General features: G+C 39.4%; 2 protein-coding genes across 4 annotated transcripts in view; both read right to left on the reverse strand.

Annotated features, from left to right (window-relative positions):
- Positions 1–3,378: 3,378 nt before the first annotated feature.
- Positions 3,379–53,391, reverse strand: LOC140235110 (uncharacterized). 3 transcript variants are annotated; one of them, XM_072315147.1, is made up of 26 exons: positions 53,237–53,391; positions 46,752–46,982; positions 44,705–44,730; positions 43,663–43,767; positions 42,180–42,568; positions 40,477–40,596; positions 37,150–37,265; positions 33,079–36,177; positions 31,990–32,163; positions 31,507–31,755; positions 27,144–27,284; positions 26,437–26,614; positions 24,071–24,208; positions 20,782–20,957; positions 19,868–20,107; positions 19,122–19,279; positions 17,233–17,399; positions 15,188–15,356; positions 13,897–14,011; positions 13,083–13,198; positions 12,360–12,537; positions 12,085–12,117; positions 11,425–11,577; positions 10,442–10,645; positions 9,128–9,262; positions 3,379–8,788 (listed from the first exon to the last, which is right to left on the reverse strand). In XM_072315147.1, the coding sequence occupies exons 2-26, from the start codon at positions 46,788–46,790 to the stop codon at positions 8,450–8,452; spliced, it is 6,957 nt and encodes a 2,318-aa protein (XP_072171248.1). In that variant the 5' UTR covers positions 46,791–46,982; positions 53,237–53,391; the 3' UTR covers positions 3,379–8,449. The 3 variants fall into 3 exon arrangements, with proteins under 3 accessions (XP_072171248.1, XP_072171250.1, XP_072171247.1); XM_072315149.1 differs by having other exon boundaries at positions 42,180–42,487; positions 44,705–44,733; XM_072315146.1 differs by having other exon boundaries at positions 44,705–44,733.
- Positions 53,392–70,979: 17,588 nt separating this feature from the next.
- LOC140234945 (UDP-glucuronosyltransferase 2C1-like) overlaps positions 70,980–72,089 on the reverse strand; it is a 14,953-nt gene continuing 13,843 nt past the window's right edge. The window contains exon 4 of the mRNA XM_072314984.1: positions 70,980–71,506. Within this exon, the coding sequence (XP_072171085.1) occupies positions 71,215–71,506 (292 nt within the window). The 3' untranslated portion in view covers positions 70,980–71,214. The remainder of the gene's footprint in view (positions 71,507–72,089) is intronic.

The raw sequence follows: 72,089 nt of genomic DNA on the forward strand, positions 1-72,089 counted from the left end.
TTAAAGTTGTACATGTGTTCTTGAAAAGTACATGGCAGGATCACATTCATGATGCTTATTACGCCTATCTCTTTCTTGTGTATTGCACCTTTCTGGAAGAATGAAATACAATGTATTCCTTTGTGAAATGCAGTGTAAAATGATAATGAACAAAATTAGATCTATTAGAAACTCACGCTATGTGTTCAGCACAGACTCTGCAGAATGGCAAAGAGAATACTTGGATAGCGTGAATTCGATTTTCAATGTTTCATTTGCCGCTTGTTTGAAAGCGGCAGGCCAAGAAATGGAGCCTCGTTGTATCCAATCAGATTGCGTATGTTTTTCTTTATCATGATGCACCAGAATCTCGTTACAACTGGAATCTCGTTATAACTGAGCTTTGTTATAACCGATTCGCTCTGCCATAGGTTGACATACAAAGGAAAATAGGACCGACGCGATTACCTCATTGAAAGTGGTTCCTTGTTATAACTGAACTTGTTATAATGGGGTTTCACTGTACGCTGTACTTCATTTTACCATTCCATTTTCATCCAATCTCATACTTTCAGTAACCACTGGCTATTAACATGTTAAGAGAAATATGTGTACTGATGACTGCTGAGATTTTTGTGAACAGTCCCTGTATTTTGTGATGTCTATGATGGTGCCGTGTATTGCAATGAATTACACCAATTCTGCAGTTTGCAGAAACGTAACACAGTAAGGTTAACCCTAACCAGGCTGGGCTTTTTTGGGTGTTCTGTGGTCGGGGGAGGGTTGATTCAACACCCCCCCCCCCCCCCCCCCCCGAGATCTCGGCCGTCGATTGCGCATTCATTGTGAAAATTGGCACACGCATTACCTGTGGCGTAATCTACCAAACTATACAAAGAGGAATGGAAATTTTCATTATATTGATTAATTATGCTAATATATGCATAAAATCATATATTTTGCTGTAAATATGAAAGTAAAGCTCCTAGAATGCTAATTTTTGGTAATAACATTCTTTGTAGCATCCCTAACAATGTACTCTAAAAAAAAAATCTGGAATCAAAGTTAATTTCTTATGTAGTCTATTGTTTTATGAATTTCTTATGTATTTCCTTGTTTTTCGGCCTGTTTTTTTCTGGGGGGTTTTCACAAAATTTAATACAAAACCTATTTTAAGTATAATTGTGCTAAAATTACTTGATTTTAGCTATTGAAAGTGAAAATAATCATCTTTTTGAATAAGGTGAGAAAACTATTTGCATACAGTTTGTACACAAAATCACGTTCTTGAGCCATTTTTGGTCTGACAGGCACATGTATAAAAGGTCGTGCAGCGTCATAACAGTATGTGCCATTTTTGCGAAAATGGTGTTAAAAGATGTGCGAGACTTGAAAGTAAAAAGTCAGCGAACGGTGCAGTCAAAAAATTTCGCGCTTCGGAATAGTCATGAAAAATGTCGGGGGGTTGATTCAACCCCCCCGGTCTTTTTAGGGCTAATGTAAAGAACAGAATTCTCACTGAACACCAGAATGGAGGAAACATCCCTTTCCCTTGAAGGCACAAGTGATCCTTTGCGGCCATATTACGTGTAGTAAATAAAAGTAAAAGTAACATACATAAGTCTCAAAGACCCCGTTTACAGTGCAGGGCTGGGCCGAGCCGCAGCTGAGCCCGGCCTCAATTGCGGGGCCGAGCCCCGCAATTCTGTCCGTTTACAGTGCCGGGCTCGCTTGGGCTTTTAATTCAAACCTGTCAATATTTTGTCATAGTGGCGCTCTGCTTGTAAACAAATGCAATTTGGTATAGTCTGGTTTCCAGACCCTTTGCCAACTGGACCGTTGCCGTTCGGCAAAGGCCTTTGCTGAAGGAAGAATCCTTTGCAGGACAAAACCACCTTAAACTATACTAGTTTTCGACGTTCAGGGGGTTAATATCCTGAAGAGCGAAATAGTACGGGCAGAGGGTCTGGAAGCCAGACAAAATTTGGTACTGCATTTGCCCCAGTTTGCGTTTACACCGAGAAAAGGCCGTGCTCGGCCATGGCCGAGCCCGGCCTTTTCGCTCACAGTAAGCAGGGTCCAAGTTGGTGTAGCCGAGGAGGTTAAAGAGAGGAGTTCCAACTGTATGCAATTACATGGCTGTATTCAAACAGTTGTCTGTTTTCTATTGATGTACAAACGAATTCCGCAGGTGCATTTGTGTCTCTGATGATAAATGTTAGATCCTGAGCAATCTGGGGATTAATGTCAGATTTTAACTTAATGTTGGCTATATTTTGCTTGTTCATTGATTGAATGAAATCAAATCTCACTTAATGATAAAGCATATAAAACAAAAGTCAATCCCATCCAGAAATGTATGGAAAAATGTAAATCAGAACTGTGTCATGTGTAAATGTTTAAAACTGTACCCTCCCTGAGAGCCAGTTTTATCACTTTTCCACTTAATTCCGACAAATAAAACTGATATGGAGTATTTTTCAAGTATAATTTTTTATTAAAAGATATATCAGATTATTGCCCGGGCATGCCCCGTTGAGTAGTTTTCACTTTTACTTCATCATATTTTTGCCTAATTTCTATTCCCACATCCATGTGTCTTCAACATTTACAATGTATTTAATTCCAAGGGTAGGGGCGGCAACAAGTAATTATCACCACAAAGACATATCTCCCCTAGATAGTGGCTGGTGATTATGCAATGAGACACAAGTTAATTGTCTTCCTATCTGCACGGCAGATCTAGTTTGGCACATTACATGCTTCAAATATCTTTGAGTGGTGGTCAGACTAAAACATATGCCAGACACCAGCCAAAATTATATCATTGTATACAGTATAGCCAAGCAGTGATGCATGTAATTTTGGAATACTGTTGTATACGCCGAATATTTCGCGAGGTTTTTATTTTTTTGCGAATTTCGCGAGTCGGGTGCTATTCGCGAAATTAAAGACACACGAAAATATTGACTCCTATCCCTTACATTTCTCCGTGCAGTACAGGACTCCACGCTCGCGAATTTAACCATTCGCTAAATTGTTGGGAATTCCCGATTCATGAAAATTAGACTCGTGAAATAATATGGTGTATACAGTATACGATGCACACACTGACCCCGTTTACAGTGCAGGGCTGGGCCAAGCCTGAGCTGAGCCAGTCCTTTTCACTCGCTGTAAACGGGGTCATTGAGTGCACTTGATCTCTTTCATCAGTGTAGATTGCATCATTATGTGCAACCATGAACAAACCAACAATTCCTCAGCACAGTCATCTCACTTGTGAAATGTGTGTACTCGTGTTTATACGAATCCACTTGAAAAAGCCAGTCTGAAAATATACAGGGAGGACTTTTTCTAGAGAAATTCAAACAAATTATGCAACAAAATACTGATAGAATGTTCCAGGAAAATGAAAGCAAATTTCATGTTTGGGCACTTAATGACAAGAAAAGCACTGACTTCGATGACAAGTCTTTCATATCACCCACCAAAAGAAGAGTATTTGTTGCACAAGACACTTACACTAAACCTTGTGAATGTTAATTGACACAGAAATCAACAACTTCATTCAAGAAAGAAAAAAAATAGGGACTTTTTTCATTGTGTTGTCTTATACCATTTGTTGACTTGATATTCAATGCCGACTAAAGCAGGGTTTACTGTACATAATGACAGAAATAATAACAAGAGCTCAATTTTAAGTGTTACATCACTTGCTTATTTATTTAATTTTTTTGTTTGTTACTGACATACACAAAACTTACATAAAACTTTTCTTAAAATACTGCATGAGGCCTTGTGGTCCAGAAAAGCAACATAATGGGGAAAAATAAATTAAGATGGATAACGTTAAGAAACCGGTTCACATTCACACAAAGCCAATACAAAGGTGGCCCCTAAACATCAAACCTACACAATCTCTTCCCAAGCTTAAGACACATCTAATTAAAAATAACATTCACTGTCTTGAGTGCAGATAAAATGAAGTGTGTACACACCATTTAACAAGTGTACCAAACAAAGGAGATTTGCTGGTAGTCACTAGCTGCCTTGAGATAATCTGCACACTGCACATTGCTATTCACTGACGCTGCTTTACATGCTTCATGCTCACATGATGCACACAGTATCTACAGTGACATACTCCTCCCAGTCCAGGAGGAATTATAGGACCATCACTCCACACATTAATGGGGAATTCTGAGATGAAATTCAGTGTCTGCTTCAATCTAAACTGACAAAACACATGTAATGACATTTGTAATACATGTACCAAAATCGATGGTTGTCTCTAACTTACAGTATCATATTTTACACATCTTTTGTGTCACTTGCTTTGGCAAAACTACACAAACTAACAAAATTGAAAGCTTACTCAGCAGTTGAATTTTCTACATACAGTATTACTGGCTGGTATGCATTTAATAGGATGAACAAAATAAGATACAGCCTGAAAAATTTTCGTAAGTGATATAATGCAACTATACTGGTAAAATTAAGCAGCATTTTGACCAAACGTGATCATCTGATCAAAACTATACCTGCTGCCATGTTGTCTATACATTTCCTTTCATTGTAGCGGACTGAGAGCAAGAGTATTACAAACATGTTCTGATGAAATTCCAAATGTACACATTCACATTAGCTATATGTATCTTGGCAAGGAATTGGTCTTTTTGCCTACATCCTACATGTAATAATAGCCCAACAATAAATAAACAATTCAAGACCATTCGTCTGGTGAGTTATATTTACGCCCAGTGTTCACCACCCGAGTCTCTGTTGAGTCTCAAATTTTCAAGAGGAATTACTGTAAAACCAGAAACATTTGCAGCATAAAACATGAACAACTTGTCAAACACGATGTATAGTACAGAAGATGTTCATCATCATTTCCCTCATGATGATATACACGTATAGCAATTCAATGCACTGTGTAGTCAAAAACTTTCATGGCCATTCTACTTTGGCAAATCATGGCTCTTCGCAAAGATTAATGCACACAAAAATTTCTGGTTTTACAATACAATAGCAAACCCCTAAACACAGCTTGTAACACAGCTAATTGCACAAGGTTAATGGTGCTAACAATGTTCTGTGTCCAATGGTTGCACCAAGCAATCTTTTCTAGTCTTCCATGTTAGGCATTATGAAGGTGTAACAGATCACTGGAGAATAAGAAGTAGGGGGTTATGAGTGGTAACCCTCACCTGGTAACCATCACCTGGCAACCATCACCTGGTAACCCTCACCTGGCAACCCTCACCTGATAACCTTCACCTTGTAACCATCAACTGGTAACCATCACCTGATAACCATCACCCGATAACCTTCACCTGATAACCCTCACCTTGTAATCTTCACCTGGTAATGTTCACCATCTTGTTTCATTCTCACATTTGCAATTCACTACCGAGGCTGCAATACATTTGTCTGGTGCACACAGCAGAACATGTTGCCATGGAAATTGGAACCATTGCACTTTGCACTTCTCATTACAGTTTGCCAAGACGTGGCAATCTGTGTAGAGCACACACAGTAACAGTGCACAATTTGCTTGGTCATTGTGCTCAATGACATGTGTATCCACAAGAACATGTTACGGGCCTCGGCTCTTCATGTACTGTGTGTATATCACCATGATGGGTAGTGAAGGAGTTTAGTACAAGAGTAGAGAAACAATTTGGCTACATTGCAATGCAGTGATAACCTTATAACCTCCATTCGTTCCATCTACAGGGAACACACTGTGGATTGTAACCTCAATGTAAGTACAATGTGCACTTCTTGGAATAGTTTGTGCTTTACAAAGGAACGATTACTTTCAAGCCTTGTTGGATTGACATCTTGACAGATGGGGTAGGGTTAGGGTCAGAAATTCTACACACTCACATACTGTTCCATAATCAATTACTAGTATACAACTTAGTTCAGGCATGTATCAAATTCATCACCTTGCATATCCTTTCTTGCCATGCATTTCTCTATGCCATGTTTGCCTTACTACGTTTTGCTTACAACATACTTGGTCTAACATCCTACAACCAGCATGCTTACAAATGTACAATGCAGTTCATTTTGGATTCTCTTTAAGTTTTAACTGTGTCATGACACAAGTAGTAACTTAACAACTATAAATGCAAAATGCACCTGTAAACATGTGAGAACAATTTAAGAAACTGCGTACAACACCATCATGATGCAATTAACAAGAAAATCACAATCCTCCCAGTTGGAAATGACAAAAACATAATTTTGTCACACATAATTTGTATATTATGTCTGCAGAAGGCTGGATGTTGACAATGTCTTAAGTAAAACTCTGGTTATGGAAGCTACAACTACAAACACACACCAGTGGATTACAAAGCACTAGACCAGTTTGCAAATTCACCCTTTGTAACAAAATGTGACAGGTGTTACTTGCCAGAAACCATTCATTGTCACCTGGTGACCGTTTCAGGGCAGCAGATGAAACCTGCAAGACCAGCACATCAGCCTAGCAAGGAAGCATGTAATCTGTGTCTAATTAGTATATGATGATCATTCATGTATTGGCTGGTTTCAAATTCAAGGTATTGATTTATAATGCAAATATATTACAGTGGCTCATTACAAACATCAAGCTTGTTCTGTATCTACTTTCATCACCTTCTTGTCCTTGTATTTGAAATCATTTTATGAGGCTACTAGGGAAGCACTTGAATGCTTATAAGCAAGCTACCAGGAAACAGTTTGAAGTCCCTTAATGGGATAGGGTAGTGTGGGTACAGTGCCTTGCCTAAGAGCACAACTGCTGCTGCCAGCAGACTCAAACCAAGAGCCATAAAAATTTGAGACTCGTTCCATTCAATTTGTGCCACAACAGCTCCAAATCTTCAATCACTTTGTTGAACAAGTGCAAATTGCGATTCATACTGGGAATAACATCACACAAAGTACTTGGATAGTCATTTAAATATCATTCTTGATAACATTGAGCAATTTGTAGCAAGCACACTGAAGAGTGAGATGCCTTCATAATTACATTAACAGAATGTCAGTATGTTGCCAGGAATTGAGTTGTAAGAAAATACTGACAACATTGTTTAACAATGGGTGTATGGAAACGAGCCTTGAGGGAGAGGGGTTGTCGAGGAAGGCTGACCACTTCCTACTTCCATCCAATCAGGAAAGAGAATTTTGAACAAGATATTGAGTCTACTGTGACTTGAAATAGGATTACCAATGGTAACAAGGTAACAATTCAGAGCTACATTATCTCTATAAGCTTTCATAAACCATGTGAGCACCAAGAATTGTAGCTTCAGTGTGGGCCACTAAGCCATGTTTTCCTACATCATTACAATCTGTGGCAAAATCATCCATCTTTAATTTACAAGTCACTTTCTTTAATGCCTCTGACACACAGGGATTTATTTTGCATTGTGTGTTCTGACGCATATAAACAGCATCAGTACCCAGGAATGTCTACCAAACATAACTTAAACTACGCATATCTATCTAATGCACTACATGCAAACTAGCAATATATCATCAAACAGATTTTCAAGAGGAGTCTCTTTCTCAGAACTTTGTACTGCTACCAAGTCACAAATCTTTTGGCAAAAATACAATCAATCTGCATGGAGACAAAGGCAATACTAGCTTGATTTTTGGAATCTTCTAGTTAAGACTTAACAGAAATCATTTTTCTCTTCAACATTCTATTTACAGAGGAACAGGAATTTGTCAATGTCACATGTCTAAGTCGACCTGAATACATCAGCAGGTAACAACACTCACCACTCCTTCAACGGTGACCTTAGTGTGCATTAAATTATAGAGCATACCTCTTTCTTTGTGTATATAAATACATATTTTACTGTAAGTGGAACTACATCTAGACAATTCTACGTCTCACGCAGCTTCGTCTATTTCTCTTTCTTTTTTGATATTCTTATCAGCATTCACACTCTAGGCAGTCAATTACTGTACATCAAGTGGTACTGTGGAGACATATTTGCTTCCACTCTTGATTAGAACTCAATTGCACAAAATCTACGCAAACTGTTCAGTAATAAAACTTACTGGGATCTGTTCAGTAATAAATTTACTGGGGTGCTAAGAGGAAAATTTGGAACAGCAAGTGCAGTCATAAGACAACAATCTTTTACATGCAGGACTGTGTTTACATTAAACCATTATACTGAGGATATAAGATGAAAATTATCATCTCTTGAAGCTGCCAACTTCCCTCATCAGTGTCTAGTATCATTCAACTTCTACTGCTTCAGGTACTGTTATCTTTACCTCATATTAGATGAGGACATCTGTATGTCCATTACATTAATTCTCGACCCTCCCCCACACACATCCTCTCATACCCATACCATTATAATATAGTTTCTAAATGATGGGACTTAGACTGCAGCTCTTTGTGGGTTACCTCTATAGTTACTGATAAACCTTTGTAAAGGATTGGGACAATTCACTTCTTGCTAAGGCTCTCCCGAAGGGCCTTCTCTAGCTTGGAAGTACCAGATGCCTGGGCCTGTTGTTGTTGCTGCTGTTGCTGCTGTTGCTGCTGTTGCTGCAGCCGTTGATTTTGCAACATACGTTGCTGTTGCTGATACTGGGCAATATGTTGTAGTTGTCTCATGCCAACACTGCCTGGTCCACTTAGAGATGAGCTGGAGAGCTGGCCTGCCTGTTGTAGCATCAGAAGTCGCTGTTGCTGTAACCGATGCTCTCTTTGCAGCTGCTGTTGGCGCTGCTGGTGCTGAATCTGGGCACGGTATAGACTCTGCATCTCTAACACACGCTGTATCTGTAGAGATATTTGAACACATACATACATGAAGTCTTCATGCTATGCTTATTATTCATGAGTTTTATATGAATACATCGAGACCTTTACTGACATTACCAAACATATTCAAAACGAAAACATATCTCAGCTTCAATAGCATAATTATTGCTTAATGAATCATTAGTTCCATCATTCTCCCTGAGAGGAAAGAGGACAGAGATAGAAAGGAGATAAAGAAAAAGGAGGGAGAGAAAATGAGCACAAAGAGGGATGGGGGGGGGGGGGAAGAAGAGAGAAAACTGTGTCAAGGATCTGTATCAAAAGAACAAAATTATTAGTAAGTATGAAGGTTCTCACATGATTCACAGACACCCCGGGTCCTCCCATTGGCAGCAAGGGGTTTCCACCGCCACTCACAGACGTGGACTGGCCTGGATAGTTCAGCATCATTTCCCCCATGCGCAAAATGGACTCTCCCTCCTTGTAGATTCTCTGCATATGGGCGTAATGTGACATGATATAATGAAAGGCTTTGCGGATATGGGTCTCCCCTGAGCATGAAGTAGATCCAATAATTGAGAAACAGCTGTGAAGCATTGCCATACCGAGATACCATGGCCCCATTGCATAAAACTATGGTAACTTTAACCCTAATCAGGCTGGGGGGGTGCGGAATCCGGCCTCCCCCCCCCTCGACGTTTCGCGCAATATCTTCGCAACGCGATAAGCTCCCGCCGCGATGTTTCATGACTTTTTTCTTTCAAGTATCGCGCAACTTTTGAGACCCAAATTGTTGCGCCCTCGCGTACCGTTTTGACGCGACGCCCGTTTGAAAAAAATTTGTCAACCCCAAAATTGCTCCAAAACGTGATTTTGTGTACAAATCCAACGCAAATTGTGTTTTTTCAATTAATTCACATAAAAATTCATATCTTCAATTAGAATGGCTGAAATTAATTTATTTTAGCATAATAATGCTTAGAAAAATGTCTGTGACAAATTTTGGCCAAAAAACAAACAAAAACAAAAGGTCAAAAAACAAAGAAATACATAAGAAATTCAAAAAACTATACATAAGAAATTAATTTCGATACAGATTTTTTTTTATCCTATGTCTCAGAAGAATGATACAAGAAACATTTTAAAAAAGAAATTAGCTTAATTGGAGCACTAATAAGTGATTTAGAGCCCAAAACTGATTTTATGCATAAATTACAATAATTAATTAATATAAAATATAAGAAAAATTTTTCGGAGAAAGCAACCATACATTTTGATAGAATACGTCGCGGGCGTCGCGTGTGCCGATTTTCGGCGCAATCGCGCGTTCCATAGGCGAGAACTGAAGGGGGGGCGGTATCCGTCCCCCCCAGATATAGCATAGCCAAAAAAGCCCAGCCTGATTAGGGTTAAAATTTTGGTGTAACTTTGCAAGCAATGGTAACCAGTAGTTTTCATTAACTGCAGTTACTATTGATTCAAATCCTCTCCACACAGCATGTGTCCTAGAAATAATGGATAAATCAGCTATAGCATTTTAAAGAAGGTTACAATGAACAAAAGTATTTCGTACCACGTGTAACAGATGTCGGAGTACGGTAGCTACGGTATAGTAAAAACCTTACGAACACTATGTACAGTGAACACATCAAGAATGTCTCCATGTCCTACCTCCATATCCTGGGGATCAAAACTGCGCATCATGCCAAGGTTGGGGATCTGACCATTCTTCTCTGCATCGTAGTCAGACCAGGCTGCCTTTCGCTCCTCTTCTGTCAGCTCCTCTTCTTCTATGTTCTCCAGGAGGGAGTCGTGTTCGTGGTACTTGACGATCACATCCCTCTTGTGCTTCAGTAGCTCAGCCAACACATAGTCCTGTATCACAATAATGTCATGTTTTCAATACACGGTGTTCTCATTTATTCCACTGGGATGTCATCAAAGAATGAGCCATGAAGTAGCCGTGTACACAAAAGAATTGAAAATATTGACCCTGCTGAGTTTCACTCTACCACAATATCTGCATTGTCAACTGAAAACAACCAACCATCCAAACATTCTAGCAACATATGGAAAATCATCATCTCTCACCTCTCACTGTATGAGGTAGTTCTAAAGTGCAGGTACAGAGCACTCTCACTGCAACAAACACGATCATAATGACATTGTTGTTACATAACGAAAACATTCAGGTCCCAAAATTATCATCTACACATCTTAATGGACTTTACTATTTGATGTTAATAAAATGTTGATATAACAAAAGTAAACTGCTGGTCCTGCAGACTTGTCTAACCACAATAGGAGTCATCTATGTATAATGATTTTATTGGATATATATACAACGTAGAGATGCTGCATTGTTCCAAATCTTACATGTCTTTCACCACCTTTCCTTCTACTCAACATTGGGCTCTTGTCAGCTTTCCACTTATCAACAGTTAAACTCCTGTCAATGTACACATAATAAGGGACAGGGCAAACTCTACTTATCAAGATGTTTTGTGTATTGCTGCAACAAAGCAATCTCTGCACACTCATCTACATGACATTGGGGATCCAGATAACTTCAAGTTTGAAAATGCAAGTCAAAGCGACTACATGAACAGCACTCATTGTATATTTCAGAAAGGACAAAGAAGCTTGATATAAACCTTGGGTAGGACTGGGGTAGGTTGCTCCGGTCGATTGGGGTCATCCAACCTGTCTGGAGTGAAGTTGTACAGTTCTGAGAGATCAGCTGATGTGAAGTGGCGCTCAATTTGGTGTTCATCAACAACCCTCTGAGCCAATGCTTGTTTGATCACCTACAGGAGAGATCGGGAAGATCTGGTAAAGGATCTAATTCTTGGTTTTTGTATGGAAAGCTCTTACAAGGAGTTACCTAGTGTATCACTAGACAAGAGACATTTTAAGGTCTTGTCCTAGGCATGAGATTTCCAAATCTGGGGGGGGGGGGGGGATTAAAAACATCATCACAGAATAAGTAAGAGATTAGCATGTCAATCTACATGCATGGAATAATGACATGCAGGACCAATACATTATTGCGAGCTAGAACTCCATTAATCAAATGCTTAAAAAAAAAAAAAAAAAAGGCTTAATCAAATGTAACTTACATAGTCTGTGACATTTGTATCCCACATTATGCATAAAGATTGTGAATGTGAATGTGCAGTGGGTCTATCACTCTGTTTCTAATAGTTTAAAAATGATAGCAATGGATTTGGATAGAGTGATTGCAAGAATAATTTTCAAACTGGGATTCAAGTGTCACAAGGCATGTTTGGTAAGAAAGACATGAGTTAGGTTACCTGTCGGTCATAGATCTTCTCCTCCATGGTTCCCTGTACAAAACAGGAAGATAAAACATAAAAAGAACATGAGTAAATACCTTGAGCTGAAGTAAAAAAAAAAGAGAAAGTGCTGTTCTACTGCCGGGCACTTCAAAATCATGTCTTGCACAGATTTTTTGTTTTGTTTCAATGTAACATTCCTCTCAGTAACACATTCACAATTCATAAATGGAAGGATATATTTGGGGTAAAAGTTTGAACTGAATAAAGTGACAGGGACTGGACTTCCTAACCTGTGCGATAAATCTGTAGATGAAGGAGGACCTCGTCTGGCCAAATCGGTAGACTCTGAAAATGGACTGGACATCATGGCTTGGATTCCAGTTGGCATCAAAGATTATGACACGATTAGCAGCCACTAAGTTGATACCCAAGGAGCCTGCCTTGGTGGAGATCAAGAACAGCCTTGCTCTGTTGGGCAAAAATGTATTCACAAGTATGTTTCATTTTCAGAATGATTTCACATGAACAATGGCACACATGCAGTATGACATCTACCAATCAGGTGCAACTCATTTCTTCACTGAATTCATCTCACAGCATAAGCATTCTCATTTATCACTCTTTTTTTTCTCTCTATCTCTCCAGAAACTCTCTAGTAATGTCCTTGGATCCGAAACACAACATGTTCTAGACATGTTCAATATTTGGTATTTTAATAGGGGAGCAATACCTCAGTGATATTACACTTTGGCACTAAATTGGAACTACAGGTAATGCTGCCAGTCACCCAGAACATACTGTATCATTCTTTGACATTTCGTATTTGATTGGTGGTACGGCCATCTGTCACACACCTAAAACTGATACAATTAAATATTTGTCATCTATAAAGATTACTATAATCATTATTTTGCTCCAAGCTCCTGTCTACGCAGATTTTCGGCCTCTTGCATTGGTACTTCCATACAATGGCTGTTACAGAAAACCCTGCTACAGCAGAGCTAGGCACTCACCGGATATTCTCGAGATCATTGAAGATTTCAGACCATCTTTGTCTGAGGTGAGCTGGAGTGGAGCCATCCATCCTGAAGTAATCTTCACCTTTGACCCATGACCCTATGCCACCAATCTACGTCACAGATGGAAAGAAAAGAAGCAGAAGGTAAAATCACGTGTTGAGTGACAACAGTGGGATGACAACAGGACGTAACACGACTGAAGTTTTGTCACAACTGCACAATTATCTCAGAGTATTGAGTATCCACATGGCATATATAAACTTTCCTAAATGGTAAATTTGAAACTTAATGGTGGTGGGTGACTGATGGCTAGGTAATACCTTGAATGGATTCTTTTTTAATTGAAAAATTATTTCATAGCACAGACCTGCAGAAAATTAGGTTGAAATAGGTAGTGTATAATAACAGAAAAGTCATATCTAACCCTTCTGAACTCTATATTATTATGATTATTATTATGATGATTATGATTATGATTTATATATTTATTTTTTTGTTGGGGGGGGGGGGGGGGGGCAAATGTGTACATCTACAATATCTAAACCATTACAATCAAAAGCATCTAAACTTGGTTGCCAGACACACATGCCATTACATTCAATAATACTATATAGGTTAAGTGAGAATCAAGAGTGGTCTATTGAAAAACAATCTCACTTGCCACATAGTCCAATTAATACTTCATACACTAATAGCAATCAATCAAAAAACCAATAACTCCTCCATCTAAACTGGTTGGAAGCGGCTGACTAGTTGTGCAGTCCTGCAGTAGACTGATACCATGGTAGAATCAGAGTTACATTCCTACCTGGTTTTCAAGGTCCTGTTCTCCATTGGCCCTCTCCTCCTCAGCTTTCTCATCCAAGTGGGCTAGCATCTCCTCTATCATGTCCAGTGATAACAAACTCTGGCTGAAGACAAGGCTAGTGAGGGCAATGAAAATAATGGTAATACTACCCATACTACTACCCCTACAACTACTACTACTGACTTGTTACTGACATACTTTAAGGCTAATATTATTCTCCTTGTTTTCTGAGAGAAGTGAGTCAACTGCTCTTTCATTATATGCTAGAAAAGTGAAAATCTGTCGAATTTTCTTCATATCATTTTCTACATGTGACGTCACAAAGTGTTGTAGTCTTCTTATCCTGCGATGGGAGCACCCCCCCAAAAAAAAAAAAAAACCAAAAAAAAAAAAAAAAAAAACCCTAACACTTCAATGGATTGCCCTATTTTCCTAAAATTTTCACTGATGAGTTCTACTGATACTGTTAAAGCTGTCATTTTCGCCAGGGTTTAATTTTTGTGAATCACTGTTGGGCTGCAAATTTACCAACGCATGAAAATATCATGAACAGACAGGCATTAGTGCACTTACAATAGCCTCACTGTCAAATCAAGAAAACAACATCTTCTGAAAATGTCTGTGACCTCCTCATTCCTGAAAATGTCTGTGACCTCCTCATTTGCAAAAATATCTGTACGCGAAAATAACAGCTGTACAGTAATGCTGAATTCCCTCTATTCACATATACAGTTAGGTTTCATTCCCCTTTAATGCTCTTGTTTAGTTTGTCAAATATTACTAATTACCAGTACTACTCTTTGGAGCCAAAATTTAAAAAAAAACCAAAAAAATCTCTTTGATTTCAATCAAAAGTCAATAACCACATTTTCTCATATATTCTAACAATAACAATAATAACAACAATATGTAACACTTAAAAGGTGCTTAATACTGTTGTTTCTGAGTGCATCATTTTCTGAATTACAAATAGTCTGGAACTGACTTTGAGAGAGAAATAGCATTTGACAGAGGTTTTTTTTTTTATTTAAAAAAAAATTAATAAGGTAATTTCTGTCCAGTAGTGAACCAAGGTGGATTATACCAGAGATGTAGACATTCGACCATGTTAGTCAGTCTGTGGTACCCAGATGATGGTCAAAACTTGATCAATATTTGCTGTATTTTATCATAATACTGTCATAGCCTCTCTTTGTTTTAGTGGACAGAAGTTCACTGCCAATAGTCACAAGTCTTTTATGCACGGCAAATTTACTTTAACAAGAGAAAGAATATTTCAGAAGGTACTTACACTTTCTCTCCCATACTCTCAGCCATACGAAGGATTTCAAAGAGAAGGATCAGCTTTCCACTCAGCTCTATATTGTGTTCATCGTCCTCCTTGATGAAGTCTGAATACCACTCATGAGACTTGACTGGCTCCGGAGGAATGTACACTTCTGCAGAAGTTGATGCTCCCTCTGTTACAGTGAACAGAAGTTGGCTTTAATCATGGTATTAGTTGGAAACTGTACAAGTTTTGATACACAGGAAGCTAAAGTGGGTGAGATATCAATATTTGCTGTATCTGCTCACAAGAAATAAAAAGAAAGAATACAATAATGAAAATAAAGAGTTTTCACTGTCTTTCTCATTTAGAAGACTATGACAAATGTGACAAATTGATTTATCATAGCAGTGTGTAATAATATGAAAGAACATTGACAAATTTCAACTAGAAATGTCGCTATGGCGACTGATGCCTCCGCCATAATGCATGATTCTCCCAATAGGCGTATAGTACAATGTCTTCACAATGTGTGATCCATGACAGTTTCACATAACTGGCAAAATATTGAAATGACAGGTTTTTCAGAAATGTCTTGAACTGGGTTTCCTTTAATTTTTTGAGTGCAAGTACACATATATGGGGAATTGAGAATTTTAACTTGAATTCTGACAGACCTTTTTTATGCATTGAGTAATTTCCAAGGTATGAAGAAAAAGTGTAATGACGGTACAAAATGGATTTTTTTTTTTTTTTTTTTTTTTGGGGGGGGGGGGGGGCATTGAAACCTGGCCTTTGACCCTTAACCTTTGACCTTCTGGCTGGAAATTTCCCAGAGAATCTCCATTAGGTAATGCATGTATTAAGTTTTGAAACTAATAATGCAAGCATTGCATATACTAGTATATGAGGGAAATAGTAAAATTTTGAGATGACCTTGACCTTTGACCCCCTGATTATTGACCCATGACCCCTAAATTTCATAGATAATCCCTGCCAGTCAGTACATGCGTATGTACCAAGTTCCACGAAGATACATTGAACCATTTGCAAGAAAAGTGATATTGCAACATTTTCATCTAACCTTTGACCTTTTGACCTTTGACCTTATGACATGAAACTCTCTCTGGAGAATCTCTACGCAGTAGTACATGTCCACACCAAGTTTCAAGAAAATACCTTTGGGCATTGGGGAAATTGCAACATTTGTAGCATTTGACCTTGACTGTTTGACCTTTGACCTCTTGCCAATGTCACTAAAATCTACACAACTAATTGTCCTATCATACATCATCCTTGGACCAAGTTTGGTGAAAGCTGCTTCATCCAGTTTTGAGTTATCACGTAAAAAGATAAATTTTAGGATTTGACCTTGATCTTTGACCTTTGACCTCCGTCCGATTTCACTGAAAAACTAATCAAGTAATTGTCCCATTATACATCATCCTCCAACAAAGTTTGGTGAAATTTTCTCTATCCAGTCTTGAGTTATCGCGTAAACGGATACAATTTCATGATTTGACCTTGACCTTTGACCTTTGACCTTTAGCCATTTTCACCCAAAATCTAATCAAATAATTGCCCCATCATACTTCATACTTGGACCAAGTTTGGTAAAATTCCAGTAAATATTACGCAAGTTATCGCGTAAACGAAAGCGGACGGACGGACGTACGGACGGACGTACGGACGGACAACCCGAAAACATAATGCCTCCGGCACCACTTCGTGGCGGAGGCATAAAAAATTATTTTCCTTCCCAGCTACAAACATTGTAGAAAGAGAGAGATAGGGAGATTGGTGAGATTGTATCAGGGCAATTCCCCCCCCCCCCCCCCCCCCCAGGGCAATTACCCCCTGGCTAAACTCTGGCGAGTGATAAGGTTAGAGTAAAGATTAGGGTTAGGGTAAGGGTTGGTTTAGGTTTAGGGTATAGAGTTTGGGTTAGGGTTAGGATTAGGTTCAGGATTAGGATTAGGATTAGGATTAGGATTAGGATTAGGGTCAGGGGAAGGGTCCGGGTAATTGCCCAGGGGGTGATTGCCCTAGACCCAGTGAGACACCTTTACCTGAGAGACCAGATTCCTTGGCCCTACTCCTTGTATTCCATGTCTTGACTACCTCCACACTGCTGTCAGAGTTGTGATTATCCTGATCGTCTTCATTCTCATCGGAACTTTGGCTACCATCATCATTGGCTCCTCTTGACCTTGACCTACTCGACCTTGGAGAACTGCTGTGAATCATGAATTAAGAAAGAACTATGATCATCCTTTACTACACCATACTTTTATATTTTCTGCAGTATCAATGTTACTAGATGTTCCTAAGATTTCAGGTGAAGCATCTACCACTACATGCCACATTCCCCCCTTTTCCCCAGACATCACAGTAGAAGTCATAAGAAACACTTAATTTGCTATTTCACAGTACCCAAAGAGTCATACATACTGTATATACGCTATATATTTTGCGGGGGTTTTATTTTCGCGAATTTCGCGAGTCGGGAGCTTCGCGAAATTAACAACACGCGAAAATATTACCTTCCAAAATGAATCCCTTGCCTTGATGATACGAACATTTCAGTACCATGTCACGGCTTACCGAACAGACCATACTGGCTAAGCTTGTTTATGTACATAGAGCACGTCCACGTCTACTTAAGAATACTGTAGAGAGCCAATCCATTACGCCACAACGTTACAAACGCGCGGCGTGTCACCGTTGATACATGTAACGTTACTAGTACTAGCTCTTGCGTTTGCATGCCGCTTCCTGTCAACTGTCGGGGCCAGGGCTTCGTATGCTCCAGCTGGTTGCCGCTGAATTTACTCGTACCCCTCATACCACTCGTCAGAATCTAGCGTGATGGACTTCAAAAATGTTGAATTCCAACTTACTAGTTCGCAGAGTTTGGTAAGTTCTTTTTTTCATGCAGTGTATCACTAGTATCATTCTTATTTGCTAGTAAGTTGAAAATTCACACTTTCTTTTTCTCTGGTCCCCCAATCGCGAATTTGACCACTCGCGAAAATGTGTGACAGCGGCAATTCGTGAAAATTTATGTATGCGAAAATTATAGCGTATACAGTATTACAAGACTTTACATTATACTTCACAAAGGAAAGTGCTCCAAGAGAGTGGTTTCTTTCCTTAGGGTAGCTGTCTCACGAATTAGACTTCTTCTTCTTCTTTCTCTCTCTCTCATGTTGGAGCACAGAAGGCAATATCTACAGATGATAAAGCTTCGTACACTGCTTTTGCACAGGTAGTTGTTTTATCGTCTTACACTAACATAAACCAGAGTCACAGCTGAAGAATGTTTTCAGTTTCAGTTTGGTACTAATCTGCAGGAAGCATATTTGCCAATCCCTTCTCTGACACAGATGATAAACACTAATGCCAAATAGGTAAAGCATAGAACACTGACAAAGCTTCAGCATACTCACATAGGAACAAACACAAACCAGCAAACATAATGGACATGGGTGCAATACAGTGGCAATCATGAGTTCAATTTACACTCTAAGCCAGGTTTGGTCTGCCAAGGAAGAATGTTTTGAAAAACATGTAATTAATTCCAGAAGTCTACGAAAAGCTAAGAACTTTACCCACAACACAAAAATGAGTTGATGACTGCTTAGCTGTGTTTCACTCTTTTCTAGCAGAGCAAAACCCCTAATCCTAACCCTAGACCACAGCATCATCTTTGCTGATATTGAAAATACCATATAAACAGGTCTTTCAGGTACCAGCTAACATGATCAAAGCTACATGAAACATGACTTTACAGTGAATTCAAGACCAAAGGACAGAAAGTGTTTTTTTTTTTTTTTTTTTTTTTAAGGCAGGAGCTCGCAAAACTGCATGATCTCAGCATGCACACTGCAGGCAGTACCGCTTTGTTTGATAAAGGCATGTCAGTCCTGCAAACTTTCAGGAACTAAAAAAGTCTTACCTCTCTGACTTGATAGAATCCTTTCCCCTCTTCTTCCTAGATGACTTCCAGGGATCTTCCAGATCACTGTCTGATGATATCACAAATTCTTTCACACTGTCCTCCTCATCATCATATTCATCTGATGTGACGAAGTTATCCATCTCACGCTTAGCAGCCTTTTAGTGAGTGAAAACAAACATGTGCAATGATAGACGAGATAAACAGTTATCATTTTACAAGAAGTCATACACCTGTTATCTGAGGAAACATGAAACAGCAGTCTCTCACAGATATCAAATGAACTTCTGTCAGACCAAGTAACTGCTGAACACATACAATATGGAAAGCATCTCAGATCCATAAGGCAAAGACTGTTAAACCCCCCCCCCCCAAAAAAAAAACCCATAACAACCCAAAAACAAACAAACAAACAAACAAACCAAGAAAACAACCCCCCCAAAAAAAAAAAAAAAAAAAAACCAAACAAACAAAAAACAAACAAACAAGAAACCCAAAAGCAATTACAAGGGTATGTGCAATGATTATTCTCTCATTGATTCACATTGTGTCATTTCATACAAATGTTTAGTCAAATTCTCCTGGGGAAAGGGTGAACTGGCTGCATTACTAGCAGTCTTTAATCTACCCTACTAGCAGTCTTTAATCTACCCTTTATTCACCTATGCAATCATAAGTTTAAAAAAAAGAGAAACTATGAATGCCTCTTTGCTTTAATCAGTCCCATTATGGACTATTTCACTCACTGCTCTGTCCTCCCTAGCGGTGGCTAGCTGTAGGAGTCTAGGATGTGTCCAGACATTCATCAGGACCTGGTAGTCAGCAAAGAGACTGGTGGTCTGTGTCTTGGAGCCATCCTCTTTGCGTCCTGACAAATTGTTCAGGTAATGTTCATACAGTTTGATCTGGACGGGTGTCAGTCTGATGCTGACGACGAACTCGTGTTTGGGCGGCAGGAACTTGGTTAGCGCTGAGTAGTCCTTTCTCTGTGTGAGTACAATGTTCAACAGCCAAAGATGAGAAGAGTGGTCAACAGCAAACATTTACACCAGGCAATGTGGAAAATTGACTGTGTGGTTCAGAGGCCTGGGCATCCATCGTGAAATCTTAAAGCAAACCCTGAAGGCATGCAGAGGCAATGTACCCCTTAATCTCTCTACCAATTATCACTATCAATACTCATGGATTATGGATTTTTAAGCCTTATGGATGTTGATTACACTTTAATAAAAAAAAAAATCCATAATCAGAGAAGTGTACATGTGAAATAAATCTTGATGTAACATTTAGTCTCACCCCTGGTATGTCTTTGCACTAATAAACCAAACTGTCTTAACTAGTCTTTAATATCAAAGCAATTTGTGCATGTAAAAAGGTACATGACCCACACCTTTTTTAGTTGAACTTACTTACTCCATCCCCCATGTACGAAAAATAGATGTGTGGGACTACACATAACTGGTATGCAGTTTACTATAAAATCAGCAATTTTCTCTTGCATTAAATTTTTCTTGTGAATTCTGTTAGGAACAAAGATACCCGCAAAAATACCTGCAAAAAAGGCTGTCAGCTCCAATTTGTAAGAATTTCATGCTGCAAACATTTCTAGTTTTACAGTATTTTGGCCAGAAATGAAGACCAGAAGTAAATGGTGGCAAACCTGGACACATCCAGAGAGAAGGTTGTGAAGAACATGAGCTCTCCTTTTCATGATCTTGACATCCCGAAGAGTGGAGTCACTGTGCTGTCCGTTTGTGATGGGATTCACAAAACGATTCTTGAACTCCCTCATAGTACCAAGTAGATTGGGTTTCACAAAGTTCACCATACAGTGGTCTGGAGTGAAAATTAAAATAACTTTACATTCTCCACTTGAAGATATGTCATAATGCTGTCATTAGCTGGTACCATGCTATAAAAAGCACACGACTTGTATAATTACAACACAGTGGGACTGCATTCTTAAATTTGATCTTGCACAAAGTAGGTGGCTACACATTGGACAGCTACTGTTTAGAGTACAAAGTGCAACTTTTGAGGCAACTATTTTTAAAGACTTGGTCCAGTAAGATGAATTTCAGACATTTACATTTTCTGGTTGGTACAGGCATGGCTTCATCAGAACACAAGCAATCAGACCCATTGTTTTGTACAACAAAGCATAAACGTGTGCATACCAGAGAAGTGAACTGTAATTTTAGTCTGCATTCAGTGCTAAACAGTCCCCCATGTTCAAATGGTAAAAATCAAAATGAAAAAAATTGTGCATGTCCTTTTTTTCCCCCCTTTTTTTCCCCCCACCATTCCCTGCGTGATGTATGCACACATTTTGACGGGGAAGATAATTCCTCTGATATCTGAACACACAAATAGAGTAACGCTATGATTAAAAAAAAAAACAAGGCAAGTGCCGTAATGTGTCTCGGCCACAAACGTAGAACACCTTTTTTTAAAATCTTGTTCACAAATGGACTTATGGATCAAAAGTTAGGAGTCATAATTAAATGCACAGTACATTGGGCCCTAAAAGTTAATTGACCCCTGCCTGTGACCTTTGACCTTGTGGTGACCATCAACTCCTTAAGGTGCATCTACCATCCATATTTGGTCACAAATAGACTTACGGATCAAAAGTTATGGTCCATAATCGAAACGCACCCTAAAAACTTAACATTGGGCCCTAAAAGTTCATTGACCCCTCCCTGTGACCTTTGACCTTGTGGTGACCATCAACTCCCCGAGGGACATTTACCATCCAAGTTTAGTCACAAACAGACTTATGGATCAAAAGTTATGACCCATAATCGAAACGTGCCCTAAAAACTTAACATTGGGCCCTAAAAGTTCATTGATCCCGGTCTGTGACCTTTGACCTTGTGGTGACCATAAACTTCCCAAGGGACATCTACCATCCAAGTTTGGTCACAAATACACTTACGGATCAAAAGTTAAGGCCCATAATCGAAACGTGCCCTAAAAACTCAAAGGGACTGTACAGCACTGGTTGAGGTGGGGATTCAGGTTTATAACATTCCTAAGTGAGATGATGAGAACCCTCTTATGAAATATGAAAGAGCATGTAACTTAAGAATGATTCAACGTTTATTTGATGAAAATTGGTTTTCAAATGGCTGAGATATCCCGAAAAGTAATAATAACAAGAGACCCGCGGGTCTAGCGCTCACCTGAGTATCGCAAGTTCACCTTTCACGCAGTCACTAATCTAAATTATTCACAGCTCTACTAAAATTTGACCAGGCTTCTCAAGTAGATGAAAATGTACAATAAGGGCCGAAATTTTTAAAGATTCCTTCATTTGGGGGGATTGGGGGCCCCCTGGGGCCCTCTGGGTGGGGCATGGTGCCCATTTTGATAAATTGAGATCCTGACCCCCTAGGGATGCTACCTGCCAAGTTTGACGAAAATCCATCATGAGGTTTTCAGGAAGAAGATGAAAATGTACAATTCAGGCCCCCATTTGGACCTTCCCAACCCCCCCCCCCCCTGCCCCCAAGAGGGGCACCCCTGGATTTGCTATGAACAAACTTGAAACTACAGTCATTAATGTACTCACTCATAGTATTATCTTAGCTCTATAACTTCTGATTCTAGAGAAGATTTTTAAAGATTCCTTCATTTTGGGGGGTTTGGCCCCGCTGGGGCCCCTGGGTGGGGCATGGTGCCCATTTTAACAAATTGAGATCCTAACACCCTAGGGATACTACCTGCCAAGTTTGGTGAAAATTGGTCATGGGGTTCTCAAGAAGAAGATGAAAATGTATAATTTAGGCCCCATTAGGACCCCTCCCCACCCCCCTCCCCTAGGTCCCAAGGGGGGCACCCCTGATTCTGCCATGAACAAACTTGAAACTACAGTCATCAATGTACTAACTCATAGTATTAACTTAGCTCTATCACTTCTGGTTCTAGAGAAGAAGATTTTTACAGATTCCTTAATTTTGGGGGGTTTGGGCCCCCCTGGGGGCCCCCTGGGTGGGGCATGGTGCCCATTTTAACAAATTGAGTTCCTAACCCCCTAGGGATGCTACCTGCCAAGTTTGATGAAAATCGGTCTTGGGGTTTTCAAGAAGAAGATAAAAATGTAAAAGTTTACGCACGACGGACGACGCACGACGGACGACGCACGACGGACGACGCACGACGCACGACGGACGCCGGACGAAGGGCGATCGCAATAGCTCACTTGAGCCTTTGGCTCAGGTGAGCTAATAAAAGGCGACAGGCCACACCTTCTATTAGGATCTCTTTGTTTAACCTTGTTTTGGGATATCTCAGCCATTTCAAAACAGATTTTCATCAAAATGAACTTTTGATACCCCTTAGAACTGCATGCTCTTTGACATCTCATAGAGTGGTTTCTGAATATCTCGCAAAACGTTAAAAGCTAAACCCTCACCTCAACCAGAACTGTACACACCCTTTAACACTGGGCCCTAAAAGTTGATTGACCCCTGCCTGTGACCTTTAACCTTGAGGTGATCTTCATACTTGGTAAAAGGTAAAACTTTGTATGACCACTCTTCCCTCCAAGTTTGATTCAAATTGAAGCCCAGAGTACAGAGTTATTCAAGTTTTTATAGCGTTACGGACAGACGACGGACGGACGATGGACGGACGCCGCAGGCGATCCCTTAAATAGTCTCCCCTCACCTCCGGTGGGCTCGACAAAAACAAAATCACAGATGAGTTATCACATGTTACTGTTGACAGTGTGCTCAGAAGACTTAGGAACACTCGTATGGAAATAGGTTTAGAATATTTTCATCTTCTTTACCTTATAGCAAAATGAAAAAGACGATTGAACCACGGGAAGACAAAGTGAAAACTTATACCTCAAGATTGGAGTTGATCTGAAAAATATATTGTTTGATCATGCAACAGCAAAAACAGAAGAAAAAAAAAAGAAACAGTTTCATAGATTATCTTACATTCTATGAGGTTGTTTTGCAGTGGTGTTCCAGTCAGACATATCCTCCTCTTAGTGTGAATGCTATTCATAGCTTTGGAGATTGCTGAGTTGTCATTCTTCAGCATGTGACCCTCGTCACACACAACAATCTGTGGTCCTGCAAGGAGTGCGGTGATGTGTTTAGGAGGGAAGAAGACAACAAAGATCTTAAGAGACCATCACACTTGAAGTATCAGTACTACATACCAACTGTTCTCACTCCCTCTCAATTCAAAACTGCATAAATATTTCCCCTACCAAGACAATTGGCATCTCTGAGACACCAGCTGATTTAACCCTATTTTAACTGGGGGGGGGGGGGGGGGGGGGGTCAAAATTGACCCCCCTCGACATTTCGCGCCACGATTCCGCAACGCACAAAGATTTTGCCATGTCGTTTCATGACTTTTTTCATTGAAGTCTCCTGCATATTTTGAGACCAAATTTGCGACGTCCGGGTACACCATTCTGAAGTTACGCAATGTTTTGCATATGCATGTCAACCCAAAAACAGCTCAAATTCATGATTTTGTGTGCAAATCCAATGCAAATTGTTGTTTAATTGATATAAATAAAATTATTTCAACTTTTGAACATTGAAATTAATCAATTTTAATGTAGATAAGCTTGAAAAAGTGTCTGCAACAAATTTTGGCAAAAAACAATAGAAAATCTGGAATCTGGAATTCTCTTTCTCATGGAGTGCGACGGTGCCAATCAAAGCATACTTTTAGAAGACTAGCAAAGAATACCCTTCTTTGCAAATATGTTTAAAGAATACCCTTCTTTGCAAATATGTTTTAACAATACCATTTGCATGGTTCTTGCCTGCTGTCTTGCCCCAGGTTCACAGGTTTATTTTGTCATACGTACACTACGTACATAATAGCAGCGAGTCTTTCTATGTTAGTTGTTACCAGAATTGTCAATCTTGTATACCTTTAACTACCATGATGTAGAGTATCCCTCTCCTTATCTCTTCCTCTCACTTTTCTCTCCTTCTCTCATCTTCCTATCTATGAACAAATTGAACGCGCATAAGACATTTCTTTGAATGATGTTTATGTACATAATAATGTGCACGTTATCCATACTCGACGTCCCAGTCAAGCTTTTCATAGCTTATGACGATCCAGACAAAATGTGAAATATGTTTCATGTACAAACTATGTGCATATTTCTTGTGAATAATGTATGTATATGCATTTTGTGAATAAATCAAATCAAATCAAATCAAAACAAAAGGTCAAAAAACAATAATATACATAAGAAATTAACAAAACAATAAAAAACAAAAGAAACTGATTTTTATTGCACTATTTTTATACAAGAAAATTGTTTGATGTGTCTTGAGGAACTCTTGACACAAAAATTTAGCAATCCTTCATTCTTTTTGATGGAGTTATAGATGAAAATATGATTTAATGCGTATATTTGCATAATCAATGTATCAAAAAATATAAAATCAACATTTTTCCATTGTATGACCATGTAATCTTGTAGTTGACATCCAGCTCTATGTTCAGGCAAAATTTTGCGGCGATTGCGCGATAGGCGGCCGAGATCTGAAGGAATTTGACCCCCCCAGTAAAAACTTGGTCTCAAATAGCCCAGTTAAAATAGGGTTAAAGGGAATGTACAGTACTGGTTGAGGTGGGGATTCAGGTTTACAACATTAATAAGTGAGATGAGGAGAAACCTCTTATGAAATATGAAAAAGCATGTAATTTTACGTATTATTCAATGTTCATTTGATGAAAATAGGTTTTCAAATGGCTGAGATATCCAAAAAAGTGATAATAATAAAAGGCGACAAGCCACACCTATTATTAGGATCTCTTTGTTTCACCTCATTTTTGGATATCTCAGCCATTTCAAAACCGATTTTCATCAAATGAACTTGTGATACCCCATAAGAGTTGCATGCTCTTTGACATCTCATAGAGTGGTTTCTGAATATCTCGCAAAATGTTAAAAGCTAAATCCTCATCTCAACTAGAACTGTACACACCCTGTAATATCAATGTTTGAATCATAATTTAAGACAATCCCAACTGGGACCTCGGAAGATTATGATTTATCATGAATACACTAAAGTAAGAAAAACAGCACACATAAAATCTACAGATCAGAAATGAAATATGTTAATGCTTGCTGGAATGTCAAAATGTATGACATCCTACAATATCTAAGAAGTGTGTAATAGTTGTCTGTAACCATACAACTGACAATTGGCATATACCTTTTCATTACAAGTTACATAGAACAAAAAATAAATTGATCCCAAAATATGATTCGCTTGTCAATGGAGTCAAGATTTCATAAGGTTTGATAGCCACTGCATACCTGGTTCTACAAGAGTCTTGCGGAATGTTGCCTTTTGCTTCTTGTTGCGCACATGAGTCAGGAGGGACAGGTTGCGGTACATGGAGTAACCCATGATCATCACACCACCATCGTTAAACCACCTGTTTAGGAGGTCTGCCCGAGCCCAGTTGTTCTTGACTGTACTCATTTCATATACCTGTTACAAGACAAAACACTATCAGTTCTCTGAAAACATCTCTATCATTTGCTTGGCTGTTCTGTGATTTTCTCTACTACTGGTAAGTTTACCCGCGACACAAGTGATTACTATAAAAACAAGGAAGTTTTAAACAAGCATTTTTTGCACATGTGAAGAGGATGGATGGCAGCTTCCCTTGTGTTCTGTGCTATCACGTCACCTCTACTAGAAGTCACATTCACATTATACGAGATGAGTATTGACGCCTCAACTTTAAAGAAAGAAAGAAAGAAAAACTGGATTTCATAAACATAGGAGGAAAGGAGGAAAGTACATGCATCTAGATGGTGGTCATAGGACAGTGAGAACACATTGCTAAAGGTATGTAAATAAGTAAATTTGCTGTGTTTTCTTCTTCATCAAGATACTCTAATTTTTGAAAAATCTTAACAACTAAGAATGTTTATGTCTACATGTACATTCTTAACATACTCATTTGACTACTGACTGAAGTAAAAGCATCAGTGACAGTTGTAAAGGAACTCACTTCCATACAGTCATCCAGTTCACCTAGCCACTTCTGGAACTCATCCTGCCAGTTGAGAACAGTGTTGAGAGGAGCCACTACCAGACATGTCTTGATTCCTAACTTCTCACAGTTCATCACTGTATGCAGGTATGTTATCACCTAGATAGAAAGGATGAACATTATATGGACACTGAAGTGGCCTCTGTGCAGGTTGCAAGATGAACAAAAGGTTTTGATCAATTAAGCATGTTTACATGTACACATCACTGCAATGCATGTTTGCTTACACATCATCTTGCATATCATCTAAGGCACATAGTTATCCACGTTGGGGAACCCCAACAAACAAACAAAAAAAACAAACAAAACAAAACAAAACAAAAGCAAAAAAAACAAGGAAAAGTAGAAATTACGCGGTGCGTAATATATGTCCCCGCCGGAAGTAGCATTTAGTAGCAAAATGTACAATATAGGTAAAAAGATGAAGGTCAAAGGTCAAAGAAGTCAAAGGTCAAAATTCTATGAAGAAGTTTTGAAGCCCTCACCTAGTGCCATCACATAAAGCATACGGAATCGAAATCGGGTTAGAAATGGCGAAGGAGTAGCATTTTGTAGCCAATGTACAATATAGGTAAAAAAAATCAAGGTCAAAGGTCAAAGAAGTCAAAGGTCAAAATTCTGTGTAGAAGTTTTGAAGCCCTCACCTAGTGCCATCACATAAAGCAAACAGAATCGAAATCGGGTTAGAAATGGCGAAGGAGTAGCATTTGGTAGCAAAATGTACAATACAGGTCAAAAATCAAGGTCAAAGGTCAAAGAAGTCAAAGGTCAAAATTCTGTGTAGAAGTTTTGAAGCCCTCACCTAGTGCCATCATATAAAGCAAACAGAATCAAAATCGGGTTATAAAGGGCGAAGGAGTAGCATTTTGAAGCAAAATGTACAATATAGGTCAAAGGTCACAACTGAAATTCTGTATAGAAGTTCCAAAGCCCTCACCTAGTGCCATCATATAAAGCAAACAGAATCAAAATCGGGTTATAAAGGGCGAAGGAGTAGCATTTGAAGCAAAATGTACAATATAGGTCAAAGGTCACAACTGAAATTCTGTATAGAAGTTCCAAAGCCCTCACCTAGTGCCATCATATAAAGCAAACAGAATCAAAATCGGGTTATAAAGGGCGAAGGAGTAGCATTTTGAAGCAAAATGTACAATATAGGTCAAAGGTCACAACTGAAATTCTGTATAGAAGTTCCAAAGCTCCCATGTAGTGCTATCATATAAAGCAAACAGAATCAAAATCGGGTTAGAAATGGTGAAGGAGTAGCATTTTGAACATTTTGATCACACACGGACGCACACACGGACACACGGACGGACGGACGGACGGACGGACACACGGACACACACACGTACGGAGCCCGTTTCATAGTCCCCTGCTCGAACTCGTTCGGCGGGGACAAAAATGATTGTGACGCTTGCTATTTACATGCACATCAGGATTACAGCTGCACAGTCAATAAAAGATCATGGCTACACAAACAATACACTTTGGTCCCAGAGTGTACCACGTGAGGGTGCAGTAGTGGAGCATTGCTTTTGACTCTTTCTTCTTGGGCCCCAAATTGAAGCAGAAACAAATTTGAATAAGTTTAGATAAACTGACCTCTTCTGTATGGTCTCTTCAAGGCATTTATAAATTCTTATAATGCAGGTCTTTTTAAACGATTAAATTGTAACCTAAGAATTATCCTTCCCTTTAAATGTGTTAATTTCACATTGGACTTTATCACCAAAATGTTAAATAATAAAGACCACATACATGATTTGTATCAGGAGTGGTATTGGCAACATTTTACTATTATGTACGGTTAAAAGTAAGGGATGTGTCATCACGAGAGTGTGCAATACATACAAGATTTTATGGCATATACCCAAGCAAATATAGATATTGTGTGTGTGAGAGAGAAAGAGACAGAGAGAGGAGGGAATTGTACAGTAATACACAAGTACATTATATATAAACAATGATGCATTTCAAATTTCACAGACAGCAAGAATTCTTATACTTCAATGGCTGTCCACTAAACTTACCTATGATATACTTTGCTATATTTTGTACTGGTATGCTATAATTCACACAACATTAAAGGGTGTGTACAGTTCTGGTTGAGGTGAGGATTTAGCTTTTAACGTTTTGCGAGATATTCAGAAACCACTCTATAAGATGTCAAAGAGCATGCAATTCTATGGGGTATCAAAAGTTTATTTGATGAAAATCGGTTTTGAAATGGCTGAGATATCCAAACAAGAGACCCGCGGGTACTAGCGCTGACCTGAGTATCGGAAGTTCACCTTTCATGCAGTCACTAATCTAAATTATTCACAGCTCTATCAAAATTTGACCAGGCATTCTCAAGTAGAAGATGAAAATGTACAATAAAGGCCCAAATTTTTTAAGATTCCTTAATTTGGGGGGATTGGGGCCCCAGGGCCCTCTTGGTGGGGCATGGTGCCCATTTTTATAAATTGAGATCCTGACCCCCTAGGGATGCTACCTGCCAAGTTTGACGAAAATACATCATGAGGTTTTCAGGAAGAAGATGAAAATGTACAATTCAGGCCCCTATTTGGACCTTCCCAGCCAACCCCCCCCCCCCCCCCCCCCCGCCATCCCCGGATCCCCCTGGATCTCCTATGAACAAACTTGAAATTACAGTCATTAATGTACTCACTCATAGTATTATCTTAGCTCTATAACTTCTGATTCTAGAGAAGATTTTTAAAGATTCCTTCATTTTGGGGGTTTGGGCCCCCTGGGGGCCCCCTGGGTGGGGCATTGTGCCCATTTTAACAAATTGAGATCCTAACCCCCTAGGGATGCTACCTGCCAAGTTTGGTGAAAATGGGTCATGGGGTTCTCAAGAAGAAGATAAACATGTACAAGGGGGGCACCCCTGATTCTGCCATGAACAAACTTGAAACTGCAGTCATCAATGTACAAACTCATAGTATTAACTTAGCTCTATAACTTCTGGTTCTAGAGAAGAAGATTTTTACAGCTTCCTTAATTTTGGAGCGCTTGGGCCCCCTAGGGGGCCCCCTGGGTGGGGCATGGTGCCCATTTTAACAAATTGAGTTCCTAACCCCCTAGGGATGCTACCTGCCAAGTTTGGTGAAAATGGGTCATGGGGTTTTCAAGAAGAAGATGAAAATGTACAATTTAGGCCCCATTAGAACCCCTCCCCACCCCCCCCCCCTCCCCTGGGTCCGGGGGGGGGGGGGGGGGGGCACCCCTGATTCTGCCATGAACAAACTTGAAACTACAGTCATCAATGTACTAACTCATAGTACTAACTTAGCTCTATCACTTCTGGTTCTAGAGAAGAAGATTTTTACAGATACCTTAATTGTTTTTTTTTTTTTTTTTTGGGGGGGGGGGGGGGTTGGGGCCCCCCTGGGTGGGGCATGGTGCCCATTTTAACAAATTGAGTTCCTAACCCCCTAGGGATGCTACCTGCCGAGTTTGATGAAAATCGGTCTTGGGGTTTTCAAGAAGAAGATGAAAATGTAAAAAGTTTACACACGACGCACATCGCACGACGGACGACGCACGCCGGACGAAGGGCGATCGCAATAGCTCACTTGAGCCTTTGGCTCAGGTGAGCTAAATACAAGGTGAAACAAAGAGATCCTAATCAAAGTGTGGCCTGTCACCTTTTATTATTATCACTTTTTTGGATATCTCGGCCATTTGAAAACCAATATTCAACAAATAAACGTTGAATCCTTCTTAAAATTACATGCTCTTTCATATTTCATAAGAGGTTTCTCATTATCTCACTTCTAAGGAATGTTCAAAACATGAATCCCCACCTCAACCAGTACTGTACAGTCCCTTTAAAAATCACGTATCCTGTGTCTTTTTCAAGTTGTGAAAGCATCATATGAGAGCAAGGTCCTGACATGTTGTTGCTACCTGTAATGTTTTGGCCAGTCCCATGCACTACCTGTAATGTTTTGCCCAGTCCCATGCACTACCTGTAATGTTTTGCCCAGTCCCATGCTCTACCTGTAATGTTTTGCCCAGTCCCATGCACTACCTGTAATATTTTGCCCAGTCCCATGCATCACTTGCAATGTTCTGCCCAGTCCCATGTACTACTTGCAATGTTCTGCCCAGTCCCATGTACTACCTGTAATGTTTTGCCCAGTCCCATGCACTACCTGCAATGTTTTGCCCAGTCCCATGCACTACCTGCAATGTTTTTCCCAGTCCCATGCACTACCTGCAATGTTTTTCCCAGTCCCATGCACTACCTGCAATGTTTTGCCCAGTCCCATGCACTACCTGTAATGTTTTGCCCAGTCCCATGCACTACCTGTAATGTTTTGCCCAGTCCCATGCAATGTGCCAGGATACAGCCTCCGCCTTGTTCCTCAGCTTTGGAAAGGGACTCAAAGGTGCTGTCATACAGGAACTGGACACCATCAACCTGGTGGGGCTTCAGCTGCTTGGTCAGTTCCTGGTCAACATCCAGCAGGACTTCATTGGACTCCTTGTCCTTCTCCAGGATACAAGATTTGACCACAGCACTCTTCTCTGCCTTCTCATCTTCTTCTGCTATGATCTAGACACAAAATACCACACAACTTTTCAATAGTAAAGCAAATTTCCGCTGGCAAACCTAACATCCTTCAAGACTTAGCTGCTTATAAAATGCTGCTTTTCTAATACATTTGACACTTACATTAAAAATAGAGACACTTTGTTTCCATCAAATATTGATATGTAAAATATAAGTTTATTCCTATCAAAAGGTATTATTAATCTCTGAAGCCTAGTATTTTGTTAGTAGATATACCTCTCTTCTCTTCTCCTGGACACGTTTTCTCCTTTCCTGTTCCTCTGCCTCAGCTGCTAAGGTCTCAGCCTTAAGCTTGCTTTTCTTCAGTACTCGTCGGATCTGTTTGCGGCCTTTCTTTGGAGTGTCATTCTCATCTTCTTCACTAGTGTTTCCATTTTGTGTGGATGCAGCCTGTGCAAGAGAGGATTCAATACACATCAATTCATGAGAATCAAGTACAGTCACATTGATGACATGTCATTTTCACATAAATCAATACTTATCAGCACTATAACAAAAGTGTACACTTGTCACTTGTGCACCTGCACTATTTTGTATGAGACAAAGTGTGACAAGACTATGGCATTGTTATTTGTAGGATTACAAAGTATTTGGAATAGACTTCAGGACAGCATGACAAAGTACACGAATCTACACTCAGGAAAACACTTTGTATCATCAGCTTGCTGTGAGATACTATACATAGAAACTAGGTTGCTGCATGTTGGCCTACAGCAGTGTTCACACCAGCCAAAATACAACGTGCATTATGTTTTTTGTCATGTGTATGTTGGAAAACACATGATTCCACCTTGACTCCAATTCAACAAAAATAACAATTATTCAAATGAATGAATGAATGAATGAATGAATAAATAAATAAATAGATAATTAAAATGATAGCGATAGTGCCAATAACACCATCTATGTTGTGTAAATACTTCAGATTTTGTAATTGATGACTCTCATAAGGACTACAGACTGATCAACATTTAATTACAGACAAGCAATGTGTCTATGTGCCATTCATCAATGCCACTACATTGTGTTGTTGCATTGTTGGGTACATTGAAAGCTATATCATTGATAGGCCTATCTTGACAACATTCTGAACGTAGAATATCAAAATAATTCTAAAGGAAATCTGAAAATATAACAGAGAAACAAACTGGCACTGTGACAATGAACTTGGTTTGTTGAAACATAAAACCTGAATTACTTCAGGGTGATAACTTTTCTTTACTATCAACTACCAGCACCAGAAAGTTAATATGATATACATGTATGAAGAAATTCCTCAGTCTCACTGGATACCTGATATCTTACCTTGTCATCGTCATCCTCTTGCGTCTTAGATTCCTCGCCAGATTCAGAATCAGATGGTTCCTTTATTCTTCGTCTCTTTTTTCCCTTTCCACTCTTAGCTCGTCTGACAAGTTGAAATTCCTTGCTCGAGTCTGCCTCAGAGCTAGTGCCTTGAACTCGTTTTACCTTCTTCTTTCCTTTCTTTTGCTCTTTGGAAGAATCCTCAGTGGAGGATGCTGTTTGTGACTGAGTCGCATGTTTTCTCTTTGACCTCCTCTTGGGTACATCATCTGATTCTGATGACGTAAAGTAATCATCAGTGTCCTCTACAACCTTCTTTTTCTTCTTCACAGTCTTGCCTTTGTTCTTACTCTGCTTCTTTGCTTTAGTCTTCTGTCCCTTCTTTGGCTTTTCACCCTCACTGCTTGATCCCGATCCTGATATTCTCACTTGTAGCAGAGGATGAGTTTTTTTCTTCACCGTGACTTCATCCTCTGAGTCATCATCTGCCTCTTCATCCTCATCCTCATTTTCATCTCCATCTTCACCATCTTTTTCATCTTTATCTTTATTCCTCTCACTCTTGTCCTTATCTTTATTGTCATCATCATCTTTTTCCCCACTTCCTCCTTCCCCCATACCTTCTCCATTTTCATGGTTCTCATTCGTACCCCAGTCTCCATCTTCTTCAAGTGATTCTTCATCCTCTGGTTTTCTTTTCTGGGCCTGTTTCTTGCTTCGCTTTGACCCTGCTCCATCCATTTCTTGGTCATCATCATTGTCATCCTCGTCATCGTCATCATCATCATCATTATCATCTTCATCATCAATTTCATCCATTAATAGTCTCTCTTCAATGTCTTCTAAACTTTCCTGTTTTTTACTGTTCTTGTTTAGACTTTTCCACCTCAGGCCACTGTTTTCATCACTATCACTGTCTGAGTCATCAGATGATGTGTCTGTGCTGAGAAATTCTTTGCTCTTCACTGCACATTTTGCAGGTGACTTTTTCTCATTCTTTACACTCAGTTCAGTTTCTGCATCATTGATAACTTTGTCTTCAATTGAACTTTCATGAGCTAAACTGGGGCAATCTACGCCATTTTTTGGATTACTCTGGTCACTGTCGTCTTGAACCTTACTGTCTTTTCCATTACTTTCCTCGTCCGTGTCTTGCCGTTTTCTTTTTCTCTTCAGATGTGACAAACTCTCCAACCTCTGCACTTCCTTTTCATCTTCAGACAACTCTGAAGAAGAAGGCTTCCTACTCCTTTTTTTCACTTTTGGTCGAACTTCCTTCTCTTTTCTACCTCTGCTGTGAATATTACCAGTCTCACTTTCACTTGAGTCTAATTCACTACTGCTCGAAGTAAAGCCTTTCTTCTTGAACAGTTTTTTCTTTGCTGTTTTTGTGTTCGAGGCACCATCTGGTGAATCCACTCTAGATGTTTTTTTGGCATCCTCTCCCTCTCCTGAAGTATGATCAGCTGAGGATGCATTTGGTATTCCATCAAACCCTGACTCCTCTTCCAAATTGCTTGAGTCCAGTCCTGGTCCTCGTTTTTTATAACCTCCCTCATCATCATCATCAAAATCTTCACTTGATAACACTTCCTCCCTCTTAATCATTCTTTGCTTGACTTTTTCAAAAGGCTTTGTTTCTTTTTTGGGTGTGCTTTTCTTCTTAGAGAGCTTTTTCAACCCATGTGGACTGTAACAAGAGCCATCACTTTCATCATCAGAGTCTGTCTCAGAGATCATGGACATCAGCCTTTCAAAGTCATCTTCATCATCATGAGACTCTTTGTCTTCATCTTTGTCATCATCTAATGTTCTTGACCTGGGATTTTGAGACTCTCTACTGAGCCGAGGAGTCACTTTCAGTTTCCTGGGACTATGTTGGTTTACCAGTTCATGACTGTCTTCACAAAGATTTGGACTAAGGCAGTCACGTGTCGATTCTTTTCTTTCATCACCAGCCAGGTTTGACTCATCATTTTTTTCACCAACTTCTTTGGTGTCGGGATTACTAACTGCATTGTCCAGTGTGGGATCACTCTTTTCAGAACTTGGCAATTTATCATCATTGTTGTCATCACCAGTAGTAACTTTTTGTTGCTCTTTCTTGATGTCATTCTCTTCAAAATTTTGTTGCACGGTGCAATCCTGTGACACATCAACTTCCATTTGAGTCTCGTCCACCGATATATCCCTTGGTCGAGTGTCAGAGTTACTGGTGGTTCCAAGAGACAATCTACAAGCATCCTGGACATCCTGCCTTTGTTCAGAGTTCTCTTTTAAAGCCTCGCTTGAGGCTACTTCTCCACAAGACATCTTACAAACCTGCATTGTCTTATCAATGCTCACATGTTTTCTCTCCTCTGTCATGTGGTCTGATGGCAAGTCAGTCCTAACTCTATGGCTATCTGAAACATGAAACTTTGATTTCCTCTCTGGACTATCACAATCCTCAGTATCAGTTCCATCCAAGGCAGAGTCACTTTTGTTGATGTCACCATGGAGACTCCTCTTGACAACAGATTCAAACTCATTCAGGACAGCCTTGACTGCTCCAAGGTTCTTAAGTGACAGCTCCATTTGGGCTTTCTGCATTTGTGGCACCTCATTTTTTAGGCGCATCAGACTATGCATGAAGAAAGCTTTGCCAGAAACATTGCCAACAAGGTACTGCAGAAATTCCTCTGCGATGTCAGAGTCTGTCATCACTGTTGTTTTCTTGGCTTGCTTTGCCACCTTCTTGGTTGCTCCATTTGGAACACATGGTTTCTGTTTTACTTTTTCTGTTTCTACCTTTATCTTCTCCTGTTTTTCCTTCTGAGCTTTCACCTTCCTACTAAGATTTGAAAGCAGTGAAGAGCACTTAGCTTTCAGTTCTTTGAGGGGTAATGGATCGCAAACATAGCATTGCCATTTGCTCTCTTTTTCAATTCGAGACATCTCTTTGCGTCCTAGATTCCTCTTGATACAAGGCTTGCAGAATGTCCTTGGACAGAAATCACAGCAAGTTAAATTGCCTCCCTCACCACACCAGCGGCACTGCTCCTCAATTCCCTCAGAGTCACGCTTCCAAGGACCACTGTCATAGAAATCCAGGCATTTCTGTTGGCATATAATTGGGGTGTGAAATGCAGAACTTAATAACATGTCAGTTAGTACATAAAACATGGGACCTGCTTTTTTCCATCATATCCAGAATGAGAGAACTCCTTTGCCTTTTCAGAAGCATTCCTTCACAGCTGATTACTATAAAGGTAGAATTTTTTCGTGGCATTGAAATTTCAGCGCATTTTGCACAACCAGAAACTAGTGCAAAAATAAAAGCACACAGATATTTTTGCTTGCCATATGTTCCAGTAAGTCTAGAAACATGCGAAACTCATCTTACCCAGCCAAGCATTAAAAATTACTCACTTCAAAATATCCACTTTTTCAGTAATCTGATGTATCCATGAGTGACACATTTGTAACCTTCAACAAGCAATGAACTCAACATTATCTTGATTACAGTATACCAGTATTCACATCTACAGGTGTCAAAAAATATGATTATTTTGAAAAAAACGTTTCATCTTCATAATTTTCTAAACCACACACAAACACAGTATATTTGTCTCAAAAAGAAGAACTGTCACTATGGTGACTGAATACTTACTCTTTTGTCATTGTTTATCAACAATGACATCTAACCCTTGACCTTTGAACTTGAGTATGTGCACCAAAAAGTTGATAGGCACAACCCATGCAAATGCTAAGTTTCATTAGGATGCCTCAAACAATTTTTAAGTTACACTGTCCAAAGAAAAAGAAGAAGAAAAAAAAGATTACTTCTGAATTCCTTCTTACATTCCATGATTGAAGCACAAACTTGAATACGATCATGTGGAATGGCCATGTGATGTTTCATGCCATTCTAAGCTATGTATAATATATTCTGAAACAACTGCAAGTGCTTTAGGCACAAAATGGTCACACTGTCAGTAATTTCCTAATTTTTGTGCATGTACTGTTCATTTGTTTATGTGTGTGTGAGCATTTTTTTTTTTGGCATCGTGTGCTGAAGCCATCACATACCTTACAAATTACAACTCCAAGAACTGGATGGGAATGGAAGGTCCGTTTGTCAAATGGGTTGACCTGCTCATTGCAAGATGTGCAGAACACAGAATCTATGACATCTTTTCCAGTTCCTGCAAAAACAGAAAGTTTCCATACACAATCACTTCAGCCTAATTTTCTGTAAAGAGTCATCATGTGATTTCATTTTGTATCATTTCAATCTCATCAAAATAGATGGGATAGCAACTCACACAAAAATAATTACATTTCATGCAGTATGTCTACTGTTTGTGTTGTTCAAATTCATGAAATTGTTTGAAATGTGAAAATGTTTGGGTTGTGCTGCTATAATTCAAAATGGATGAATGGGGCCCATATCACACCATATGACACAAATCTAGGATGATCTCATGATGAATACGTTCCTGTTGTACACAGATATCATTTCAATTTAACTAATTTCTTAAGCGTCTAAAATCTTATGATCATTACACTCATCCCACTGTGCAACATTGCCATTATAATATTGATAAGGATACACATCCAACTCTCTGGGCTTGACTTGATCTTGATTTTAGCTCTCTACTGCAGGTGTTTCAGGTTCTGGGGTCAGCAGCAGGCAGCTAGAATGCTTAACCCTATCTCTGTCACAGGCCGATTAAATCAGCCCAAATCCTGCAATAGAAATGCTTGGCCGATATTATCGGCCCCATTTTGATTGACAGATTACTTCAAAGGCTATGACACTACCACTGTATAAACTCATTGGTGATTGGCTAACAGTGTAAGGAAACGATATCCAGTGTGAAAAAAGCTTCCCCACCTTCAACCAATCAGGAAAGCCTTCTCAAAGTCCAAGAAATTGTGGTGGCCCCACCCATGTTTATTTGCATTCAGACTGCAATGTATTGTGTACAGTTTTGCCATAGGCTTCTTGTGTGGAGAACTTACACGAATCTGTATATGTGGGACTGTGCGATGAAAAGATCGTACATGTGGGTCAATTTTTATCTATTTTATCTAAGTCAAAATAGTAAAATATGAAGTGAAAACATTCAGATTAGGGATTTCACGATCTCTGAATTCTGTGAAGGGGTATAGTTTCAGTAATATTGGCCTCATAAATGATCTGAAGAATAGATGAACACTGCACATTCAGTGCAGCAGTCGTAACTGTTTACTCAGCACTAAAAGCAGTGCAATGAGTCTCTAGTTAGCTGGGGCCAGCAGGGCAGGTGTAAGGAGCAATAGGGTTACAGTAGCTTCCTGCTGGCCGCCTGAAGCTGTACAGTCTTGATGTTGGGGTATGTTTGACTGTTTATTATCATTACCTCCGCTAAGGGAGGAGGTTATGTTTTCGTTACCGTTGGTTTGTTTGTTAGTTAGTTCGTTCGTTCGTTAGTTTGTCCGTGTGCAAAATAACTCAAAAAGTAGTTAACGGATTGGAATGAAACTTGCAGGAAAGGTTGAGAATGACACAAGTAACAAACGATTAGTTTTTGGTAGTGATCCAAGAATAATTTTTGGGGAATTTATGAAGGATTTTTGATATTTTGGCAGGTAGGGTCAATGAACTTGGGGAGTTCAGGCTGCGCGTATTTGAGATTTGCATGCACGCACTAAAGTGCGTGCCAAAAGTGCTCTAGTTTCTGCTAGGGCGAGGCGCGCTGTGCAGCTGAGGGTGTATGACGTAACAAAGGATTCTATATTGGGAAATCGGGCAGTTTTTCAGCATGTAGACCTATGGATGGAAATCACTGATCTCTATGGAAGAGCCCAAAAAGCTTTTCCCCAGTGTTAGAGAGGAGAAAATATCTCTTTGGGAAGAGCAAGATCATGGGTGGAAAGTAACTGCTTGGCAGAGGTCTGCGCTCTCAGAGTGCTTTTCTAGTTACATGGTTTTTATCATTACCTCCGCTAAGGGAGGAGGTTATGTTTTCGTTACCGTTGGTTTGTTTGTTAGTTAGTTCGTTCGTTCGTTAGTTTGTCCGTGTGCAAAATAACTCAAAAAGTAGTTAACGGATTGGAATGAAACTTGCAGGAAAGGTTGAGAATGACACAAGTAACAAACGATTAGTTTTTGGTAGTGATCCAAGAATAATTTTTGGGGAATTTATGAAGGATTTTTGATATTTTGGCAGGTAGGGTCAATGAACTTGGGGAGTTCAGGCTGCGCGTATTTGAGATTTGCATGCACGCACTAAAGTGCGTGCCAAAAGTGCTCTAGTTTCTGCTAGGGCGAGGCGCGCTGTGCAGCTGAGGGTGTATGACGTAACAAAGGATTCTATATTGGGAAATCGGGCAGTTTTTCAGCATGTAGACCTATGGATGGAAATCACTGATCTCTATGGAAGAGCCCAAAAAGCTTTTCCCCAGTGTTAGAGAGGAGAAAATATCTCTTTGGGAAGAGCAAGATCATGGGTGGAAAGTAACTGCTTGGCAGAGGTCTGCGCTCTCAGAGTGCTTTTCTAGTTACATGATGAAACCATCACTTTGCGAAACTTCAGTTCAATGCAGGTTTATCATAAAGAAAATGACTGCTGTGAAAGTTAATTCTGTTTCAATAAGGAAAGTGCAAAAAGTCGTAGACTAGCATATGACGATCAAATGGAATGCATGGCCACTCCGAAGTCTGAATATTTTCAATAACAATTTTTATCCTTAGATTATCTTATCATTATGGCATTATCATAGGACAAGATTAATATAAATTTAAAAGAAAAAAAGCACAATTCAATTTGTATTTTCAGCTTGACATGATACAAACACGCTTTGTCCACTTTCAGGCCAACATCACTCACAAAATCAGAAATTACACAAAATGTGTGAAATCTAGGTTGTAATTGCCACAGACTTTTGTTCATAAAATGAGAAGTACTGATGCTATTGATGAAAAAATCATATCATCTGAAAGCTGAATAAATTCTCTACAACATCTGTGAGACCTTTTTGTGATGCAAGAGCATGTTGTGTGGAAACATGAGGTGGTAACATGTAGAAATAAGTCTGCAATGATAATTATGTGACATAAGAGGTCGTCCTACTTAAAATTTAAGGGTGCCCTCACTCAGATTATTATGTAATATGAAAGTTTAGACCATAAGCTTTTAAATGATGTATAACATGACACATTAATGTCAATGATAATAATCAGAAATGGCCATCAACAATCTTGTGTCTGTGCACTGCAAAATGTCTGAGCAGTCTGGCTACAGCGTATGTGACAGAAATAGGGTTAACACCCATCCTCCATGCAACCCCATCTAGTAGGTCAAAGCTTGTCTGGACACTCTCCTATCTAAACCTAAATTCTGAAACACGTACTGGTTTAAATGAACTTACCAGAGTTGACTTGCTCTTTCTTCTCCCTCTTTTCTCTGGGAAACTGTTTCCTGAACTCAATGCTAGTGTACCAGTCTTCCTCCCCATCAGGGGCAGCTTCTGGTTCAATGACAAGTGTCCCTGATGAAAAAAGAAGAAGAGAGAAATATCATACAAGTGAGGGCTATAGGTTGAGGAATCACACTCATCTGACTGAAGGCATTGAGACACCCATGTAGAAAGGACATGCTACTGTAAAACATGATATATTCACAGCATGAAATTTTTGTGAATTGGAGCAGATGGCCTTTTTCAAGGCATGAAATTTTCATGAATTGCCACTGGAATTCAATGCATATAGTGTAAACAAGAACTTTTGCGTGCTTTTAAATTTTCTGGAGCTTGGCTTTTGCAAAATTCGCAAAATTAAAATGCACACGAACATTCCTCATTTTACAGTATTCAGGGCTGAAGGCTGAGAGTCCAAAAAATATATGCACTGAAAGAACAAAATTTAGAATCAACAGAATCACTTTACTATCAAAATTCAGTTCAAACTGTCATGTCAAGGTCTGTGAAGGGGAATGGAAAGAAAATCAACATCAAACTAAAACCAAAAGGCAATGAGATATCTCATCACAAACTAGAACTATCACTCATTGTGATTAATATACCCCCATCCACAACTGAGGGAATTAGCTCAACCAGGATTATTATTTTTTTTTTTTACTTTTTAATGAAAAAAAAAATAACCATGGCAATGCACTGTTCAACACTGAATAAATGTATTGCTCACTGTTAGTCACATGTCCCACATCTCAAGTCAAGTGCTCAAAAACTGAGTGAGCAAGATAAATAAACTGACGATTTCTATGGTTTTTATTAATAATTGTGTAACCATGGCAACACAATGGTGGACATTAAGAAAAAAAATTAAGTTTGCACAACTATATATCATAGCCGTCACATGTGCCAAATTTCAAGCCAAATGCTAAAAGGATGAGAGGCTTAGTTGAATTCACATTAGTGTATCATTTTCATTCAAAATATACTGTTACCATGGCAACACATTTTCCACACTGACAAAAGATTTTTTGCACATCTAAGTAATGTAGAGGTAACATGTGCCAAATTTGAAGCCAAAATGCTCTAAACAGAGAGAGTTACGAGAATCGAAATGTTTGTATGATTTTCATTCAAGATGCACCGTTACCATGGCAACACATTGTTCAAAAATGATGAAATACAAAGTTTGCATATTTTTGTACTAATGGTTGCATGTGCCAAATTTCAAGCCAAATGCTCAAAGACTGAGGGAGTTACCTGAATCCACAATATTTTTGTATGATTTTCATTCAAACTATGCTGTTACCATGGCAACACAATGATCAACAATGACGAAAGGTTAAGTTTGCACATCTACGTACCATAGTGGTCAGGTGTGCCAAATTTCAAGCTAAATGCTCAAAGACTGAGGGACTATGTGTATGGGGCTGCTGGTCACAGTTAATTGCATGATTACTAAGACATGAGAGCACTTTGGAGTAAGTCTCACAGTGTTAGTTATATGAAAGGTACTTTAACCTGAAACACAAACTAAGACAAGGAAATTTTTGAGGTACCAAAACTTTTTATTATCTTTACACACATAGCATTCTGTCATTATGAATTTAATGTGAGACAAGAAAAAACAAAACAAAACATGATTCCACTGGCTACATTACCTTCAGGAATGTCTTCATCCATGGGGTAATCAGGTTCTAGGTCGGCAGGCTTCTCTGAAGTATGTTCTTCACTTCTGGAGTCTTGTCTCTCCTGTTCTCTACCCAACTCATTGCCAACTTCAGCTATCCGGAAGACAAAGCCATCCTTGACACCTGTCAGAGCTTGGATAGAGCGCCTGTTTTTCAATCCAGTAGTAGCTGTTGCCACTGGCTCCTTGTCATTAGATGGGCTTCTTTGTCTAACTGCTGGTGAGAGCCTAGTCCTCTCTACCTTTGATCTGTCAATAGGTGTCTGCGATGATGATGGACTGTTGATGAAGGGAGCAGGGAGGCAATCATCGGAGTCACTCTCAGATGTCACAATGCGCCGAGTAACAGTGGGTTTTCTCCTTCGAGTGAAAAGACAAATATAATTGACTGGTCCAAGATGTAGCGATATACGATATGTTGTAGTCAAGAAATTTCTGCCCACCTATAACTGATAGGTAGATGAGTAGTTATTTGTCTAACTATGAAGGGCATCATAAAACACATTACCTAGCTTGCCATATCAGTGTTCATCTAACACACACTAATCGAATTGATATGCATCAAGGAAAGCTGAATCTCTTAACCCTATTCTAACTGGGGGGGGGGGGGTCAAATTGACCCCACCCCTTGACGTTTCGCGCCACGATTCCGCAACGCGCAAAGATTCATTAAAAAATATGAAATCAAAATTTTTCTATTGAATGACCATGTAATCTTGTAGTTGACATCCGGCTCTATGTTCAGGTAAAATTTTGCGGCGATCGCGCGATCGGCGGCCGAGATCTGAAGGGGGGGTCAAATTGACCCCCCCCAGTAAAAACTTGGTCTCAAATAGCCCAGTTAGAATAGGGTTAAGGAATGTCCTTTGCATTTGGCAAATCAATAAAATACCAGATATAGCTGACTGTCTCAGTGGTTATGGTCCCAATAAGACCATGTGCGAAAAGAAACTGGGCTACATATAGGCCTATACTTGTAACTTTTTTTTTTTATCAGCCTACCTTCATGCTCTGATCTTGAGCAGCAAATTATACACATTAACATGCAGCTCGAAAGTCATTGCAAGATACATAACTTAAGCACAACCAAGTCACAAATAATTTGATGGGTAGCAGAAAAATAAGCCACAACATGCAACACATGCTGTGCATAAAATTGTACTGATAGCTACAGAATACATTTTCACTGTGGTATAATACCACATTCATTAGCTATTTGTTTATTCTACTTTTCCTTCATGCTGCACATGTGAGTGTGTTGAATGGTGGCAGTGGATTAAAGACCCCTAGAGTCAATTCTGCATCAAGGTAAAGTTGACAATCAAGTCATTAGGCAACTACAATAACAATGTCAACAAGACCGATTTTTTTTTTTTTTTTTTTTTGCACTGGATGTGTGTGAGGATAAAACATTAAAAAAACCAAGAACAAAATGCAAAAAAGGAATGACATACGAGGCCACAGGGACATGGGAGTGCTCTTCTACTCTATTATCAAGGGGATCATCCTCGTCAGCAGACTCTGACTGAATAACTCGCCGTGTGATTGCTGGCTTTCTCCTATGGAGTAAATGACAGCAGCACCAAAAGAAATTAATATTATAAGGCATAATAATCATAATTCACACTTTATAAATGATAAAAGGAAATGGCAACATGCAAGCACGCCATATAAGCATTAGGGTGTCTTTGATAAATGGAGGAAACATGACACATAATTCTGGTAAAATACAAGTGGATAGGTAGACTGCTTGATGCAATGTGACATTTTTCACAAGACTTCTCACAAATACTATTTGAAACATGCAAAAAGTAACCTTCATTCCATGCTCAATAATGTTCAAAAGGGAAACAGAAGGCATGTACTGAACAGACACCTCATAACAAGTGTTGGTAGAACTGCTGGGTAAATAAAAACAAAAGACTCAGTGGGTCTACCACTCACCTGAGTATCGCAAGTTCACCTTCTATGATGCATTTTTACAGACTATTACCTGAAAAGAACATTGCAAACTTTGGGGGTTTGGGGGCTCCAAGAGGTATGGACGATGGTATCCATTTGAAAATATTCTATCACGCTGATGATAATACCATTCTAGAACTTTGAGGCACCCTGGGAGTCCCTTAGGAAGCCATGATGCAAGTTTGATTAAATGTATGCTGGCAGTCTATCATCCACCAACTTTGGTGAAAATTTTGCCCATCAAGGGTATTCAAAGAGAAGCTGAAAATATAAACAAGTTTACGTAACAAGTTTACACACAAAGCATGACAGCAGATGAATAATCACAAAAGTTCATTTGAGCCATAAGGCTCAGGTGAGCTAAAAATCCCAGCAACATAGGGTCAATGCATACTATCTTCAAAAGAACACACTGATGGTAGTCACTTGTAACAATGTTTTTTGACCACCAATGAGGAGTATCATGCATGAGTCGGGGATGCAGCATGCTGCACTTGACTAAAATCTATATATCCTGAAGTAAGAGTCACATACCTTCTAGAGCCCTCCAGAGGGGTGGCCTGCTGGGAAAGAGAAAAAGTTCAATGCACATTTAATCTGCAGTCAATCAAGATCTATCCATCTCACACTTTGATCCTTCAGTGCTGAGGAAAGGATAACACAGCATCACTTAACATACAAACAAACATCGAGAAGTTCTCCTGAAACATATGTGAGGATTCAGTGAAAAGAAAGATCAAAACATTACAACTCAGTGAGATTAAATCATTTCTGCTAGTGAAATACCCTCTCTACAGGTCCAGGCTGGCAAAGAGGTATATGCACTTGGGAGTAGTTGGTGGATCAAAGCAGTATTTTTGGTAGGCACACAGTCCTACTTATAAATATGTTTATTTAGTTGTTTTTCTTTTAGATTAACTCATTATTATTGTGAGCACAGATTTTCCTATTACAGTGTAAACCGCACGGTCAATTCTGAGATTCCTCCCATCTGCAAAACTGTGCAGTTAATACAGCAGCATATACACCACTCATGGCTCCTAATCCAATATTTAAGGATACACACTTGCTACACAATCACTTACAATAAAGATTCTGGCAGCATCTCTTTACATATTCTTGTATACTAAACTGCTGCATGCTGGGGCTTTCATGATGCTGCAGGTACATACACAATTACGTCCCTGTACGTACAAGGGTCTAAATAAGAACACACACACGTGTATACGTACCGGTATGTATTTGGTTTATAAACTGAAAATAATTGCAAGGAAGTCAAGGGCATTGAAACTTTACCTGTAATACCCCCCTTCCACGGGGCTTTTTGCTCATTGGTCGCTCGTTGGAAGCAAAGTCGTTTTTTTTTTCTTCTTCTTCCAGTCACCTACTGAAGTGTGAATCACAGTCAGATGAATCTGATTTATGTTGGTCCAATGAATCCGTCTTACCACGGTATGTTGGTAAACTATCTGGTCAGTGTCAGACCATGGAGCTGTAGTAGCTCCATGGTCAGACATATCAGGCTGTGATCCTATATGGCAAGATCTTCTGATGAGGATCACACGTGACATGTCCGACACTCACCTGATAGTCAACCACTCAAGAAGGATTCATCAGACTACGATCTGATACACTTCGGTGGGTGGCCAGAAGCAACATACTTTGCTTCCGATGAGTGACCGATGAGAGAAAATCTCTGTGGAATGGGTAGTCTGAGGTATGTCAGATTTGTATAGAGCGGCTACTGACGTGCCCAGCTGACATCCTGTGACAGTCTATCGAGTGTCAGAGATCAACATTCATCGACATTAAAGGACAAGTTCACCTTCATTAACATAAGGATTGAGAGAATGTAGCAATATTAGTAGAACACATCATTGAAAGTTTGAGGAAAATCAGAGAATCCGTTCAAAAGTTATGAATTTTTGAAGTTTTTTGTGCAGTCACCGCTGGATGAGAAGACTACTGCAGTATATGATGTCACATGCATACAACAATTGAAGGAAAATATAAAGAGAATTTCACAAAATTTCATCTTTTGAAAAAAGCACACATTCCCTTGACTCGTTACTGACATATGTTATGGGTAATATTATTCCCATTGTCTTTAGAAAGAGGCAAGTCAAGTGCTCTTTTATTATGCGAAAAAAGTGAAAATATGTTGAATTTTCTTTACATTTTCTTTATACTGTTGTACTCATATGACATCACGAGCCTTAGTAGTCTCCTCATCCAGCAGTTCCAACACAAAAATTTTAAAAATTCATAACTTTTGCATCGATTGTCCAATTTTCCTCAAACTTTCACTGATGTGTTCTACTAATATTGCTGCATTCTCTCAATCCTTATGTTTATGAAGGTGAACGTGTCCTTTAATAGCTCACTCGAGTCCAGGTTCTAGGGTTCTATGATGTTGGTATCTACTTTGGTGCGAGTCCCTGCAGGTTGTCGTCTCAAATTTCATCAGAACTCATCTGAATGCTGAAATTCTTGCATTTTTGGGATTGCATGAGCCCCTGACAGTCAGTGGAAGGGGGGAGGGGCTTAAGAAATTTTAAAAAAGGAAAACTATAGTACTTACCTCAACTTCACCTACTGCCATGGTTAAAGAAGTTGTCATTTCTATCTATGTTGAAGTCATCTTGGTTTGTGAACATGAGATCCTGCAGCAGTAGAAGGTTGAAGACGATGGCAAGATAGATTGCTCAACAGGTCGATAACTTCTTGGTTGAGCACCTGTCACTCAAGAGTTAAGCCAGTTTGTATGGTCTCCAGATCAGAGGTAATCAATCAGCTTTCACTATTGTATACTCTGCAAAGCATGATAAAATACAAATTGTCAATGTTTCAATCATTGGTATTTTGGAAATGAGTGAAAAACTATGCTGCAAGTTATACAGGCAGAGACATACATGTAGCAAACAACTAAATAATGCAAATTTTCCACTTTAAAATCCTACTTTCCATTAAGTTTATTAAGGCTACCAATGGGGTGGCATATGTATCTCAGGGCTGCACACTAACCCATTTTTTTCCACACGTCTGACCTGTCCTCTAGGCTATGTAGATTATTTATTATGGAAACCTAAAAACTACAGTAGACCTCTACTACTAAAAATCCTAAACAATATCAGCGCCACTTTTACACTACAATGTACTTTGTCTTTGCAGAGAAGCACATGGAATCATAGACAGATAAACCTGCCTCTTGATTGGTGGCCTCGTTAGCTGTGCAGTCAGTAATGAGGTCGACCCCTTCCAACAGATACTATCTTTCATTCACTTTGCTGTGCAGACTTTGTGATCTACATGTATCTGCGCATACCCTTAAGTTCAGCAAACAGCAGATGCCAAGTTTTGTGGTCTCCTATAGATAAGAGAAAAAGAGAAATTCTACTCCCATTACCTAGTTGTACTTCCTGCTATTGGGTAAGTGATAAGTCTGCACAGCAGTGTGGGATGAATGGAAGATATCAGTCTCACCCAGTGTCTGTTGTGAGGGCCGGGGCTGACCATGTGTTACTGACCGTCCAGTTAACAACAGGACACCAAACAACAGACAGACAACAGGTCTAATGGAATAAAGAAAAATAAGTAGGATCTAGAGCAAAACCCCCAGTTTTCAGCCACCCTCCAGGATCCGGACACTTATCACTTATCACAAGCCAGCAAATTTTATTGTTACAACACACGCTGCATCATACAGTAACACATACTGGCACTGTCTTTCATAACAGGAAAGTGCCTTAGTCACCTCCATTATTCCATCTAAAATCCCAAATTTCGCCGTCAAAAATGCAGAATCGGCCATCTTTTCCAAAGTGCGCGCTGAGTCTGTGTTAAGAATCAGGGTCACCGAAAAAACGCTAAAAATCAAGAAATTTGGTGTTTTGTTGCGAGATTTTCGCTTATCGCAAGCTCAGAGTGTGATGGTATCCTAAAAAAAAAAAAAAAAAAAAAATCTCTGTACATGCCCATACACCATGCAGTGACTTTACAGGCGCATAGTCTAGGTGGGTGCGGGGGCGCTGTTGATGATACTGCTGATCACTGTTAGCATTGATACGAAGATTGCTAAAGTTGTGCTGCCATCAAGAGTAATGCACTTGTCAATGTAATGACGCACCCCACTACCCCCGGACATGGGTGCGTCAAGGTCATTTTTTGACTGACCACACGGGGTTTTTGACGGACACCACAGTCACTTTTTTGACAGACAAAATGCTGCAAGTGACAAACACCACAGTCACAGTCACTTTTTTGACAGACAACACGTTGAAAGTGACGCACACCTCGGTCACTTTTTTGACGGACATCCTCAGTACATTTGACGCACCCCTGAAAATACTGAAACGATTTTTGCATACGTTTTATTCAAGCAATTTCATTTTCTTTTGGTTCGTAAACATAATTTGTAAAAGTTTCGGCAAGTTTCCCTTACCCTGGCCCTGTAAGCACCGTACCGTCATTCACCGTACATCACGCTGCTGCTACGATATTCCGTACAGTAGTATGTATTCTGTGCATGCAATCCATACATGACAATGTGTGCAGATGCGCTGTGTGTGCCTGCCATTGCTAGTTCGGTGGATGCATACTGCATGTGCAGCGCAGGTACACACCACGCCACGGCATTCCCGCGAGTAAACTAGTATACACAGCCCAGTCGCTGTACGTAGAGATTCGCACAGCGTACTAACAGCGTCTGGTCGCGCTATCCCGCGAGCAGAAAATGGCATGTGGCAGGCAGTTTCTTCTGCTGCCGCTTCTTTTACTGTCAAAAATTCGCCTTTGTCACCACAGAACATTTTCATTTAGACGCACATTGTATTGGAATATAAACGAACTTTCTTTGATAGCAATGTGTGTTGGTGTTGCATCGCAATATGCAATCAATAGGCACTAAGTGTTCGACAGTAAGGTTGAAATTGTTACTGTCGCTGAAAGGTCCCTGGTTTGAGATTGAGTATGCATGATTCCATGGGTTTGTTGGAGGGAAAATGTGAGGTAAAAGGGTGGCTTTTAAATTATTTGCCTGCCAGATTCTGGCAAGCATTTTTCCTTCTTATTCCAAAACACTTCCCGACTTTGATTTTCACTTGCCGCGGGAAAGTGCTCACTGTAATTTCACTCGCGGTACGTGTATCCGGTACTGGTAGCGTGCAAAAATGCGTGCAGTTTTCCATAGCCAAGTGACATACCATGACGCACCCCTCGGTTCAGAATAATGCGTGTTATTTTCCATAGCCAAGTGACGTACCATGACGCACCCCTCGGTCAAAAATTTGACTGACAATGATGGGATTTTGACGCACCCCTTGGTCAAAAATTTGACGGACAAAGCTGGTAAAATGACGAACACCCGGGTCACAAATTTGACGGACCAAACGAGGAAATGACGCACCCATGTCCGGGGGTAGTGGGGTGAGTCATTACATTGACAAGTGCATAAAGCGCGTATGTGCTGCTAGGTACATTGTAACGTTGCCTTCGTTGTCTTCTCTGCACATCACGGAGTATGTAGTAATGCCAGGATGCGTGCACATGTGCTTCTTAGTATGACATCACAAAAGAAGTTTGCTAAAGCTGTCATCCCCCTCAGCCGAATCATGAGATGAACTGTGATCGGACCACCGACTACTGTGGATCAGACTTCTTCGGACTCGGGGAAATGGGTCAAAGTGTAAGCGCTAAAGAGGAGTCAATAGTGTAGATCTCTATAGGAAACTTGTGCTGTGCGCCTGCATACGTGATATGCATTCGACTAAACCATCGGGACTATATGTGCCTTTAAGTAAATGTACCAGGGTTGAATGTAATTGCTGACTCACCAGAATTTGACACAAACAGCGCTGCAATCTTGCCCCAACAAGGTATGGCATGGCACATTTTTCAGCAGCCTTGTACACACATTGACAATGAATGCACAGAGCATGCATCCAGATTCTGATAGATTTAACTTTACTTATCAATCAAGCCACTCTTCAGGGTGATAGAGTCTAGATGCTAAAAATAAAGTTTTGGGATTATATGTGATATTTTATGATGACTGATGTATTTCACAAAATCAACAGACAACATTGAGATCATGGTCATGGAGATGAAAGTACTTTGTCATTTGATAATCTTAACATGGATAAATTGAATACATTGTTGGGAATTCCCATTGTTGTAATTATGATTTTGGACGTATTTTTTGAGTTGAACAAATATTGCAGAAAAGCAAGCTGTGTAAATTTATGCAGTAAGTATCGCCATGCACGTACGTAGCCCGTACCAAGCTTCAAGCCAAGGCAAGGTTCGACCACCAGCTCCAGTGCCAAGTTACTGTAAGTATAACTATACACAGCCTAGTCGCTGTAGGTAGCACAGCGTACGGTTGAGGGTCTAGATATCGCGCATGAAAATTTGTGATGCTCTTATAATAAAAATTATTCCACAATCGTACCTGAATTTCTCAATAAATATCACAAAAATGCAGAAAAATCACCTCCCAGAATCTCCTGATGATACGATGACGGAGTAGTGCGCTGTCGCCGTTTGTATGTCGGACTTAATTTTATGCGTTCAATTTCTCGGGGTATGTAAAGGTCGTGCAGCTGCCCTATGTAGTTTCATGCGTGAAAGTGTCTGCCCCTCTCTGCGGCTGTAATGTGCTTCGGCTTTCGCAGAATATTATAAACGATCGATCGAACAAATTACGAATTCTATCGGCTACGATCCTACGAACGAGACAAGCGAGACGACACGTCTAGGCTACAACATCCTTAAAAAAGATTTTAAGCTAAGGTAGGTAAATTATAAGGTACAAAAAATGGAAATTTAGTGAAAAATTTGTTTGAAATCAAAATTTCTTACCTGCTTCCTTCTCATGTTTTATGGTTGTCACTAATGTCAGGTATGTTTATTCCATGGGCGTATCGGCAAATTTTGCGCTTAGTCCTACGCGTAATAGACCTTATGCATATGACGTCACACGGTCTTACTAACTGAAGGGCGCCCTCCCTCAGAGGGCAAGCGATGCGTTGCTAGAGCGTGCTTTTACACGCAAGGCAATGGGCATTTACACACAACATCGGTGTTTCTTTTACTGTCTTTTCTATTGCATGTAATCTACAGCCCTAGATCGGGAAATTCAAGCTTGTATAGCAAAATCGACATTTGATGTATGCATTGCACTCACCAGGTTAATGATATATCCAACATTTTGGCACAGTTTTCATGGAAAAATATGCAACTACCAGCGGTCGTAACAGCTCATCAACCTACGAATCCGTTAGCCAATCACATGCGAGGTAGATTTCTACGTGTTTTTTACTAAAACACGTACCTCGCATGTGATTGGCTAATGAAATTCAAAATGGCGACATACATTCAGCGAACGGCGATGTTGCGCTATGGATACAAATTTCTGCGATATAACCTAGGAATTCTGTAGTTGCTGTGAGTATTTCGATTGCACAATGTGAGAAAATTACCCAAATATTGCTGCATAATGTGTCATGTCATGTCAAACTTGTTTGATGGTAAAAAAAAACCTGCCACTAGCCAGGGGACTGGCGGCGAGTGAGGCGATCGCCGCTAGCGCGCATAGGAAAAGCACATAACTAGCTGCACGTCTCTGCGATGTCAAGGACTCGCTTGCCCTCTAAGATGGCGTCGCGAGAGGTTGTCAAGCGAGTGATGACGTCAATGCATAAGGTCTATATCAGTTCGGGAAACCCACTCACAAGGGGGGCCCCTCCTTATAAGTAACCCGTCCCCCTTATAAGTAACCCCGTCCCCCTTATAAGTAACCCCCGGGGCACCCCTTATAAGGAGTCTCCACGCTTTTTTGCAATGCAACGCGAAAATGAAAGGACTGCGGCAATTCGCTTGATTATGTCCATAAAGCTTCACAAGTTTCCTAGTTACTCACGAAATTTGAGCAAAATCCGTTCGAGGCATCATATCTAAAATCATGGATTTAAATGCGATGTCAAACGACCCATGCGAATGCTGAAATGCGAGCGATTACTGGCGTGAGTGTCGCCAGGCGCGGCGGCGCAGCAATGCTTGAGTGCAGACGTGGCGACTGAGTACGGAGACTTTCGTTCATTCACGACACTCACGCCAGTAATCGCTCGCATTTCAGCATTCGCATGGGTCGTTTGACATCGCATTTAAATCCATGATTTTAGATATGATGCCTCGAACCGACTTTGCTCAAATTTCGTGAGTAACTAGGAAACTTGTGAAGCTTTATGGACATAATCAAGCGAATTGCCGCAGTCTTTTCATTTTCGTGTTGCATTGCAAAAAAGCGTGGAGACTCCTTATAAGGGGTGCCCCCGGGGTTACTTAAAAGGGGGACGGGATTACTTATAAGGGGGACGGGTTACTTATAAGGAGGGGCCCCCCTTGTGAGTGGGTTTCCCGAACTGATATTGCTTGCTATATGCAGTTATGCTATGCGCGATCATTACGTCCCTGCGCGAGACCTAGTAAAATTTACCCTTACTATACTAACACTCTGCGTCTGGTCGGGCTAAGTTTAAGTGCAAGTGTAACATAGATCGGCACATGTCATAGGTCTAGATCTAGATCTAGTTAGGTAGACATGGTAGAGGGGGCCGGGGGTAAGCTACTCTGGTCCGTCTAGCTCTAACGTAGTAACCGTTGTTAGAACCTACGTTTACTGATCTTTGAATGTCATTGAAGTTTCATAACATTAACAGACATCTTTATCGTACACGGTAATGGGTAGGAAGAGTTCCATAAGTCGTATCAACATACATAAACTTGGAACTGGCTACTTAGAGGAATCAAACGTCGAGATAACTGGCGTGCGCGTCCTGTACAGTTTTCTTTCCCATTCATTCATTCGATGCACAACTTCTCACTCGTACAATTACACTAGCACACATGCACAGGGTTGGAGTCGTGCGTCGATGGCCGGCTATGCTGTGCCGTGTCCCCTCACACATCACACGGCCTATTATAATTGCGCGCAGTTAGTCTCCTTCTCAAATGCAGACTGTCACAAAATTAACACTTCCTAAAACTGTCGAAATTCATCGCACCTACCCTGTTCTTTACAGCTCCAATCTTGCATAAGATGATAGCTTAGAGATTTCATGGGTTCACATTTTTCAATTACTCCTCGGTAAGGGTAAACTTGTATTTTCCTAGATTGGAAATCCTCGCTCTTTTTCAGCAGATCGACGGTCTCCCAGCGGCATCATCAGCTAGTGTCTCCTTGATCCTACGCGCGCGTACATCGTACAATCACACTAGTAAAATTTTACACGAGTGGCGCGCGGCGTGTGATGTGGACTACTCTCACCAAAGGAGCTACTACAGACACAAAAAACCCCGACTACGGTCTGCACACCGTCCGCCTGCTGTTCCCTGCATGCACTCATGTACTGTACAGAAATGCTGCTTTGAGCTCGATGGCGGCAAGTGACGTTCCGACGCCAAGGGGAAAAGGAAAACAGAATAACAACAAAAAGGTCAAATGACCCGGAAGCAATAAATAATTGGCGTCGTTGTTGTCCTTGTCTTCTAGTCGACTTTGTGTTCAGTCCAATAAAGAACACAAATCAAGGTACAAGTAGGGCTTACCAAACTTACATGACTATTATTACAGTGGTTTAGAAGGGGAAGTTTCTTCCACTCCAGGCCACATCCCTTCTGCCTCTCATAAAACGGACGATAGATAGAGGGAGAGAGAGAGAGAGAGAGAGAGAAAGGGGCCGGGGGGGGGGGGGGGGTGGGAGTGAAACAAGCAGACATAACAAGATGAAGCGAGTAAAAGCAATGACCAAAACAGCGTAGAAAATGTTGATCAGTGAAATAAACTGACAGTGAAGCGTAGTTCTATTAATCTTTTAGGAAATTTGTCTCCTTCATTCCTGATGGTAGCTATCCTGTTTCGCCCTGCTCTTCCCTAGAGGAGTGCTCGAAGCTGGCTGATTCTTTTGTGTGCATATCCATGCAGGGTAATTAATACAATGTAGGCCTATCATAAAACTCATGTGGGCGTTGATCTGTTTTCAGGATGGGGATGGGGAATTAATGGATGCAAAAAACTTGGAGAATAAGTGAAGGCCTGTCCCCTTCGAATATCACAAAATGATGGAGCTTTTGCATTTCCACAGAACTGCATTTCAACAGCTCCTCATGAAGCGTAGGTATACTTTTTGCAGGCCTATTTCTATTCACTAACGAACCTTCGCTATGAACTAATATAGGCCGCGAGTATATTTCGTTTTTCGGATTAAAGATGGCCTTCGGAATACGTTCTTTTTGTTTTTGTTTTTGTTTTTGTTTTTGTTTTTTGTTTGTTTGTTGTTGTTTGTTTGTTTGTTTGTTTTTTGCATTTTCGGACACATGAACATCCGGAATAACGCTGATTTTGGATTAACAAAACGTTGGAGTAACGAACCTGATTTCATTTTTGGAATTAGGCCCTATACTAACCTTCGGAATTGCCTACAAGGCCAATTGATACAACTAGTATAACCTTATTACGGTGATGTCCGTTGTTCCTTTTCATTAATCCGGGGAGGAAAAATGAAAGAAGACAAATTCGTTATCCCGATTAAGGTTCGTCAATACGAAAAAAAAAAGAAAAAAGAATCCCCTATTACTGATGCCTAATAGAGGTTCATTAGTTCGAAAATGCATGGAAAAGGGGTTCGTGTTAAATCCGATCATTGTGGTGTTATTAAGAAAGTTCGTTAATCCGAAAAATGAAAAAGGTCTACGGTGCTTTAATCGGAAATGACAAGAAGGAGCGTATTTTTATCAGGCTCCTATACTAACTTAGAACTAACTTTAGAACCTCATTTTGTTTTCGGAATAAAACCTTTCGAATATCTTTTTCATTTTCGGAGTCACTAACCTTCGAAATGACGAAACTTCGGAATAACTAAACTTCGGAAACTGTAACCCGAACAAATGGGACTGTTTTGTGAAACACAAAAATTCTCGGAAATTCCGTGCATAGGTCTATCTGTGTTTGTCTTTATCAAACTATGCCGCTTGCAATTTCGTTTGCTTATTTTGTAAAAGAGGCAAATGAATCATAGTATACAGGGGCCGCGGAACCGGGGGGCTGGGGGGGCTGCAGCCCCCCCCCCCCCCACCACACTTTTGGATCGTGAAAAAAAAAAGAAAAAAAAAAAGAAAGGGGGAAAATCGGGGGAAAAATCCACTACCCGAATTTCTCACAAAAAGTGTTCTTCAGATCGCTTTATCTTGATTTTAAAAACGCAAAAGCTCCATCGAGTGGGAGGGGGCATCCCCCTCCCACACCATCCCCCTCTACCTCATTAGACTTTGTACATACACATAGATGATGCACACGCGGAATAAGAGCTAAATGCCGTGATTTTGCTATTAACACCTTCCTGAAAAGAAAGTCCAAATTATTTCCAGAAATTTTTTATTGGGGGGGGGGGGTGGGGGAGCTAGAAAAAAAAATCCAAGTATTGCACCAAAAGTTTGCACCAGATCGCTGAATTTCAGGTCTGAAAATGTAAAATCACCTTCGTGTGGGAGGAGAAATATCCCTTTTGTATATACACCCTCGTGAGCATGCCTTTTCTCCTTGATTGCTTAACAGACAACGTTCATGAATTGTAACAATAGATTAATACAAGAAGTTTATCTAAATGCTACCACTTTATAGACAAATTGATCAATAATAATCCACATCAAAATATCCTGCTGTACCTTAAACAAGTGGGGCCGTTTCAAGTCGATAAAAGACGGAATTACATGCATCGTATTGCACCATTTACAACATAAAAATGCAAAAAGTTCTCACCGTGGGAGGGGGAACACCCCCCTCCCACACCCTCCCCCCGTTCCCTCCGCTCGCTCGGGCTCGGTCGCTTCGCTCCCTCGCATAGTAACCGCCGCTCTCCCAATGTCACAAGATCATTATCCAGGCTACGCCGGTGCGTCTAAGCGGGGGGGGGGGGGGGGGGGGGGTTTCAAGTCGATAAAAGACGCAAAAAGATGCATCAAAGTGCACCATTTACAACATCAAAATGCAAAAAGTTCTCCCCGTGGGAGGGCGTAGGAGCTTATATTCATAAGACGCTGAAGTATGTTACACTTAATTATTATGTTCAACACACGGAAAGTCTTTGGTTTAGGATAAATCAGAATTATTTTGTTAAAACTGTGATAGGAATAATTTATAGAAAACCAAATACTGATGTTGAACAATTTCGAAATAGCTTGCTTAATGTTTTAGAGGAGCTTAAGGTTGGAAAAACAGGCATTGTACTTCTTGGTGATAATATAGATATATATTATATCTCAAACGAATAATCAAAAGGTATATATGATTATCTGAGTATGGTAGAGAGTACAGGAGTGCAACAGATTATCTCGTCACCCACAAGGGTGACAGATTCTACGTCGTCTGTTATTGATCATATTTATACTAATGTGTATAGTCATACAATTCATTCAGGTGTCATTGAGACAGATGTGTCAGATCATTTTCCAATTTTTGTCATTTTCGAAAACGGGAATAAAGATACGAATGCTTTTGTGCGGAAATTTGCCCGATCCTACAAGTCATTTAATGCCCAGTCATTTCACGAGGATCTAGGGAAAATTGATTGGGCACATGTATCTAGATATGAAAATGTAAACACAGCTTATAAAGTTTTTCATGATATGTTTGAGAAAATATGTGATAAGCATGCACCTACAATAAAATATAATGTATCCCAGAAAAAGAACATCCCAAAGAAACCTTGGATCTCATCAGCGATTCTTAAATCCATCAAGAAGAACTTCACAACTTATACAAAAACTACAGGTCATCAAATTTTAGTGATGAATACGGAAACAAGTATAAAAGGTATCGAAACACTTTGGTGACAGTAATTTATTAAGAATGCAAAGAGATTGTATTATTGCAATTCTTTTAATCGTAACAAAAGTAACATGACAAAGACCTGGGATACCATTAATGAGTTAATTGGTAGAAAGGTTAAAGATAAGCATTTGGATATAGAAGAGTTAACTATACCAAGGTGGAATTGACAAAGTTGTATCTTCTAACAACGAAATAGCCCAAGAACTCAATAACTACTTTGTCACTGTTGGGTCAAATTTGGCAGAACGAATACCAAATAGGCCTCCTAATAGTTGTTTTCAAGATTATTTGGGTGCCAGAAATACAAAGTCTTTGGCTTGGAAACCTATAAGAGAAGAAGAAATTATGGATATTGTATATGCTCTTGATGCTACAAAGTCTCATGGTTATGATAATTTGTCAATAAGATTGATCAAGGACGCAGCACCATAATAATATTGTTTCCCCATTGACTTATATCTTTAATTTGTCATTAGAAATGGGCCAATTCCCTGATGCACTTAAGATTGCAAAAGTGACGCCTTTGTTCAAGAAAGGTTCGAAAGATGACCCAGGTAATTACAGACCTATTTCAGTTCTGCCAGCAATTGCAAAAATTTTCGAGAAATTAGTCAATTGTCGTCTAATGGACTTTTTAGAGTCCACTAAAATTTTGTACAGACACCAGTATGGATTTCGTAAGAAATACAGTACAAAATTATCATTAATCAATTTAGTTAATACATTAACACACTCAAATGATAAAGGTGAAATAACCCTTGGTATACTTATAGATTTCAAAAAGGCGTTTGACACAATCAATCATCGCATCCTTTCAGCGAAATTAGAATATTATGGCATAAGAGGCATTGTGTTGCAGTGGTTCCAAAATTACCTGTCAAACCGGTCGCAGGTATTGTGCTACAAGAATGAAATATCCAGTAGTAGAACGATCACATGTGGAGTACCACAAGGATCAGTGCTAGGACCCACACTGTTCCTATTATACATCAATGATTTACCTAGCTCATCGAACTATTTTCAGTTCAGACTATTCGCTGACGATTCAAATATTTTTCATACATTTCCCAAAGGTACAAAAGAAATTGATATGGATGACGTAAATAGAAAATTGAATGAGGTACAGGAATGGTGTATTGTAAATAAATTAACTATTAACTTAAAGAAAACAAATTATATGATTATCAAAGGACCAAGACAACCAATTGCAATTAAAGGTGTGTTAACAGTCTCTGAAACGGTTATAGAAAGAGTACATGTAGCATCTTTTGTAGGAATCCAAATTGTTAAAACCTGATGTGGAAGGATCAGATTCAGTGTATCAACAAATGCATTAGGTGCAAAATTGGCTTAATTTTTTAAGTTAAGATACTTTGTTCCAACTTCCAAGGCATGTTCTCATGCTTTTATATAAATTCTTTATACAATCACATATACTTTATGGAATTGAAGTATGGGGAAGTACCTACAGAAGCCACTTAAATTGTATATTTTTAGCACAAAAAATGGCCGTGAGAGCAATTACATTTTCCCCCTTAAGAACAAGTTCTAGGCCATTATTCACCAGTCTAGAGTGTTAGATGTTTCTGGCCTGCATAAGCTTGCAGTGTCAACCTTTGTATATGATCTACACAAGGGACATTTACCACATTCTGTAACGCAATATTATGAGCCAATGAATCATGCATACAGGACTAGAGGCAAAGATCATTCCATGCTTAGACTCCCGAAATGTAAAACGACACATGGTACATTTTCTATATCTTTTGTCGGGTCAAAGTTTTGGAATAATTTGCCCAAAAATATTCAGGAGGAAAGAACAAGATCTTCATTTCGAAGAAACCTAAAAAATCACTTGTTAAATGAAGTTTAGTGAAGAAAAGAATATTCAGTGTTTAGTTTAATGTACTTTTATAGTACAGTTACTTTAAAAGAGTAGACCTTGCAATAAGCAGCTTAAATATACATGTAGCTATAATGGGAGAACCATTCTCGACTAGCACTTGTGCTAACTTTTGGTTCCCCCTTTAACAACATTATCTTCTGTTTTTCTCTATATTTTTTTTTCAGAACCTTTGTCTATGCGTATTTCTACATTACATACTTATTCATACTCTTTGCCTTTTCAGTGATAAATGTATCACAACGAAACTAAATCTATTATACCACATGTATTCCTATGTAAGATGAATATAAGTATGTAAAATATATGCTTGCATAGCTGTAAGAACCTTGTACAAAATCATTGTATTCTCATTAAAAATTTTCATGTTATTGTATCTTACCCTAAGGAATTTCATGTTATCATGTTATCATATTCACATGTATGTTGTTAATAAACTCAACTCAAACTCAAACTCAAACTCAAACTCAAACTCAAATTATTTGAATTAAATTAAAAATATATGAATTAAACGATTATGGAAAACGTGGCGCCGTCACAATGACTGGTTTCACAGTTTATGCTTTCAATATACTAAATGTATGTCTACTTTATCGGATTTTAAAGAAATTGTTCGTGGTATCCCACAAGGGTCCTTCTTATAGGACCACTAGCTCCTAAATCTACATCAATGACATAAGCAATGTTATTGACGCATAATTATGTTAAATAATTCTTATACAGCATCTTATGCATGCAGATGTTGCGCCCTTTGTTCGAACTATCATATGATTAATTTGCTCTGTGAAACAATAAATCATAATTTAATTTAATGAATAAATGGTTGAATGCAAATCGACTCTCTGTTGATATTGACATAACATGTTAGGTTATTTAGTAATCGTTTACGACCCCGTGCTGATCTAAAAAAATTCGTTCTTACTTTATACTTTGAATGGTGTTAATCTTCCACGTGTTGATGTAACAAAATTTCTTGGAGTATAAAGATCTGGATTCTAGACTATCGTGGAAGGATAATGAGGCTCAAAGGAGAATTTCTAAAAATACCGGTATCATAAGCAAACTTCTCACATAGGCCTATATTGCCGAGTAGCGTCTTTCGAATATTATATTGTATTCTTATTCTTCCACTTTTATCGTATATACTGTACCACAGTACGTATTGGCAAACACATCAACTTCAAATATAGAACATTCAATAGTTATAATTATACAAAATAAAGTAATCCGAATAATTTCAAGAGCGCAGCCACGATCACAATCATGTTAAACTCCTTTATCACGGATTGAAACTTCTAAATGTTATATTCACTGAGCGTATGCAATACAATTTAATAATTTAAAATCCTATTTGTTTAGCAGTGCATTTTGAAGACCAGTGCCTTTTGAAGACAGACTTTCATGTCTTTTTTTTTCTGCTTCTTCATCTTCTTCTATTACTGTGATGTACTTGTACAATCTGTTTGCTTTGATGTACCTATTGTAAAGCGCCTTGAGCATTTAATCAAAGTGGAGAACGGCGCTATAGAAATTGTATGTATTATTATTATTATTACATAGTCGATATCTTTATCTATCTGTGTAATGGGCAACGGCGTAAATCCGTACTGAGGAGTGGGGGGGATGGTCACCATCACCACGATTACAAGCCCATAACCGGACCGGGGGGGGGGGGGGGGAAGAAGCTTGGTGCCCCCCCCCCCCCCACACACACACACACACTTTACAGGGACCGGATGTCCCACTCTTTTGCATGAAATATAAAGTGGGAGGAAAGTGGCAGCAAAAATATGAAGACTTTTTGTTCTTGTTGCTTTTTTTTTTTTGCTTGTCAGATGACTTTCGGCGGAAATCAGACCTTAAAAGTATGAAGACATTTTTTTTTTGTTTTTTAAATATCTGTGAGAGGGAGCGGAGCGACCGAACGGGGGAGTGTGTGTGTGTGTGTGGGGGGGGGGGTATCCCTCTCCCACACGAGGAAGATTTTGCATTTTCAGACCTGAAATTCAGCGATCTGGTGCACACTTTTGGTGAAAATTTTATTTTCTTTTCTTAAAAGAAAAATAAGAAAATGAAATATTCACAATATATTATTGAAAGACTAAATCGTGGTATTTCAGCTCTTGCTCCGCCTGTGCGACATCACTGTGAAGGCCTACTAAATAATGGGGCCTATCACCGGCGTAGACAGGATTTGAACTATAGGAGGAGCGGTTATGTGAGGGAGCGAAGCAAACGGGGGGGGGGGGGTATAAATCTTTTTGTATTGAAAATGTTGACATTTTACAGTCCAAAAAACTGCCGTTTGTAGCTATATTTTCGCTTTGGAAATTAAGGGGGGGGGGGGGCACACCGGGTGCAACTGTTGTCAATCACTGGCAGCAACATCAGGAGAATGGCCGCTATTTGATAGCGATTAAATGCGAGCGAGCTTGAAAATTTTGACATTCTACAGTCTAAAAACTGCCGTTTGTCGCTATACTTTTTCGCTTTGGAAATTAAGGGGGGCCGCGCCGGGCGCAACTGCTGTCAATCACTGGCAGCAACATCAGGAGAATGGCATAGCGGTCAAATGCGAGCGAGCGGAGCGAGCGAGCTTGAAAGTTTTGACATTTTACAGTCCAAAGACTGCCGTTTGTGGCTGTATTTTTTCGCTTTGGACATTAAGGGGGACACACCGGGCAAAACTGCCGGCAATTACTGGCAGCAACATCAGGAGAATAGCATAACGAATAAATGCGAGCGAGCGAAGCGAGCGAGCTTGAAAAATTTTATATTTTACAGTCCCCCAAACTGTCCTTTGTGGCTATATTTTTTCGCTTGGGAAATAAAGGGGGCGCACCGGGCGAAAACTGCTTGCAATTACTGGCAGCAACATCAGGAGAATGGCATAATGATTAAATGCGAGCGAGCGAAGCGAGAGAGCTTCAAAATTTTCACATTTTACAGTCCAAAAACTACCGTTCGTAGTTATAATCATTTTTCGCTTTGGAAATTAAGGGGGACCGCACCGGGCGCAACTGCTGTCAATCACTGGCAGCAACATCAGGAGAATGGCATAGCGATTAAATGCGAGCGAGGGGAGCGAGCGAGCTTGAAAATTCTGACATTTTAGAGTCTAAAAACTGCCGTTTGTAGCTATACTTTTTCGCTTTGAAAATTAAGGGGAGCCGCACCGGGCGCAACTGCTGGCAATCACTGGCAGCAACATCAGGAGAATGGCATAGCGGTTAAATGCGAGCGAGCGGAGCGAGCGAGCTTGAAAATTCTGACATTCTAGAGTCTAAAAACTGCCGTTTGTAGCTATACTTTTTCGCTTTGATAGTTAAGGGGAGCCGCACCGGGCGCAACTGCTGGCAATCACTGGCAGCAACATCAGGAGAATGGCATAGCGGTTAAATGCGAGCGAGCGGAGCGAGCGAGCTTGAAAATTTTGACATTTTACAGTCCAAAGACTGCCATTTGTGGCTGTATTATTTCACTTTGGAAATAGAGGGGAGCGCACCGGGCGAAAACTACTGGCAATTACTGGCAGCAACATCAGGAGAATGGCATAATGATTAAATGCGAGCGAGCGAAGCGAGAGAGCTTCAAAATTTTCACATTTTAGAGTCTAAAAACTGCCGTTTGTAGCTATACTTTTTCGCTTTGAAAATTAAGGGGAGCCGCACCGGGCGCAACTGCTGGCAATCACTGGCAAGAACATCAGGAGAATGGCATAGCGGTTAAATGCGAGCGAGCGGAGCGAGCGAGCTTGAAAATTTTGACATTTTACAGTCCAAAGACTGCCATTTGTGGCTGTATTATTTCACTTTGGAAATAAAGGGGAGCGCACCGGGCGAAAACTGCTGGCAATTACTGGCAGCAACATCAGGAGAATGGCATAATGATTAAATGCGAGCTTCAAAATGTTCACATTTTACAGTCCCAAAATTACCGTTCGTAGCTATATTTTTCGCTTTGGAAATTAAGGGGGGCGCACCGGGCGCAACTGCTGTCAATCACTGGCAGCAACATCAGGAGAATGGAATAATGATTGAATGCGAGCGAGCTTCAAAATTTTCACATTTTACAGTCCCAAAACTGCCGTCCCTAGCTATATTTTTCGCTTTGGAAATTAAGGGGGGCGCACCGGGCGCAACTGCTGTCAATCACTGGCAGCAACATCAGGAGAATGGCATAATGATTGAATGCGAGCGAGCTTCAAAATTTTCACATTTTACAGTCCCAAAACTGCCGTTCGTAGCTGTATTTTTCGCTTTGGAAATTGAGGGGGGCGCACCGGCCGAAAACTGCTGTCAGTCACTGGCAGCAACATCAGGAGAATGGCATTATGGTTGAATGCGAGCGAACGGAGGGAGCGAGCTTTAAAATTTTGATATTTTACACTCCAAAAACTGCCGTTTGTAGCTATATTTTTCGCTTTTGTTTGTCCCACTTTTATGGGAGAACCACCCCCCCCCCCGATCGACGCCTCTGCATATGAGGGTGCTTTTGTTAAGTGAAAGATCTGCTGCACACTCTTTGATGAATTAGGGATATATACGTCAATGTCAAAAGTGTGCAAAGTTTATCGAAAGGGATCCTGTATAGCGGAGCTTTTGCATGCTTATGATTGCAATACAACGATCTGGTGCATAGTTCTGGGGATATTTGGACAATTTTCCATTAAGAAAGTTCGAGATTTGTCCTCATCTCGGGAATTGCTTGGGGGATAAATGATTTGTCTGCCTAAACACTTCCAAAGGGGCGGGGCAAATGCCCCTTTGCCCCCCCCCCCCCCCAGATAGATTTGTCACTGTCGTTTCTCAGGAATGAATCAGGAAATGGAGGGGGTTCAATTATGACGATATAGTTTTTGTTATTGTTTGTTTGTTTGTTTGTTTGTTTGTTTTCGTACATATTTTGCAGATGGTCCCCAGTTACTCGCGTCATAGCATGTTTACATGTAAGCCTATACTATTTGACGTTGTCAACGTCTGAGCCATACCTTACAGTGACTGTATGTCGATGTTACTTTCTTCGCGAGCGAGCGAAGCGAGCGAGCGCTTGAGAAAATTATGTATACATTTTCCTACAAGATAGAATACTGTTCAGCTATGTTACCTGTCTGAAGGCCGGCGTACAAACGTCATGCAATAATCATGTCAAAATTGTTACAATCACATTTCTGCTTCCTCCATTTTTTTCCTCAAAATTCAGGGGGGGATGATTGTACAGGCCATCCCCCCCTCCTCCATTTCAGGGGGGATATATCCCCCCCCATCCCCCCGGGATTTACGCCCATGGTAATGGGTCAATGGCCTGCTGCCAACTCAATTCTCTAATTTGTTTTCATTTACTCACTCTCATTGTCAATACAGCCGTTCCTCTCTATCTTCGCACCTGCACATACCACGCAACCGGACCCTTCAACATAATGTCAGAATTACTGCAATAGCCAAAAAATCTTGAACGAGTTGCCACCCTATCTTCCCGCAGTTCGCTCAACAACTTTAAAGCTATAGGTTTAAAGAATCATCTTATTTCATAATGTTCTTTAATTCTACAATATCTGCCTACCCACTAAGCGTGTGGCGTTGTGAATGTATACTTTAAAAAAAAATCTTTTTAAAGGGAATGTAATACAGTATGGTTTAGGTGAGGATTCAGCTGGTAACGTTTTGCGAAGATATTTACCATATACCATTCGAGTATGTTATAAGGGGAATCAAAAGTTTATTTGATCCCAGTGAAAAATCGGTTTTAAAATGACTGAGATATCTAAAAACAAGGTAAAACAAAGAGATCCTAATAAGGTGTTGTGCCTTGTCAATTTTATTAGGATCGGTTTTTTTTTTTTAGGGGATATCTCAACCATTTCAAGGCCAATTTTCATCAATAAACGTTGAATCCTTCTTGAAATTACATGCTCTTTCATATTTCATATGAGGTTTCTCATTATCACACAAAAAGTTATAAACCTTTATCCTCACCCCAACCAGTACATTATACTGTACAGTCCCTTTAACTGCCTGATGGCTGCCCCCACATTTTCCATTCTCTTTATACATTATTTTGTATTTATACCCTCTGCAATCCCCCTGTATACTGCACGTTTGTTGGGACCCATGTCCCTATATTGTTATACATGTACAAGTCAAAAGTTGATGTCCCTGTCAATGCCAGTGTCTGTATGTCCCTGTCTTTGTTTCTGTTACTATGTTTCTGTCTCTGTTTTTGTTTTATAAAAATAAGCCATATCCTCGGTTTTTTATTTCTATTCATAAAATTATGATACTGCACATCATGGAATGTAATACTCACTTATGTCAAGTCACACGCGTCACAAATTTGTGTACTTCATAGAGATGCGCCCCACCATTTTCAAATAAAGTGTTTGACAGCATGTATACCTGTATAATATTATTATATACTTATAATTCATATTTGCTGGTCATTGAACCTGAACATTAATGGTCGTATAAAACATGCAAATTTCACAGAAACTGGGGAAATCAGATGATGATGTAAAACGCCTAGTTCAGTTTTGGGATTTGGTTATGTTATTGGATATGCCTAGCGGATTTTCTAAGAATACATGCGATGACTTATTCGAGTCTCAGCTGAGTAATGTTTTCAATAAAGCAGCGCATCGAACTTGTTAGTAGAGGAAAAGAATGATGCAGAGAATTATCAAGGAGGTTGTCACTTTTTTATTGATGTACAAAAGAATTCCACAGGTGCATCTGTGCCTTTGGTGGCGGGGTTTGATGCCGCCGTCTTGCTGAGCAATCTGAAGACTCTTTTTGAACGTTAACTTAATGTTGGCTATATTTTGCTTGTTTATCTATTAAATGAAACGAAATCTCACTTAATGATAAAGCTCATTAAACAAAGGTCAATCCCTTCAAGAAATATGTGCAAAAGTGTAAATCAGAGCTGTATTATGTGAAAGTGTTTAAAACTGTACCCTCCTGGAAAGCCGGTTTTATCGCTTTTCCACTTGATTCCTCCAAATAAAACTGATATGGAATAATCTTCGAGTATAATTATATATTAATAGATATATCAGATTAGTGGCCGGGCACGGCCAGTCGAGTAATTTTCATTTTCATTTCATCATTTTTTGCGCGATTTCTATTCACGCATCCCCGTGTTTTTACCAGTATATACCACCTATCTTTTATAAGTAGGGATGGCGAAGTAATTGCCATCACAAAGACATATTTTCGTTAGAAAGTGGCTGATGATTATGCAATGAAACATGAGTCAATTGTCTTCCTATCTGCGCGGCAGATCCAGTTTGCCACATGCTTCAAATACTTTCGAGTGGCGGCATCAAACGTGACTTCAAAGGAAATACGACAGTTGTGACTCCATTCTCTTGAACCTCCTTGGAATTATCATTCAAAATCTAAACATAGGCCTACATAGACAACTTATGGGGCTTCAGTGAAGTGCGAAATGCAAAGCCTTCATCTATATATTAGAAACCATCAGTGATAAAGTGTCGCAGTGAACGTTGTGATAATTCAGTGCTTCGTGGATGGGAATCCACGAGTAAAGCGTGATCCTATGGAGAGTAAGATTCTTTCAATAATGGGTATGAATAATGAAAAAGTATGCAAGCAGAATTTAGAGTTTAACGAATAGTTCGTAAATGTGTCTCAAGAAAATAATCAAAAGAAGGAAAACGGCAAATTCAAAGATGTAAAAGCATTACATGTACTGATATTGATTACCCGAGTTTACAAGAGCTGTCCTGATGATTGATATTAATCTTGGATACGCCCTCATTCTGTAGGTCTTTTTGATAATCACAACATGAAATTCTACTTACTCAGTTTAGGATTGTATCCCAATTAATGTGGGAAGATCAGCATGTTGTATCATTAGTGAACGGCGCGAGATTTTGACGTACGGACCTAGCTATAATAGACTGACAACAATGATAAAACCCTAACTTCAAGAAGAGTTGTAAACAGCACATCTCGCTGTAAGACGTGCACATTATTGTCGGTCTATAGTAACTGTGTGAGTTGTAGATTCAACATATTCATTGCAGTGCATATTATAGTTGAATTTTAAAAGTTATATTTTGAGACAAAAGAGATGTTAAGACATAGTTTATAAGACATTATTGTCGGTCTATAGTTGTAGATTCAACATATTCATTGCAGTGCATATTTATAGTTATTATTAATCTACACACCGACAATAATGATAAATAGCTAATAACTTAAAAAAGAGTTGTCAAAAACACATCTCGCTATTGGATGGCACATGCCACAGTTTTAATACATGTAATTGAATTGGGCACAGGATGAATAAAAAATCATATCATTCTTCATATTAGATGATTATATGCACACTTTTGTTTGTGGTCGTAATGTCTTCAACAATTTGCTGAAAATGAGTCTAGTTTGATCGTGTATTCCACTCTGAGCCTTGTCTCAGTATGCACTGAATAGACTATTAGTATTCGAATGAATTCCAACGAGCAATAATTATTTTCAAACATCTGTCAGTTTTGTATGGATGCTCAATAATATAGTTCACAGGTGCATTTGTGTCTTTGATCTTGGCGTTTGATGCCGCCATCTTTCTGAGCAATCTGAAGATTCATTTTGAAAACGAACATAATACATTGTATCGAGTATATTTTGCTTGTTTATTTGTTGAATTGAATAAAACTTCACCCAATAATAAAATATATGAAACAAAAGTCAGTTGCAGCGAGAAATGTTGGCAAAAGTGTAAATTTGAGCTTTATGTTGTGGTTGTGAAAGTGTTGGAATAATATTGTACCTTCCTGGAAAGTAGATTGTATCACTTTTACAATTAAGACGAATGAAACAGAGTAGAAAAATCTTCAGATATCGGTTCTTATGTCAAATTCTTGTCCAGACAATGTCCACACGAGCAGGGCCTTGAGATTGGTATATAATATGTATATATATACATATACATATGTATATATTTATGTATGTAAAATTATGTAAGATTGACGCATATATACATTCCTATTAGTGTTGTTATTTTCTGCTATCTCCGCATGCCTCTAAATGTCGTTATTATTTTCACTATTGTCTTGATCATTATTTCTTTGTTGTATATAACATCCATGTTATGTATTTGTCCGATTTGTCCCCAATCTTGATAAAGGGCAGGGCCCGAAAGCTCGAGAAGTAAAATCAAATTGTGAGGATCAAAATCTATACGTCTACCGCCTCTTCTTTATTCTCACCTACACACTACTAAGATGTGACGGCCCAGGGGTTTAGCAACTGAAAACACACCTTTCACACTCACTATACAAACACATATATATATTATATCTATCTATATATATATATATATATATATATACAAGCAAAGTATTCACGGCATATCTAAGTTGATATAAGTTCATTATAAGCTTTTTCGCGTCAAACTATACATAGACAGACAATACAACATATTCCTCTCCCTATCAAAATACCAGTCATCGCGTGCAACAAGATTTATGTAGCTTATCATTCTATACACTCTATAAAAAAGCCATCCAATATGGCCACGCTATATAGGCAATCACACAAAGAGTTATTATTTAATGTGATTTCAGTTTTGTTTATTTCAATATTGTATATGATTTCATTCCGGTGAATGAATGAAAAATGCAATACAAAACAATGTATTACCAATTACTTTATTCTAAAAGAACTTACGCAAGAACAGTCTTTCGCCTGTACGGGGATGTGGTTATTACACACCAAGATTATGTTAGCGACACATACAGACGTTTTGACCTACACCATCCAAAGAAACACCATAAAATGGTGCTTATATTTTCATTTCGTCATTGTTGAAACCACAAATAAGAAATAACCATAACTAAAGTGTACACACATCGCTGCAAATTTGTTTTGATAACTAAACAATATATTAATGTTATATTTATAACTTGTCATAAAGTGTTATTTTTCACGATTTTTTCCCATGGGAAGCATATCGCATACATATATTCTTGAGTAACATGATTATGTTACAGATCTGAAGCCATATAGAAAAATAAAACGATCAATATACATATCACAAAAACGTGGCAGTTTTGACTCGATCCTCCTCTATCTCCCCCTCCCCCCCCCCCCCCCCTTGCCGAGTGTTGATGACCTATTGGCACCTGACTTGGTAACTTTCACACATATATGTGTGCATACTATTTCAAAGACACATCGAACAATACAAATCATTTCTTTTATTAAGTTGAAATCACTAACCTTGCTATCTGGATTGATAGTGTTCTGATACACAATATTAATTAGCATGAAAAATCGCTTAGTCGATTGTAACTCGTAGAATGGATCCTTCGAATATCTATCACAGCTTTTTTTTCCCTCCACATCTAAGTTCAGCATACAGTGTCCCTGTTTGGAATGGACAAAATATTGCTTGATTCATTTCTTTGGTATAAGACGTTGTCAGGAATTACACCCGAAAAGTAGAACAGGCTCGAATCCCTTGAAATGACATATTTACATTAAATACTGGCAGACATCTTTCATTTTTCTATCAAATCACTAACAACATCACGAAATAACCTTGCATTTTGTGATGTATGAAAAGAGATGATTATGATGATGATAATGGTGATGAAGACGAAAGAAAGTACACACTAAAATACACAAAATCAATGAAAATCTATGTTCGGCCCAACGAGATATACAATTTGAATGTCATACCCTATCTAACAAGGGGTGTGGCCACTTAAAAAGAGAGTGGCTTTGACGATGTTCGAGCAACTGTCGAGCGGAAATCTTGAAAACTCCTGTGTTTCAGTATATCATTATGAGTGAAATGACCACAGTGTCATATTATCTAAACTCCATTTCTCAGTGAATCTGCTCTGGATATCTTTTTTTTTTAAAGAAAAATATCAATAATCATTTATCATCAGACAGAAAGGGAAGATATGCCGAAAGCGCACAATTTTGTCAAGGGGTAAAACCTTGATCTGCCTTTGGCGACCTTTGAGGTGTAATCTCAGCAGAAAAGCCTTGCAAGATTGAAGAGAAAGAAAAAATATGGTAATACAATAAGGGAGTTCATGCACGGTTGTGATTTGCGCATGTGCAAAGCAAAGGTCAAATGAGACTGTGTTTTTGCCACTGACTTTAAAATGAAAAGAATCCTTGGGCAACTGGGAATCTGAATCATGTCATTACAATGTATGTGTTTTAGACTGAATTAGAACGTACAGGTGTAAGTAATTCATTCATGAACACTGATTAGCAAAATCTCTCCATGCATTTCGTGAGCATTGATTTAATACAAGATGCCATGCTTCAACAAGGAATTCTTGATCACAACACATGTCCATGTTGTTTGAGAGTCTATGGTGTAGGGGTCAATAATGAGACACGCGCTAACTGTGAACTCCCTTATTCATCTAAAAATACGGCAAAATTGAATCCTTGCGTATAGGTATCTTACATGATGCTCTTGTTCTTTGCTCTTTTTAACAAGAGTTTCTTCGAGCATTTTTTCCCTACGGGTACTGAGTATGAGATCTATGCTGCATATATTTATAGTTACCTATACAAGCCAAAGAATGTCATGATTCTTCTCGTCTTATTTTGCTTAGATTCGCAATCAGTCACACTCTCGGTTAAAGCCCCGCGTCCACACTCTGTCTTCACTATGATATCAATAGTTCATTTTGTATATACCACTCTATCTTTCAAGTGAACTCATATTCATTATCAAAATCATCAACGCAACTATTTATAGTTTAGTTAAGTGACCCGGACTTCTCAAATTTACGATTAAAATTCTATGAGACATAAAGAAGGAACACAATATATAATGGGGCTATTACATGTATGGAAAACAAAGAGAAATAATGCACATAATTTAGGTTAAAATCAAACAAGAATAAGACAACAAAGATGTTCAATTGTCTATACAGAAATAGAAACGGTAACTCTAAACACTCTATCCATCGACAGTGGATGAGGCCGCCATCAGCTAAACATAATTATGATCGCATTATTCTGATGCTCACTGCATTCGACGTCTGCTAAGCTTACATATAACATACTGTTGACAACCTGCGAAATTTGAAGGCTAAAACGCATCTGATCCCACAGATACAAAAAAAAAAAAATCATTAGTATATAGGCCCTACATTTCGCAGAAGATGTTTTCTTGCACAGAAAGGTTTTATTTTTCGACTTTTTCACTGAGGGTGAAGTACGTTTTTTGTTTTTGTTTTTTAGTTCTTTTTATTTTGCCTCAGTCCTGTTTGGGCTTACTACCAATCACACGTCTACATGTCAGTTTGCAGCAACGATAGGTTAATTTGCACGTGTAGTAAAATATGACGATAAAAAGCAGAAGGCATGTGAAAAGGAAAGCATAGACATCTATCAGGTAAAGTTGCACGAAGTTCAAATCTTTGACGGGTGAGCGTAGGTGTTTCCCACCGTATTTCATGACATGTTCCACCCAGAAGGCAGCCCGATCAGCAGGGGACTGAGGCCGGTCGCGGTAGATTGCAGACAGACGCTTTGCCGTTTTCATGTACCTACATGGGAGAAAGTATGGCCAGCATAATGGCAAACAACACAAATGAATCATTACCGTAGTATCTCATTGCACTGCCTGGTCACAACACACACAAAAGCCTACACATGGACACTGAAAAAATGAAGCCCTTCTTACAATCAGTTCCTGTCCCTATCTTAATGATAAGTCACACACACCGTAATAAGGCATCATGGACAATATAGATTTAAAAAAAAAAACACTCCATACCTATACCTGCAATACCTAATGACATGAAAAAAACAAAAACAAAAACAAGAGACCCGCGGGTCTAGCGATGACCTGAGTATCGCAAGTTCACCTTTCACGCAGTCACTAATCTAAATTATTCACAGCTCTACCAAAATTTGACCAGGCATTCTCAAGTAGAAGATGAAAATGTACAATAAGGGCCCAATTTTTTTAAGATTCCTTAATTATTGGGGATTGGGGCCCCCTGGGGCCCTCTGGGTGGGGCATGGTGCCCATTTTGATAAATTTAGATCCTGACCCCCTAGGGATGCTACCTGCCAAGTTTGACGAAAATCCATCATGAGGTTTTCAGGAAGAAGATGAAAATGTAC

This window comes from Diadema setosum, chromosome 11, assembly GCF_964275005.1.
Source record: "Diadema setosum chromosome 11, eeDiaSeto1, whole genome shotgun sequence".
NCBI lineage: Eukaryota > Metazoa > Echinodermata > Echinoidea > Diadematoida > Diadematidae > Diadema > Diadema setosum.

What these genes read in the sequence shown, in the direction of transcription:
- LOC140235110 (XM_072315146.1), bottom strand. Translation starts at nt 46,790, where the DNA reads ATGACAACTTCTTTAACCATGGCAGTAGGTGAAGTTGAG. An exon ending in AATGATCTCGAGAATATCCG is followed by an intron (nt 12,538 to 13,082) that starts GTGAGTGCCTAG and finishes TTTGCCCAACAG; the next exon opens with AGCAAGGCTGTTCTTGATCT. An exon ending in CTACCCCAGTCCTACCCAAG is followed by an intron (nt 10,646 to 11,424) that starts GTTTATATCAAG and finishes ATTGTGATACAG; the next exon opens with GACTATGTGTTGGCTGAGCT.